The 72,089-nt window shown below is 38.3% G+C and overlaps 1 protein-coding gene across 1 annotated transcript; it reads left to right on the forward strand.

Moving 5' to 3' along the window:
* The first annotated feature begins 21,112 nt into the window (after nucleotides 1–21,112).
* On the forward strand, nucleotides 21,113–47,003 carry LOC149796858 (uncharacterized). The gene is made up of 2 exons (XM_089961502.1): nucleotides 21,113–21,428; nucleotides 43,404–47,003. Exon 2 carries the CDS (start codon nucleotides 43,431–43,433, stop codon nucleotides 46,647–46,649), a length of 3,219 nt encoding a protein of 1,072 aa, XP_089817628.1. The 5' UTR covers nucleotides 21,113–21,428; nucleotides 43,404–43,430; the 3' UTR covers nucleotides 46,650–47,003.
* The last annotated feature ends 25,086 nt before the right edge of the window (nucleotides 47,004–72,089 follow it).

A 72,089-nucleotide genomic window follows, 5' to 3' on the forward strand; every position in this document is an offset into this window, starting at 1 on the left:
TTATCACACGTTGAGGATTTTAAACAGAGGCAGAAGGAAGAAATGGAGAAATTTTCGCAACAGCTGAAAGAAGCAGTACAAGCTATTCTCCTTCAACAGCAACAGCGAGGAGAAAATGGCGCAAGAACGAAACGACAGGAATAAGACGAAATAGAAGAAGCAGAGAAGAAACCATGTCTAAGAGAAAAGGAGGACGGTGAAAGTCTAACGGTCACGGTACTCTTAGACATTTTAGCAGAGTTAAGGAGTCTGAAACTAATGCATCCGACTTCTTTAATACTACTCAAGAGAAAAAGACCTTCCCGTGCCAAACAGTCCAGCCCAGTCCACACGCCTATTACTTCTGAGATATCCACCTTAGTGATCTATATTAAATCATCAACAGGAGAAAGTCTATAAGTAGGCCTTGGTTGTGGAAATGGAATAAGACAGTTAAAGCTGACTACTTCTCGTTCCTGAGGTTTTTTTAAATATATATATATTTTCAGGCCACCCACTTCTCTCGAAAAGAGATAGTATTCCAATTGCCAAAAATCAATTAAAACTGAAATTCCTTTTTCCCACGATGGTCTTGTGTGTTGCTGTGTGTGAGTGCGTGAGTGTAGGTACTTATCATTATAACAATCAAAAATAAGAGACACGTTTTCTTTCTGGTATATTCTGGTACAAATTTGCAATCCAATATCACAATACAACACAACCTTAAAAAGCTTCTTCTGTGCCTTTGTTCATTCTCTTTGTTTTCTTAATTTCTTTACTTTCACGGGTTTTTCTTCTTCTTCATCAACATATTTTTCTCGTCTTCTTTTCTTGTCCTTCTTGGCGTGTCTGATTTTTCTCGTCTTCTTTTCTTGTCCTTCTTGGCGTGTCTGGCTTCTTCCATTGTGGAAGGTACCTCTTCTTCTTCCTGGTCGGAATATCTCTCCTTCTCCTTCTGCTCCTGTTGTTTCTTAGGGCAGTCTGAAGACCAATGTCCTTTTTCTTGACAATGATAAAATGTATCTTAATATATGTCTCTTTTAATGCCTCTCCTGCTTTTGTACGGTCTGGACATTCTGAAGACCAATGCCCTTTCTTCTGACAGATATATCAAGTATATGGACTTTTATCTAAAAAGAAGAGTGAGTAATCTTTTGGCTTCTCTGAAGAAAACCTTTGTATGATACCGAGCCAAAAAAGACGATGCCTTGAGACTTTCCGTTCAACAAGACAGTCTTAAATTCCCCGTTTGGATCGAGTTTAGCAGCCCATCAGAATTAACACCTTCCAAAGTCAACGACAAGATTCATCACATTCAGCAGTCCAACGAAAAGTTTCACATCACTGATGGAAACGCGACACTGTTCAGGACCCAAGTTGTCTTCCCCAAGGGCCAGGACAACGCCAAAATGTTTTATTAGTGGACGACCTTCGCAGCGCCAAGCGTAGCCTCGTCCTAAAAATGAACAACCCTTAAGACCAGATGTGTTTAGCCAGGAACATCGTGGTGGGACGAATGTATGCCTACAAAAAGGACACGGCAGAATGGAAAAGAGCCAGGCAAACTATTCAAAAATTGAACCGAGCCAAACAACAAAGAGAAGCAGAACTCCTGTTACAGCAAGCGCGGATATCGAAATAAACACCCTGTGGCATTCCTGAAATGAAGGAGGTCCTGGCTCTTCGCTACACCTTGAAAGTGCACTCTCAAGAATTGCGTGGACCTCTGTTGTTTCGAGGTAAACATATCGAAGACGGCAATTACACTCACGTCGATCATCACGATTAACAATTTTATTCCATTACCAGCATCACCGCATTTCTGGGATACGGTTAATATTGCGAGAAATGTGACTATGGCTATAACAATCGAGAGCAACACAAGCATTTTGGATCTAAATGTGAATAATGTTTGGCCTCTCAAATCTGTCTAGACGAAGGACAACAACGAGTGCATTTCTCAACTTGTCAGCGCACTTTTCTCAGCCCAATATGTTACCAAGAACATCTCAAGACGCAAGGTTCACAGCGGAAAAGTGCTTCTCAACTCCTGAGGTTGTGCCCTACATGTGGACAAGGCATAATTACCAATAATGCCAAGGTTAACGTATGTCGAGGAAAGAAGGGATGTCACATTTGTCGCCAAATCGCAGATTTGGAACACAAATGCTACATTCAAAAATACCATTCTAAATATCAGGAGAAAGATGACCAGAAGAAAGGCCATCTTTTTCGATTTTGAATGCATGCAAGAGGCTGGCATTCACATTCCGAATTTCTGCGTGTTCATCAAGCGTACGAGAAGTGCATCCAAGAGCATATCTTTAGTCATTGCCCTCACTTTAGCAAGATTCCTGGAGGACGTGAAAAAATCTTTCTGGGACCGAACACGCTAGCCGATTTCTCCCAATGGATCTTAAACCCCATCGACGAGACGTGGAGCCCAGAGGACACCGAACCTTACGGAGATTGCCATCGCTATGCTACAGTGATGCCTCACAACTTCTCGGGATACGATGGACAATTTCTTCTCAGATTCTTAACTGAAAAAAGTCATGAACGTCCGAAAGAAACTTTGAACGGAGCCAAAATTATTTCCAAAGAAGTGGGACAGGAGCAGTTTAAATATTCGATGAGTTACTTGGCCACGCCTTTGAGCCGAATGTCTAAACTGTTTAGAATGACAGAAATGGTCAAAGGCAATGTTTCGCACTTTTTCAATACCGAAGCCAATCAACACGCCGTTCTGTCTCATTTGCAAGGGAATCGCTACTACGACCCCGATAACATGAGTACCGAACAACGAGAAGCTTTCTACGCTTAGTACCACACTCACGCATAGGACCCTTTCGACTTTCGGGAAGAAATGCTAAAGTATTGTCGTTTCGACGTGGAAATTTTACGGCGATGCTTTGGAAAATTGCTAGAATTATTTATGGAGCACGGAGGTTGGGGGGATTGATCCTTTAAAAGGAGCCTGTACCATTGCCAAAGTGTGTTTCTTATTACACCGCCAACGATTTATGCCCGTAAACAACATGGCTGTCATAAACCCTTAAAAGATCAATTTTGTCTAACATCAATACTCGGTCAAAGCCCTACGCTGGCCCTACGCTGGATACATTGCTTGTGCGCCAAGGAAGAAAAATGGATCTAGCACGCTCGCAACGGATGAGACGAAAAGACCATCGGAACGTATTCGGTTCATGGCTGCGACTTAGAAAACCTCCAGATCGTGTACGAGTTTAACGGTTGCTTATTTCACGGATGTCCAATATGTTAACTTCAACCTGGCACTAAAAATCAGTTTTCCAATTTACCATGCCATTGGTCAGCGGCAATTGAAGGTAGAACAGCAAGGATGCCACGTGGTGGAAATGTGGGAACACGAGTACGATCACCGTTTGAAAACCGATCCCGATTTTAAACAACTCGTGGAAAGCTGGAAGACCCACTTAACCAGCGGGATAGTTTGTACGGAAGACGTACGAATGCCACCTGTTTGCTGTACCAAGCCGACGAGGAGACAGGAGAAGAAATCAAATACTTTGACGTGTGTTCGCTTTATCCTTACGTGTGCAAATACTGTCACATTCCCGCAGGGCACCCACAATTGCTAACGCAACACATCGACCTAGACAACATTCGACAATACGAAGGATTGATCAAGTACAACGTCTTGACTCCCACGGACTTGCACGATCCCGTTTTACCAAACCATTGCCAAGGAAAATTGATGTTTCTTTTTGTTCTGTACCTGTACAGATACGTGCAAACAAGACCAGATTTGTCAAGCACACCCAGGGAGAACTCTCATTGGCAGGAAGGTGGGTCAGCGAGGAATTGTTTAAAGCTCTTGACCTGGGATACAAACTGTTAGAAGTGTACGAAATTTACCACTTTCCCATGACAGAAAAATACCACAAGGGGAACCAAACTTAGAACGGAATTTTCGCAGACTACGTGACTGCCTTTTGGAAACTGAAACAAGAAGACAGCGGATATCCTTCCTGTTGCCAGGCTCCCGAAGACCAAAAGAAATTCAAAGAGAAATACTGGGAGCAGGAAGGCATCACTTTAGACGACATTGAGAAAAACGAAGGAAAGCGATCGTTTTCTAAAGTGATGTTGAGTTGATTGTCGGGCAAAATGACACAATGACCGTGTTTACCTAAGATGAAGTATTTGACAGAACCTTCCCGCGACATTCAGATGATTCACGACAAACCCAAACACATGAAACACGTGTACGTTCTTCGTGAGGACATGATCCTGGTCAGTTAGGAAGAAGAACTGGACTTGTAGAAGCTGACGAATTTTGAAATGTCAACATTGCTGCCTACCTAGTAGTCAATGCTTGCTTAAAATTGTACGAAGCTTTAGAACTGTTTGAAGATAGTGTGATGTATTTTGACACGGACAGTTGCATCTACATCAATCGTCTGGGTCAAAGTCATCCTGTCATAGAAGGAGATCGTTTAGGAGCCTGGACGGACGAGCAACCCGATGACAAGAATTTAAGTTTTAGTAGTGGTGGTCCCACAAATTATGGCTACGAATACCGTGACAAACAAGGAGAAAGTGAAAGTATTGACTCTGAATTATCGCACCAGTCAAGTGGTGAACTTTGGGGTCTTGAAAGAAGCCTTGCTTTCTGGAAAGGATCATAATTTTAATGTGACCACTTACCAACCTCACAAAATTGTACCTTTAGACACACACCAAATCATCAGTCGGTCTTTGGAAAAAGTGTATCACATCGTGTACCACAAACGAATGCGGATTCCCATCCACTTCACTTTACCGTACGGACATGCCTATATTTATCAGCATATAAAAAAAGGAAAATGTCCAAGACTGATAGTTCATTGTAACTACCATTACCAAGCCAGAAAGATGAATACTTTTAAACAGACAACACCATTCAAGTTCATTGATTCTCAAGTGGACTGCGATGTTGTACCTTGCGATTGCATGGATGTCTTACGCTGTGACGTCAGCGATTCAGTAATACATCATGGCAACTTTGGTATGACTAGTACTGCCATACATACCATGGAAAGAGATGCTGAGCGTGTCAAACCTGACGGACGCGAAAGCGATGCCACTCGTTATCGTGGACACTTTACGGGTTTTCATGGTCAATGTCATCCTTCACGTGAAACGATGCGGCTACCACCTTACGGATGTCTTCCAACCCTGAGCAAACTTCCTCGGATTTCACCGTACCCTTATTGAAATGAACCTGTGAAAGACGAATATTCGTTCTCTTTACGTTTGTCTGAATATTGCGACTTTGAAAATCGATTCCAAACGTTCCAAGGAAAGATAACTAAATATCTGGGAGGGCCTAACCCCGAAGAATTAGCCAGAGCTGGATTTTTCTACTTGGGAGAAGGGGATAAAGTCAAGTGCTTAGGTTGCGGTGTGTCAGTTGACCAGTGGGGTCATAAAGATTATGCTTACCTAGAACACGCTCGATGGTCTCCGCACTGTCACTACCTACCTTTAGAGGGACCTTAGTAATCTCTAGATGGATACTTTACAAGACAACATTCGTGGTTTTGCCTGTGGAGTTGAGAGAACGCATTTACCGAGAGTTGGTCAAAATACAAGTCCAACGGAAAGAACAATTTCATCCGTTACGTCACCAATGTTTAAACCACTGGTACCTCAATGCTATAAAAGGGCTGATTCTGATGAAAGTGTTCCAGTGGTCAGACATTGTTTAACTGTTTTTGCTACAGGTAGACTTTCTGCAACGAATTCTAGAAAAATCTTTAACACAGTGTAAACTTAGCTCAAGAGGATACTTCTGAACGGTGTGTGATGTGCAAGTTAGTGACTAAAAATTCAGATTCGCCACCGGAGTACGATCACATCTGTGCAGAAAGTACAATTATTTCCTCCAACAAAGAGAGGTATAAAAAATGGCTACAATGCCATGACCTTTATCACTAGCGATAAAACAGATTCCGTGGAAGGAAATCAATGACACTATTCAGACGGTGTTACACTTATTATATGAATTGTATCCATTGAATTGGGGTCGTCATGTGGTGTCTGTCTTAGTAAATTGCTTTCTAGGATTGTTTTACCAGCTTATTCCTTGTGGCCTCTTTCCGATCTGAACCATGAGGTACCACCAAAAACATGATGGTGTTTCCATTAAATGAGCACGAGAAACTCGTTCTGCTAAAAGCATCGCGCTTTCATCTGCAAACTTTTCGACCTCTGCTTGAAAGAAAGTTTCTTTGTAAAATTTTAGTCACTCCGGATACTTACGAAGATCTGTGTATAGTTTGTGACTTATACTCTCACTGGAAAGATGTACTTGACTGGAAAAGTTTGGGTTTCTAGGCTTGGACCAAAGAAGTGGCTTACTTTGCCCAGGCTATGTGTTATGCATGCAAAGGACAAGAGAACTTAAAGTGTCCAGTGAAACAGGTAACCTTTAAACCTATGAAAGGCACAGGGCCAAAAGAACCCGACACCGAGGAAAACCACTCGGTGAAGGACAGGATCGTCATCGACATGGATATTCCTGAAAATCCATTCCGAGAGGACCATTGTGTCACTGTACGTAATGTAGAGACTCTACGAACGTTACACACTGTCCATAGGACAACATTGTTAGCAAAAACATGTTGCACAGAGACTTGTTTATATCCCACTTTGATCGTGGTTCTGTGTATTTTATTGCTGCACTTACCCAACTGGCTTTTATGTATTTTTGTCTTTTAACACTGTTATAGTGTGAAATAAACGTGTCCTGAAAAAGCATAAAAACTCTTGTCTTGTTTGTTTTCGTGACAAAAGAGACATTTCCTACACTATGGCTGCCTCTGCTGTATCTGCTCCCTCTTCTTCCACTTTCAAAATCATCGACAAACACTTAGATTGTGCCAGTTTGGAGGCCGTGTATCTTGCAATCCTTTTAACATGTTAATTGCTGAACCGAGCGGTTCAGGCAAAACCGAATTTGTCAAACGCTTGATGGAACATAAAAATGATTTAATGGATAGTCAACCTCAACGTATCGTGTGGTGTTACAAAGAGTGGCAATCTACCTACAGTCTCCTGCGATAAAGGCAAGGTAATTACATCGTGCTCATTGCGTGGTCTTGTTTTAAAGCCCTAGAGATAAATCTCAAGTGCAAGTCTTAGCCAAACAATTATGAACGCTTTGGTTTACTCATGCGTACCAGGATGCCATTCTATCCGCTCACACCTATTTACTCGATGATTTAAAACACACCCACCCACGATTATTTGCGATTTCGTACCCATCTATTTCACCCCTGGTGCCAATATGGAGGATCTGTAGTGTATACGTCCCGTCGTCGACTTAAGAACAACAAAAAATATATAAAAACCTCGGACACATTTGGTCTGTCTCACATAGTCAACATGACGTACCTTCAGTCTCATCTTCCCGTCAAACTGATTCGTGCCTTGTACGGCATCAGTCGCGAAAACAAATCCACGAATACGTGCTCCTGTCTTAGATGCCAGTCTTGAAGAATTCTTACGATGGTTTTCGGTGACAGCACGTCAATTATTGCAAGGTATTATTCACATTCCACATCAAACCAAACGCCTTTTTGAGAGAAACAAAGTAGCCTTGATGCAACTAGCAGATCCACGCATCGACACTAAAAACAAAAGCGTTTTTCTAGGAGGTGTCACCATTCTTTTTCTCTTGAAACGAAATCCCAATGCTTCCAAACTCCTCCCCAAAAAACCACTTCCAAAAAAAAGCCAAAAGGACCGACAAGAAAAAGAGCGGTGGTGTCAAGACCATGTCACAGTCACAGAAAAGAAACGACCAAAGAAAATGAAAAACCACCAGAAAACATCTAGGCACTTCGGCCAGGGTGCAACATTGCATTCGGAAACCACGATCTGCAACTACGCGTCAATAGTAGCCTCAGGTTCTTCTACTTCTCCATTGTTGGTGAAGCCAGCCAAACCCAATTTGACACCTGTCTTAACTCAATTTTATTAAAAACTGGAAACCCGTGTCTCCAAAAACGTCTCCTCTGGCGATGGCAGTCTCTTCCTCTTTAGCTGCAGTGGCAGCTCCTCAGAAAGTACCTGCCCCCAGAATCAAAGTCCAAGAGACGACGCATTCCAGGATAATAGCTACTTGAGGAAAATGATGGGTATCAGTGTTTTTGTTCTCCTGAATACTCAAAGAGGTCCCCTAAAACTAGTGCACACCATAACCATCGTCGTTCTCCTGTCCAAAAAGGAAAAGAAAATAGAAAAGCACAGTCTCGTTATCCGAAAAAACGCTTAGCCATGTATCGACGTCGACCCCTGGAAACAAACACTAGTCAAAAGAAAAAGAGGATAAAGCAAAGATAAGGATTGTTTATGCCTGTATTGTTACCAGAGCTTCTCATATGTTTTCCTGGTTTATTACTACCAGCCACAAAATAAGATAAAAGGACGCATGTCAAGCCTTGGACTGCAGTGCATGTTTGCTCCTCAACCAAACAGATGTCCCCAAAAAGGAGTGTACACCACTCTCTTGCCAAAAAAAGGAAAGCAAAGGAAAGGACTTCCTCGTTTAGCCAAACGTTGTGACATGTTGTCCGTCCTGTCCGAATCCCCTCCACCCATGCGAAAAAAACTCATTCAAACCGCCTTCAAAGATGTCATCTTTACCGTGAGCGAATATAGTCTCAATGTCTTGAAAGGAACGATACCTTTGTCTAAACAACAGACAGAATGCTTAGCCAAACATAGACACGTTCCTCGCCAGATGATCAAAAAGAAAACCCCCCTTCGTAAAAATTCCCATTGGTGCAACGCGGAAGATTTATACCCCTGATAGGTCCCCTTGTCAAAGGAATACCAGGAGCCATACTGGGAGGAGTCCTGGGAAGTGTTTACCCATGGGTCCAAGATAAAAAGACCAAGAAGATAAAAGAGCTTACCCATGGGTCCAAGATAAAAAGTCCAAGAAGATAAAAGAGCTATCTGGAATCAAAAGATCTCAGACGTGACCATTGCAATCCGATGGAAGGACAAAACTGACCTTAGTACATTACAAATGATGGATAGAATACCATTGTAGGCAAGAACAACGGATCCCGCATTTACCTCCCAGACACAAAGTGCAATCGTTGATGGATCTCAGCAATTTGACAGAAACGGAAATAGCGCAACAGTACGGACAAAGGTTGCAACGACTTCAACTCCTTCACCAAAAACCTGTAGACGAAACAGCTTAGCCAACTCTAAAAGATTTTAAGGCCCTAATGAAACGTCACCATCACTACTATCAGCGACCAAGACAGACGCAGCCCCACGGATGGCAAGCTTTCCAAAACGAATTGAAGAAACGAGAACTTTATTTTTTCACCACCGAGAATCCTGAAACCAAATTCAGCATCGAGGAACGTTTTCAACGCATCTTGAAAGAACGCATGTGGAAATATGTTACGTATCAACACATTCTCAAATACATCGAAGTCTTACCGCACCTGTTTCAAGCGTACAACCAATTTTACCATCGGAGCATCGGATGTGCCCCCCACGAAGTGACTGCCCGCAACGAAGTGATCATTTTTGACCACCTGTTTGGTACGTGCCCAACCGGAGCTGTCCCAAAACAAAAGTGTAGTTTTGGCAGCAGGATGTTGGGTGCGCATTGGCAAAACCAAACGCACTTTCGACAAAGGTTACATAACCAACTGGACCACCGAATTGTTTCGTGTCACTAAACGAGTGAGTGGCCGTCATCATACCGTATATAAATTAGAAGACATGAACGGGGAATTTTTAAAAGGAACGTTTTACTTGCCCTAGTTACAAAGCGTAACCAAAAAGAAGACGAAGTGTACGACATCGAAAGCATTCTCGAACAAAGAACCCATAAAGTGGGAAAACACCATGTCAAAGTAGTCAATCTACGTTGGAAAGGATATCCACCCAGTCTTGACTCTTGGATCGACGCTTCCCGAGTGATCGACTATAAAATGAAGTGACCATCATGCCCTTCAATACAGCCTTAACCGCTACCACTGCAATGACCATTCCTACACTCAATTCCTATGTGCAAGACCTACAAAAGCAACCCTTGTGTGTGTGGTGTGGAGAACGTGTGCCTAAACAGAAAAAAGTATTTTTCTGTAAAATGTTTGTAGTGTATTGTCTCAACTGTGCTGCCTTTGCCAATTTCAGTTTGCAACAAGGAGACAAATATTTGTGGACCCTTGTACTGAGTTGCATCGGTTACATTCTCCTCAATCCTTCCCTAATATATTCGTCTAACGGGAACACCGGGGTCATGTGCCCAACAGCAGTCACCCTTCCAACAGTCACCACTCCAACAATAACCACAATCCTTTAGATTAGGCACTCCTTTAACTTCGAGTGACCCCTCGGACAGCAGAACTATGGAATTATGAATAACAACCAATTTTACTTAAGGTTACGCGGTGAGAGCTCCATAGAAGTGTTTATTCTGTTTCACGGCCAAATTACCTCAGGCCATCCAATTAGATCACGAAGCCCAGTGGAAAGTGGCCTTGGTCGAAATGATTCTCCATAAAGAAATCAAAATCATCTCGCCACCGGGCCCCTGTGTTTAAACCGATGGTGACACGAGGATTACGCGCCTTCAAGGATGCCACGTTGACTCAAGGTAAACAATTTCTTCAAAATGTCATCATCGACAAACAAAATCCCAAAGAAGCTTTCTTGAGAGCAGACAAAAATATCTTGCTTCAAACGGGCAAAGACATTTAGGTCCGACGAGAAACTCCTATAAATGTCCTGGACTCTGATCAGTCAGGCATTCATACTTTCCTGGCACCACAGCAAGGGCAAGGCAGAAAGATACGACGAAAACACCTCTTCAGAAGGCTTTACACCCATAGAGCTAGAAAGAGCAAGAAAAGAAGAACCGTCCGAGACTTAGACGTTTTTGATTATTAAAAGAGACAGTCAAAATGATGCACCGAGAGTCTTGCGTCTGTTCCAAGTAGGAACTGGATCTGCTTGTCATGCCGCCCACCATAATGACGAAGCAAGAATCCCAATGGGTGGAATTGTATCACATCTCCTCTGTCAAGGACTCTGACTCAGCTCCCATCGAGTTTGAAATAAAAAAACAGCCTGATGATTACATCTATCTGAATAGCAGTTACCTGTACCTGAAAGTATATGTTCTCATCCGAATGGAGATTCTACAGACAACGAGGAAGTAGCTCCAGTCGACAATTTCATGCATTCTTTGTTCATCTCAGTCGATTTGAACTTGAATCAGAAACTGGTCAGTAGCATCATGGATACTTACCCTTACCCAGCGTACGTGACAAATCTCTTGTCGTAAGGAAAGGAAGCCATGAACACTCATTTGAATGCTTGTGTGCTATGGCAACCTGATACGGCAGGCAAGTTTGATGACACAGATATGAGAACAAATCAAGAACTAAACCGCAATGTGGGATTTAATGACCGTCGAAGCAAAATTAAGAATAAGCAGAATTTAGAACTGAGTGATCGTTTGCATTTGGACATGTGGCTGCAAGAAAGGTATTTGGTAAACGGAGTGGATGTCCGTCTCAGACTGAATCGAAGCAGCGTCGCTTTTCACTTGATAACTGAAATTGATGCCGCTTTAAAAAACCAAAATCGAGGAAGCCGGACAGTTTGGAATTGTTGCCTAACGTTTGAATCGACATCAGCCACACATTGAGCAGAACGACTACCAAGTATCCGATACGACGATTGGAAGTGAAAACTTTCACCATTCTCAGAGGACAGAAATCCATGATCGAAGATCATCTGTTCCAAGCACAGTTACCCAAACGTTTAATCGTTTGTATCGTCAGCAACGAAGCCTTAATTGGAACCAAACTCAAAATTGCTTTCAACTTCCAACTCTTTGGCGTGTCCAAATTCGAAGTCAGTCGCGATGGCAAGACCTTCTATACCAGACATTTCGAACCTAAAGTTGCCCAAAAGAATTAATTGAGGCCATACCTGTCCCTGTACTAAGCCACCGGACAGCTAGGGACCAACATCAGTCACGGCATTTCGTACGACGATTGTGCAGGAGGTTACGCTTTGTGGGCTTTTGATTTCACGCCAGACCAAGGCAGTGACGAAGAAAATTTCCACCCTATAAAATCCAGCCAGATTCGTGTGGAAATTTAGTTTGCGAACCGAGATCCTGATGAAACCATGAACGTCATCTTGTATGCCGAATTTGATAATACAATAGAAATCAGCAGTTTGAGAAAAATCATTCTAGACTCGTAAAAACTATGGAAGACTGTAATCCCTCTTTGAACGGTGAAGAATCTTTGGAAATGGAAATGAAATAGGAGGATATCGTGGAAGTCGTGAAAAACTAAGGAGCCGCGGAGGACATAATGATGAGGTCCAGATAGCCAGAACAAGAACAACATTTAGACTCCTGTTTTGCCAACCACCTGGCAGACAAAATTACGGAATTAATCAGAAAGATTGCTAAGTATGTCAAAACGATCATCCCAACCAACTTCAACACGACAAATGTCTGATGATGAGTCAAGAAGAAATATTGGACGAGTATATGGAGGATGCTTGGAGTCTCATCTCGGAGGAAGCAGTGTTTCATCAGTGGTATAAAAATTTGCATGATCATTCCATTCCTCAATTGATTGGTCTAGAGATCCATCACATCGTTGCTCTCTTGGCTTAGAATGCAGAGACGCAGCGAAGAAACGGTTACTTGTCATAGATTTTCAAGTGGAAAGTCAGGATTGAATTGACGACTTATCATTACCTGTGAAAAACAACAAGACAAAATTGGATACCTGGGAACGTTATTACTGTTTGAATAACAGTTCGTACGCTTAATCTTTGAATCCTGTGGTGTGTGCCAAAGATGAACTGCCTCATCGCAAGCCTAAACACCATCAAGTTTATGTCATCAACAAGGACGACATTCATCTCCCAGTAACTCACTGGGTAGCTATCTACTTTCCCCACGATAAACGTGTGAAGGAGTTTGATTCGTATTGATCGCCACCTTTGGAAGACGACATCATTGACTTTAACAGAAGAAATGCCCAGACGACACGATTCAATATTGTGAAATTACAAGGCACAGATTCCATGGTATGCGGACAATAATGTGCGTATTTTCTTCATCAACGCAGTCTTGGATGTCCCTTAGAACATTTAGTGACTTATTTTGATAACCCTTCTAGAAACGATGACAAAGTAGATAGATGGCTTTGCGACCATCATGGATATATTTTGTATTTAGCTAGGAAAGGTACTGTAACATCAATGGTCTAATGACTTCCCTTCGTGGAAGTCAAACTTATCTTCACAACGTTGTCAACCTTGTCACACAAAAAAGTTTACTTGAAAAATGTTTCATTGTAAGTTGTTGGATGAATAAAAAAAGAATGTGTTTGAAAAAAGTGTGTCTGTCCTTTGTTTTCAAAAATGCTCATTGACTTCTCTCTATCCCTGACCCTAAGATAAGCTTTGACGTTCAAAAATTTTCATTTGGTCTCTTAGAATTAAATTTCTTTTTGATTAAAAGAATTAATGCAAATTTTGTGCATTTGGAATTAATTAAATTCGAGACTCTAATTGCGATTGTGGCTAACACAGAATTGGTAAGGTAATACGGAATGCCAATTTTATAAATAACTGTGTTGAATTTGGGAATATTAATCTTGGAGTTTCAGGTACGTTCCGGCGACGTTTGGACCTCTCCTACGAGTCCCTTTCCTGCTCCGACATTTAAAGACGAGTGTGTCTGCCGATTCCCACTAGTCTATAATCAGGTGCCCTGATGAGCGTGTAAGCACGGAATTGGGGTGACGTCATAAGTTCAGTGCCCAATCTTGTGAAACGTCTTATCCTGTTATATCTTCTAGCACAGACATTTATTTATTTAACTTGAGTGCGTGATGGGTCCAATCCCACTCGAGATAGCCTTAAATACAGGTCGAAAGGGATTTATTGTCCCACGACCTGTCGGCTAATCAATCAGCATTCGAATGAGTGCATTAATGCTTTGGGGGAAGTGGCATTAGTATGGAAACCATTAGAGAAGACCACCAAAGAACCGCAGTAACAACTAAATCAACGGTTGCATCAGACTGCGAAATCTCGTCTTCGTCAAATGAGGAAGATATCGAAGAGCGAAAGAATGAGGAGACAAGACAGAAGGCTAAAAGGAGGAAGGAATAGATCCAGAGATGCTAGAAGAGGAAGAGGAATATGACCCAATGACACAAACACTCTTAGGCATGGAACTAGAAGAAGTGCTGGAGTGTACAAAGAAGCAGGCAATTTCATCAATGCTGTCAAATACCTGTCCTGGAGAACTCTAAAAACTAGGAAGCCAAGACCATAGCAATGACAGTATGAAGTCAGAATCCTCACCCAGTCCTATCATCAGGCGTGGCAACAACATCCCCTTTCCAGTCCTGTGTAAGCTGCTAACTATTTGTCAGAATTATAATGATACGTGACATTCCCTGTACAGACCAGCGAAGAAACACGAAGCGTGGAAGAATGTAGAAAAGAAGACCGCCGTGGAACTTTCAAGCTGCCTTTATAAAGACAGCCCTTTTAAGGGCTATCAAAATGCCTCATTATTTCAAGGGTTCCATTTTGGCTTGGAATTCCAATTCGATTAAACCACAAATAATAGTATGATCCTTTATTCACTGTTCAAAATTGAAACCGATACCTAATATTGACGAAACCTTTATTTTGTCACCTAGACAAATTATATACGTAAGAGTAGGATACTACATTATATACACTATGTACTAGTTAAGGCGGTCAGTTAAGCGATATAAAAATTTTATTCTACTTTATATTGCATGACTCTAATTACAATTGTGGCTAACACAGAATTGGTTATAGGGAATCCCAACAATTATAAAACTGAGAAGAATTTGACATAAAGTAGGCCATGGCGTTTCAGGTACGTTCCGGCGACGTTTGTCCTCCCATCCGAGTTCCTCTCATCCCTGCCTGATCGGACATTAAAGGAAGAGTGTCTGGGCTGATTCCCACTCGTCTATGTATCAGGTGCCCCGATGAGCGTGTACGCACGGAACCGGGATGAGGTCATAAGATCAGTGCCCAATCCTGTAATGGGTGCTTTAATGCGTTGAGGGAAGTATCACCATTCCTTCCCCTTCGAAAAAATCAACCATCCCTAAATGGGGCCTTAGCTAGACGTACATGCCCGTATGGAAGAAAACGACTTAAATTTAAACGAACAACTGACCAGTCTGACCATCCATTGTTGACTCGTCAACCTATGAAGATGCCTTCTTTAAGCGAAACTGAGCGAAGCCTACGTACATTTGCATCGTGTCAGGCAAAGCCTGATACCAAACCTGATGAAATAAAGAATGTCAGTATGTTGAAGGCGGCAAAAGTCCTGATTGAAAAGGTCTTCAGATATGAAATCAAGAAGGAGCAAGAAGAATGGACGGAGAAGTATAAACTTTAGAAGAAGAGAATGAGAGAGCAGCAGCAACAGCAGGTGCCAGCCAGAGGCTTTGCGGACTGTCGTGTAGACACGAACGAGTTCTCCTTCTCCTTCTGAAGAAGCAGACCCTATCCTGTGGGAAAATATGCAGCCAGACGAGGACGCAATCTTAGACGATAAAAGATTGCCATAATCCCCGTCAACATAACAGCCCTTTTCAGGGCTACCCCAATACTCTAGAAAAAATATACTAGTTAAATTGCCAATCATATAATTGTGTGTGTCTATAAGCACTTCGTTGTTTTTATGTCCAAATATAGAAGTGTGTCTATAAGAACTTCGTTTCCCTAGATTGTCAAATAGTCTGTGTGTTTTGGTTAGTAGTTAGTGATTGTAGGTAAAAAAGTGAGTTTCTTTTAGGTCCGCGCTTTCCATGTTTTTGTTATAATATGGGTCTTGAAAGTTTTGATATCAGGGGATGTTTTCCTTAAGATATATGAAGCGAAGAGTTCGTCAGTCTGGCTACTCAACTTTGACGTATCAAATTTGAGAAGATGAGCAGAATAGCGAAAATTATTGTAATTCGAAATGCACCTGGAATATGCCAGGCGCATTTTAGATGAGCTGGCTATGGAGGCCATAGCCAAAGAATCCAGATTGAAAGAAAATGAAGAGGAGAAGAGAAAAAAGAAGAAGGGATTGGAAAAAGAAAGAATTCTGCCTCACCTCATTCTAAGGCCTCTGTGTGAGGTCAAGCCTGAGCTGAGAACACCTCCACTGCCAGTATCAGCACGACAACTAGTACCAGCACCAGAACCTCTACCAGCAATAGAACCACTACCAGCACCAAAACCTCATCATCCACGGGTGTGGCATAGGAGAAGAAGGGAAGTCTTCACAATCCCAAAAACTGAAGACTGGGGTGCTGAAGCCAATCAAACAGCCTCTGCACTCCCAAGAACAAACATCAATTATGAACAGGACTGGAGCCGGCGATGTGTATGTGGCACAAGACCAGGGAGGTGCCACCATTAAGAAAGGTGCATTTGGAGTTCGACAAGAAAAAGCCTTTCTCAGGGCTACCCAGATATCTAAAATAGACTATTCAAGTTGTCAATTGGTGTATACGTGAAGTAGTGTGATTATAAACACTCACTCCTTTCCTGATATGTGTGTGTTTGTATTCGTTTGCGTACGTTTGTGTGTATGTGTGTATGTGTTTTTGTATGCGTGCGCGTACAGTGTGTGGATAGTATATTTTGGGATTTGGTTATTTTTCCTTCCCGTGTGTGGATAGTATATTTTGCGGTTCGTTTTTACTCCTCTTCCTGTGTGTGGATATTATATTTTGGAGTTGTTGTTTTTTTGCCTTCTCGTGTGTGGATAGTATATTTGGTTTTTATTTCTCCTTCCCGTGTGTGGATAGTATATTTTAGGATTGTTTTATTCCTTTTCCCGTGTGTGGATATTTCTGCGCGTGATTCAAATATTACAACGTGTGATTCTTATAGCAATACCTCTGAGTCCACTGTGACTATGTGTGATTCAAATATCAGTACGTGTGATTCAAATATCACTACGTGTGATTCAAATATCACTACGTGTGATTCAAATATCAATACATGTGAGTCCAATGTGGCTGTTTGATTCAAATATCACTACGTGTGATTCAAATAGAACCAAGTGTGATTCAAATATTACTACATGTGATTCAAAGATTAATACTTGTGAGTCCAATGTAACATGTGTGATTCAAATATCACTGCGTGTTATAGAAATATTACTACGTGTGATTCATTTATTAATATGTGTAATTCAAATATCACTACGTCTGGTTCCAATATCACTGCGAGTGATTCAGGTATCACAACGTGTGACTCATATCACTACGTGTTATTCAAATATCACAACGAGTGATTCAAATATTACTACGTGTGATTCAAATATCACTACATCTGATTCAAATAGTACGACGTGTCATTCAAATATCACTACCTGTGATTCAACTATTACTACGTGTGATTTAAATATCACTACATGTGATTCAAATATTACTACGGGTGATTCAAATATTACGACGTAGTGTGATTCCAATATTACTACGTGTGATTCAGATATCACTACGTCTGATTCAAATAGTACGACGTGTCATTCAAATATCACTACCTGTGATTCAACTATTACTACGTGTGATTTAAATATCACTACATGTGATTCAAATATTACTACGGGTGATTCAAATATTACGACGTGGTGTGATTCAAATATTACTACGTGTGATTCAAATATCAGTACTCATAACTCAAATATCACTGCATGCATTTGCCTTCAAGCGAATATGCAGCAGATGAATAGGCTGCATAGAAATGTTGCATAAAGTACCAAACTTAATCATGTCACGCACAACTGTATCTAAATTTTTGCTCTAATGTACGTTTTATATATTTTTATCTCATAAACACAGTATCACCATATTATTATATGCTAATTTGTTTTTCCAGTTAACTTTACATTATCAGAATCGTTCAGTATTACCCGATACTGAACCCGCGCGACAATACACATATAGCATTCACGTGCATAAAGGAACTACTTTCTATTGTAAACAAATAATGGACGCAGACGCCAGCACTTTTGATTTGTACACAAATCATGTACACTCGCGTAAGAGGCTCTTTACGTTGTGGTTGTTTAAAATTTTTCTGAATGAACTAAAACTGATGTTTCATGGACTGCCACATACCAGCTGTTTTGGCACATTCCGCGTTGATACAATGTTACGGATTTAGGCTAGCTACATTATATAAGAGACGCAAGATAAGGTCCTTACAAATAACATACAAGTGACAAGTCATATACTCTCTTATTTAGCTGGTGATAAGAATGGCAAAATAAAATATACTTACAGTTTTACATCCTGAATTTCCTCAAAATGTATTTTCTTAATTCTGCAAATCCGAATTACATGAGCCAGGTCATAGGTTTTCAATCTGGATTACACGTTTCGAAATTGTGCTGTAATTTCGATGATAAGTGCAATTGCATCCTCCTTACTGCACTCAAAAGGAAATTAGCATTAAATTCCATAGCGTCTTTTGATAATTGCAATTGAAAGACTTCATATTTTTCCCACATTATGATTTCAAACATTTAATGACAGAAACACATTTGCAGATGTAAACACGCTTCTCCCGCGCCGCTTTAATCCGATGTATTTCATGTATAATTTGCACAGATGAATCCAGTCCAAAATCACAGACTTTCGTCGAATCGAAACAAAATACTAAAATATATTATTCCAGCTCAAATGGAAAAGTTGTTGCAATGCTCATTCGTTCACAATATGACTGCAAATTTAAATTTTAACTTGACACGCCATTTTCTTTCGAAAATTATGTCGAGCGCGCGACTAAGTTCAAATTTATCTGGGCGGAGTTATGTGGGCATTAATAATGATGTTATTGTGTAATGACAAATCTGCGCTTGTATATTTAGTTTGGAATACGGCATTCATTCATTTACGTTTGTTCTTGTAGTGTATTTTGTTTATATAATTAAACCTTAGGTAGAATTTAAAAAATGAGCATATAATAAAAAGGTTACTGTATTTGTATGGGAAAATATGAACTCGTTTTGTCGGAAGGATATACTGCACTCCCAAGGTCGTACAGTATTCCATCCCAAAACTCGTTCATATTTTTCCATACAAATGCAGTAACCTATAATTATGTCATGGAAATTTGGTTCACTTTGGCCTTTTTTGTATAAGCTTTCAATTTCACCCATTTGAAACCATCGAAATATTCACAGCCGCTGATACAAGACACATCAGCTGAGATAAATAGCTGCTGCACTAGTGTTTTTCGTCACCGTAAAAGTTGTTTGTTATGAAATTAAAGGCAAAACCTTAGTTTGCATTTAACGCGGGGGGGGGTCTTTTTTTTTCTTTGAAATTGACGGCCTCCGATTCCTAGCACAATTTTGTCCGTAATTTTAATATAAATAATCCTTCGCGTAAACCATATAGCACACCAAAGACAGTGAATCCATGGTAAATACTTTGGCTGGTTTTCATATGTAAATGGTTATGATTTATTCAAACATTTTGAAAAATGTTTCAGTTCGGCTGAAGCTCGATACACTGCCAAAATGTTAGAGGTATTCCTCATACTTGTCAAACAGACTAGTATTATCAGGACATATGAAGACAGAACATTGTTTCAAATCTGTTGGGTTTTTTTTAACAAGAGACGGCTTCATTATTGTGCAAATATATGCAAACAGACTTGTTTATATTCAAATTGCATCGTAATCAGTTTCAGGTGTTCTTTATTCCAGTTGTAAAATAGAACTTCACAATTATCAAGCAGTAGTAATCAATTGCTGGTTCTCTAAAGTAAATAGCTACTTCACCCACCCACCCCAGTTTTTACCCCTCCTCCGCTGATTTTTAAATTGAAAAGACTCGGTGGTATTTTATAAATGCCAGAACTTAGTCATTGCATTCGTTGAGTTATTTTATAACTTAAATGTAGTTGGTGGGTCCCTAACACTGCCACGTTGTTGGCGTTTCAATCCAAACGGGAGTTTCTTTATTAACATCGCGTCCAAATTTAGCGCGGGAGAGTCTATTTTTCAGACAAGAGGAATTATGTAGTTCATTGTTTTCGAAAATAATTCCGTGCATTTCTGTAACTTTGGCAGTTACATCCTCTCGGACCCATTACATGAAAGTTAAACCACTTGCCCTTTTATTTTGCTGACAAAATTGTTTTTGAGGACTAATAAAAATAGATATGGCAAATATTGGATGCAGACGACAGCGTTTTTACCTTAACCCTTGACTACACCTGTATCTTTCCTCTGTGATTTTGGGTTTTGCAATAGCAAACTGGGAGGTGGATGCAGATTGTCGGGGTGGGAGGGGGTGGAGTTAACGAATGTTTAGTCAACTTTTAGAAATAAATATAAATCCTGTTTTACGGTTTGCTACAATAATTTCGATAAACAGTGAAGTCCAAATATTAAGACAGCCCATGGACCTAGACATGTCTAATGCTATATCCAAAAAGCATTATAAAAGAGGAAATAAACAATATATCTCACATCTCATACATATTGTAAATACGGATATCTTGTTGTGTGCAATATGTTTTTTTTTATAAATACATGTGTAGAGTTTTAATGTAAACACAACTACAGGTTGACACTACCTACGAATACCTTCTCAGTAAGTCCACAAGAAGAAAAGCGTGAATGTTCACAGGCGGTCTCCAAAGAAATCTATGTACGCATTTTCACAAAAAGTGGTGAATCTATTTTAAAGATTGTTACTGGGGCACAGGTTGAATGTGTTAACCTTACATAAATGCTGATATGTATTTTTTGCTATTGAGCACACGATGTATCTTACTGACTAAAGAGAAAGATAAGACGGGATTTGTTTTAACTATACCTCTGAAAGAAAGAGTAAAACAAAAAATTTAAGGTGATACCGTTTCTGCCTTCACATGATAAATGTCTGTTAGTTTTTTTGTTTGTTTTTTTAAGTTTGCACGCACGAGTAACGACGTAAAACTCAAATATTTGCCTTGCACCGACATCCTCGGTTTGTGTAAATCATAATTGCAAAATTTCTCCACATGAATGGACCATGTGCGTCGCTGACTTCCAAATCACACTTAATAACCGACAGTATTGACTGTAGTCAATAATACGTTCTCATAAGTCTTAAGATGTAAAAGTAGATCAACCTTGCCTGGAGAACTGACAAGGTAGATGTTTATTTACGGCTCCTTGTAATCACATTTCATTCGCGACTCTATGCGAATACCGGTAGTACGGAAATCGACTTCAAGCAAGCTTATTCTAAAAACTACCTAAGAGTGATGCATTTAGATATAGTGCTTTCCAGAATGATGCATTAAGATTTAGTGTCTACCTGAATGAGGCGAATATATTAATTCGTTACCTGGTGAGTAATCTCTCTCTCTCTCTCTCTATCTATCTATCTTTCTCTCTCTCTCTCTCTCTCTCTCTCTCTCTCTCTTTGAGCTTTATTTTTTAAAAAGACATAAATTGCTCCTGTTCCCCATAAATGATAATTGATGATAAATACAGTAACAACTCATATAATTTTAGCATTAAAGATATGTTTAGCCTTTTCATTATTTTTCATAGTCTTCATTTTTTAAGATTATTTTTCTTCTAACGCATGAAATATTTCTTTCTTTGAAGTTTAATGTTAAGAAAAGACTGTTTGATATATTATTTCCACGCCCTACGGGTGTCCAGTTGTATCATATACTCTTTCATTAATCATATTAGTGTAATTAAGAAGTAATTAGTCAATGAGCATTTTGTGTAGCCTATCCCATCGTCTGATCCTATTTGATTGATGTTCATTTGTCTAAAATGTTATCTCACTTTTCAAAATCAAAGAAATAATCATTTGTTTTGTACCTTTCAAGAGATTTCTGATTTTATCTTTTCAATAAAATTCATCTGGATTGTCAGCTCATGACAAATCATAATATATAATAAGGCACGTTTGTTTAAGCATTAAATTCAGTTATATGTTAAGTGTGGGGTAATCTAAATCACGAATTTAAATTTCTCGCTATTATAAATACAAATCAAGTTTCGTAAAGCATGTGTTGTACGATTTACAAAATCATGCTTAGAGAAACAGTTTATCAACGTTTATCAGCTAAATAGGTTCTCGCCAAAAAATATGCGATGTCCTGTACTCGGCTCCCTCTGAGCACAAACAAAAATTGTATTAGATAATATCAGAGAGTGAGTATGTGGATAGATACATGGATGCATAAGTCAGTGTTCCAAGTTTACTTGTTGGCATTTTAATGGTACATCGACACACAAAGGCTATCAGACCTGTGCAGAATTCGAAACCGCGACTTTCGACATACGGATCCCGCACGCTAACCACTGGTCCATGGTAATATAATCGTACACAAATATAAATTGAAAGACATTACAGACTTTCTCTAACAAAACATTCATTCAGTTACCTGAATGCCACTTGCTGACGCCCTTTCACTGAGTTCGTGCTATGCTCGATAGTCCCATTCAAAGTTGTGACGGTACATGACCCAACCTTTAAAATATTTTTGTAAGGCTAGCATTACTCCAGTTCGCTATCAGCGAGCTAATTTATTGTAGAAGAAGGGTTGGGCATTTAGGTAAGGCGAGTGTTCAACACGATTAAAGGGACATCAACAACGGTGCAGGTAGGAATTCAACTATAGCTCATAGCAACTCGACCTAATCCATACATCGTCAGTTTTCGCTCAGTATTTTTTTTTTATCTTTTGAGATATCGCAAAGCATTTTAAGCAGGATTGAGGATAATGATTAAAATGTCTCATTTCAAGAGTTTCGTTACGAAGTTTGATCGATAGAAAATATAAAATCATAGAAGAACGAAAGTAAATGTCGATGTGGAAACTAAGTAGATAATCACATACTTTAGCTATTTTCAGATAGGATTCTACAACACTGGTTAGCCAATATAAGCGGTGGAATTCCTACATTTTTTTCGCGAACGTACACTTTTAGAAGTGTTCCCGACTACATGTTGCTTAAAATTAAATTATTTGGAGATTAGTAAAATATTGCGAAGTATATATAAATAGGAAGACCGTAACACAGGTTTTTTGCCGGTACCTAGATTTGCATTTTATATAAGGATTTTACCTCATTGAATATATTTTGATTGACTTCAAGAATATATATATATATATATATATATATATATATATATATATATATATATATATATATATATATATATATATATATATATATATATATATTATTTCACGATGAATAATTGTTCTACAGGTAGCAGTTACCCCCTCCAAAGGTTGGTATTCATTGTACATATATCGGTAAATATCGGTAAATATATGCCAGGTTCAGAAGCGCAAAGACACGCTTGTAGGTTGACTTAAAGATGACTCACCTTTTGTACAAGAACTAATAAATCCGAGTGGGAATTAAACAAATCTGTCGATAGCTAACTTTGTAACAATAATCCGATAGCTAAATTTGTAACGATAATCAAAGCTTGAAGATATATGACTCAAACTTCACGCTGACCTGCTATCCCGCGGCTAATGATTTTGCCTGCGGATGAGTAAAACCCAGCAGTCACTAATCTGTGAAAATTACCGCCAGTCACCTATCATGACAGCAAAGAACGTAGAAATTTTTCATGAGTCAGCATTTTCTTTGATGGTTAATTGATCTGTTCATTGTGTTAACTATGTACCTACTAACCTTATGGCATTGACATAGTATAATATATTTTCGCTGCGCAAGTGGGCGGGTTTCAACCATTCATCCACTAATCAAGTAAACTGGTGTGATTATTGTCAAAATAATCTCCGTGCACTGGTACTCACTTCACAGTTACTTTTCCTATACAGTCTCGACATTTGTTTCTCAGTATTGAACCTTCCACTGTATCCCAAATTCTAATAAATCGTATGCTAATCTAAAGTACCTTCAAAGATGAATTCAGGGTGAAGTTCTTCCTATAGGTTATCTAGCATTTTGTGAGAGGCTGGACTGTAAACAAAGCAACGTGCAATGGGTCAGAGATTTCACTTCCGGATGAGAAACAATGTCTCATTTCTCAATGCGCAATGTCTCCAAAAGATTCAAAGCGATTGACTTTTCAATGATGGCATTGAAAGACACATCATGAAATTAGTTGTGTTGGGCATTGAGAAAGTGAGTGGTATTAAATTGGAAGAAGAAGCCAAGAAATAAGTATTTATTGAAGAATTACCATCAATACATAGTGACTGTGGTACTGTGGAAGGGTCTTATTACAGATAGAGAGAAACAGACAGACAGACACACAGGGATAGGTTGTCAAATTTCTGGAGGACAAAAATGGACATAGTGCAAAATGAGACAGCGACATGTATTAACAGGTAGAAGTGGAATGACGTGTCGTTGCTTTTGTGCATTTGTGCTGTAAAGCCATTTGTCTTCACACCTGCAAGGAAATACCACATATCACAAGCATTCAATCATGTAAGGAAATATCACATATCACCTTCATTCACACCTGCAAGGAAATACTACATATCACCTGCATTCAATCCTGTAAGGAAATACCATATATCACAAGCATTCAAACTTTTAAGGAAATACCACATATCACCTGATTCAATCCTGTAAGGGAATACCACATATCACCTGCATTCAAACCTGTAAGGAAATACCACATATCACCATTCAATCCTGTAAGGAAATACCATATATCCCAAGCATTCAAACTTTTAAGGAAATACAACATATCACCTGATTCAATCCTGTAAGGGAATACCACATATCACCTGCATTCAAACCTGTAAGGAAATACCACATATCACCTGCATTCAATCCTGTAAGGAAATACCATATATCCCAAGCATTCAAACTTTTAAGGAAATACAACATATCACCTGCATTAATTTTATTACCGGTGATTAACATTTACACTTGTCCAAAGAACGAGTGCATTTCAGTGCTTTCTTAGTTGACAAAAAATGTAGGGTAAGTTTCAGACTAGTTACCAATTAAAATATTATGTTCATGTGTCGTGAAGTCTCCATTAACTAATCAACTCACCTAATCCCAGTCACGTCCATCAACAAAATTCCTGAGATGTCTCCTCTGTAACTTTTAATTTTGCCTTTAAAACATGGTATATAATTTTAAAAAAGTTAAACAAGATAGAGAATTTTAAAAAGTTAAAGATATATCATTTTAAAAACCTAACTCTTAACCTGAAAGAGGTGAAGAATAGTACCATATTCAGTTTTTAGGTCAGGTATAAAATTAAAGTTGAGATTTCTTAATGTGTAAATGAAGTAAGCTTAATAAATAACTAGCTGGCAGAACATGTTACCAAAGAAACAAGTGCATTTAGCTGTCAGAACAAGTTAGCTAAGACACAAATACGTGTATAAAAAAGATTAGAGTCAAAGAAACTGCAGTCAGATTCATTTCTTGAAAGCGTTGTAGCTTGACGACTAGACAACTTTCTTGAATTCAATGTGTTAAATGGCTGAATCATAGTAAAAGTTGGATGACATTTTCAACGTGGCTTCAAGATAAGTGTATATATGTGAATATGTTAGTATAATATTTAATACCTGTTTTATACTCTTCTGCACAACTTAGGCATCTGATACATATTAGGTTTATATACTTTTTTTTACAGAACTTTGGCATTTGTTACCTTTTACATTTTCATATACCTTTTACAGCTCTTGTACCTTTTATGTTATAAAAATATTTCCATTTAATTAGGAACTTTGTCATCCTGAAGGATTTGGAATTACAACTTCATATTTTTAAAACTGTTTTAAAATAATCGCCTTTTATCTCAATGGACTACATACATATATACAGGTTGGGTTTTATTTACCGGTTATTCTTTCTAACCTTTCTTCGCAATTTCTCCCGTTATATTTTAGAACGAAACTTGAAAAAGGCAATATATTACCATGATTGTGCTAACGTGCCGTTAAACCACATGCATACAGACAGACAGACAGACATGCATTCATGAACGCATGCATGCATACACATACATACATACATGCATACATACATACATACATACATACATACATACATACATACATACATACATACATACATACATACATATTTCCCATCAATTTTGATACGGACTGAAATTGGTCAGAAAAAGATAATCAAAGACGGAAGTCGGTAGCAATAAACCTGAAAAAACTTTAAAATGCTAACATAAATTTTTATATAATATTAAAATATTGTGCAACACGTTTAATATTCTGAAAATACCCAAGTCACTTGAAATTCGGTGTGTGCATACAATATAAATATCATAAGTACAATTATGCAAGCCTAATGCTTCTGGATTCTCTCCCTTGTACAAGAACATGGTAACCGCGTATTTTCATAAATCAGGTGCATCACTATGGCCCTGTATTGATATTCAAGGTTAAGAACATAAAGGCGCATAATCATTCTCTGGTGGGTGTTGCGGACCATTTGTACAGTTTGTTTTATTTGTAAGAAATATTTTACATTATTATTATTATTATTATTATTATTATCGTATTAGTTAAAGGCAAGATAATTAACTATTAGATGACGATAACTACATGAAATATTAGAAATGGCTACCCGAAAATCATAATAGTAACTTAAGTGCAAAGCTTCAATGCAAACAAAGTCACTGAGAAAAATCTTAGCATTTATATATTGAAAACTTCTATATTTTTATAACTTTTTAAAAATTATGTTGGAAAATATTGTGTACTACACAGTTTAATGCATCTGAATTGGTTGCTATGCAGGTCGTTTGTGAGATTTTTAACTTGCCTTGAACCAACCATGTCTACTGCTATTGGTAACTGGATCTGCTTCCCAGCCAACCATTGGTGACTGGATCTGCTTCCCAGCCAACCATTGGTGACTGGATCTGATTCCCAGCCAATCATTGGTGACTGGATCTGCTTCCTAGCCAACCATTGGTGACTGGATCTGCTTCCCAGCCAACCACTGGTGACTGGATCTGCTTCCCAGCCAACCATTGGTGTTTCACTCTTCAGATACTGTAAATTAACTTAGGCTTACATGCCACACATACATTTCTAGAACAACTCAAACCCGATACATCTAAACCAGAAATATATCAATTTCTTTTAATATTCAAAAATAATAGCTTTGAATGTCACGTGATATCATTAATTTAAGAAATTTACAAAGTGACAATTTAAGAACCTCATGCTACCCTGGTTAAGTTTTATCTATGTGGGCTTTGGTAGCAAAACAGATACATTCGCAAGAATTACTACTCTCCGGTCTTATCCACAGTGTAATAACGATTGCATGCTTTCCGCAATTCGCAATTTTCAAGGGTAACGGAATATATTGAAAAAGGACCATTTTGATGTCCTCTCTACAATGTTCCTCCAATGATGTATATTACAAGTATGAGGTGGTTTGATTTAATTTCTGACATAAGGTTTATGTTCACGTACTCGTTGCCTTGGAAACCGTGTGTTAAGAAAATAAAAATGAAAATATGCCCATTTTTAATCTGTACGTGGTGTTAATATTGTTTGATAATGTTGGCTGATATGATCGATTATAAGGCCTTTCCAGACGTTTCAGGGTTCTCTTTCTTGACTGAGAATACTGATGTGTATTCCGTTGGAAATGAAAGATGTTCATTTTACAATTGTGTCCCCTAATTTCGTGGCAAAACAAACAAACAAACAAACACACACACACACACACACACACACACACACACACAACCTGAGTTCAGTCATGCGAATTTATTTCGTCTTCTTTGTCCAAAACATTTCTTAACCTGTTTAATTTTTAAAGCGGGTATCGTGAGAATGCATACGTACTGATTAAATTAGTCACACTTCTTCATACACGAACAATGTCATCAAATACTGGAAATCGGTAAATGCAGCTTCTCGTCTCTGCACTATAAAAGTGCTCTCACAAGAAAATAAGAAAAGAAGGAAAACTAGCTTTATCTTAAGTATTCTTTGCATATTTTTAATTTTGAATGCAATGTTCACAAAAATGTATGAAATTGTAACTTGTATCTCAACGTCTCACAGAATCTGTAGAACCGGAAGAGGAAACATAACAGGATATATGGCTCAACCGTGATTTATATAATAGTTTCAGATACAGGGTTCAGATGAATTCCTTTGTTGAGTGGTGCACTATTCATGGTGTCAACGCTGCTAAAATTTCTCACTTGGGTGGACGAAGCTTTAGAAATTGTTTAGTAAATTATATATCTTCTTTTTAGATAGCATGATAAAACCTTTGAACTTAAAACATTGCAAAATGAGGAGATTAAATATGTTTATTTCTGCTGACGGGGAGGGAGAGAGAGAGAGAGAGAGTCGGCTAGTAAACATAAAGAATCGTACTTCTTTCCTAGTGGTCATGACATTTGCATTTCATTAAGTACTGAAACAAATATGGTAGAATTTATCGGAACTGGTTGAAAACAGAGATACCGATATCGTAGATTTATCGGAACTGGTTTAAAGCTGAAATACCGATGATTAAGAATTATACATATCTCATCCAACAGAGGTAAATAACGTTTTATTCATGCAACTTCACTTAAATAGTACGGCAGATAATGCGGGGTCAGTTTTGCTCTATCAATTAAAAAGGTCGTAATGCCAGGCATATGCTATTGTTGGAATAAGAATTATTAATTTTTTTAATTAATTTGTAGTGTTGTTCTTGTTGCTTTCAACGTCACTTTTAGCACATTATTGGATATTCCTTGCCAATGAAACTGGAGATAAATGCTTTTCCCAGGGGTGTACTGAGCCAGCCGGATCGGGCTGGTATCCCGTGTTCGATATAGCTAATAATGTTTTAAACATGCAGTTTTAAAACAAAACAAAAAAGAAACAAATAAAACGTCATTGCTACTAATTTCTAGCATTTGTCACATGCATAATGTTAGTAAACAATAAAAAAAAAAATAAACATCCTTCCGAAATTTAAACCTGATTATACCATGTGACTGTTGAACAAAGCTTAGCTTGAGATATTTTTTGCTGTCACGGTCTGGCTTGAAGTCGACTTGTAACTGTGTTCAGCAACCACATTTTTTGTTTTAACTGGCCATTGTAATCTTTTCCCTACGTTTCTTTCTTCATGGTTTTGGAGAAAATCTAATACACACTTCTTATGCAGTAGATTAAGTGCATATTTTGTAGTACTTTTGGAAACGATCATGTTAATGTGCACTCAATGGAAGTACGGTATGACAAAGCCCCATTTCATTATTTAAAAAGAAAACTATTACTGTTAAAACTGGAAGTAATTTCGACTGGATTAAATGTTTTTAAATGTATCTTGTCTTTGGCCTTATTATTGGGATAATAGGAAGCAGTGTGTGTGTGTGTGTGTGTGTGTGTGTGTGTGTGTGAAGAAATGCACTACGGTGGAGTCAACTAATTTTCCCACATGATGGGTTACCTCAAAGCATATATGAATATTGATAAGTTAACTTTTTTTGTAATACTTAATTGTTACTCAACAATAAGTTACTCGTGTTAATTTATTGTTGCGATAATATTAAGTTTACCTATCTTATGTTGTCTGTAAACACCACACTACTTCTTATCTTGCGTTGTCAACTAAACAATGCATCGGACTGTAGATAGTAAACACAACACTACTTCTTATCTTGCGTTGTCAACTAAACAATGCATCGGACTGTAGATAGTAAACACAACACTACTTCTTATCTTGCGTTGTCAACTAAACAATGCATCGGACTGTTTCAATTACTAATTCATTATGGTATCTTAACTTGAAATACTTTCTTGTATGATGATATAACGCTTCCGTATGAAGCTAATGTTCCGTGCTGTTTATAAATTTATTGAAAAGTCACAAAAATTTACTTGAGCGCACATTTTACTATTAACCATGCACTTACAAGGGTTATGAACAGCTGCAAACACCAATTTCCCCTATTTTCCCACAAGATTATCTATTGCCTCCGCTTATGCGTGCTCTAGAAGGAAGCACTGTTCACTTTTAATCGTGCGTATCGTTCCTTTTTATCTATTTATTTATTTATTTATTTATTTATTTATTTATTTATTTCCTTTCTTTTATCCTCTATTTGTTTCAAATTTTCTCATAATGTTTGACACAATTTAATTGACAATTATTCATTTGAACGCCTTTCTTTTTTATCCTTGTCTTTCACCTACTCCCTTGTTGTTCATCCTCTTGCTTATATGCCTTGGCTACATGCTAATGTTCAACCAAAAGTACCTTCACTTTGACTATGAAAAGATTATTTTTTAAAATTAAAACTTGTATATTTTTTGTTGTAAAAGAAGGACATTATAAGCCATTGCTTTGTTCTAATCTTCTACGGACTATCGTGTACCATGTACCTTTTGTAATCTCCAGTTACAAATTTAGTAAATAAAATATGATTAAACTATTTTACTTATTGGTTATGGCATCCAATATATGATTAAATGAGAATGTTGAGGCCTTTGAAACAATAGAATGCTGTATATTGTTATGATTAAATGAGAATGTTGAGGCCTTTGAAACAATAGAATGCTGTATATTGTTATGATTAAATGAGACTGTTGAGGCCTTTGAAACAATAGAATGCTGTATTTTGTGGAAACTTCTCAGTTTTGCTTGACTGTATTCCGGAATCCGACTGGCGCCTTTCCATGATATTGAGCCATATACAGAAGACATGCTAAACTTTTAAAGGATATAATCTGTAAGAGAAAGGGGAAAAAAAGAATGTAAAATATCTCATTTTTGTTGTTTCTTCTGAATAATTTGAGTCCAGTACTGGTAAGAATATAATAAAATGCGGTACAAACTGCAATTCTATTTAGATCTGGTAAGACGGAAATAAAGAATTCTCTGTTTGTACTGTTTTCAATTCAAAGCTATCTGGACGAAATTCTCTGTGTGTGTGTGCGTGTGTGTATGTGTGCGTGCGTGTGTGTGTGTGTGTGTCAGTAAAGTTTGGTGTTATTTCTTTATAAAGATTTGTACAAAGAAAACTGTTTTATTTTAAAATGATTTGAGCCAACACAAGTTTTTCAACACAGTTACTTTACAGCAAGAAAAACACTATCCGTAGCATTGCTGAATCAGAGACACGTGGTTGCAAATTTATCATTTTGGGGTAACAGTTATGACGTTATCTAAGTTAGAACAACGCTTAAGTGCTTCAGACTCATTTAACACTATTCCAACCTGAATGGCTGGGTTAGACTACAAAACACACTTTCAAATCACACTCTAGGTCCCGTATTCTCTAAACGTTTAGCGTTAGAAACACGAACTTTAGGTTAATTACCCACAACCAGGTATGATGCATAGGTATTCCTACGTCATCCAAATTCAGCAACCTAAAGAAAGAGAAAGGGACATAAATTAAGAAACGTTTGAATATTATGTTCCTGTCTTTTTTTAAGAAAGGGTATAGACTGTCCAAGTTTCTAGACTTGAACCTGAGCCTGAGTTCTGTGCTCGAAAAGTTTTGAGAATACCAGTCCAGAACCTGATACGATTATTTTTATCGGGCAACTGCCTCAACTGATTTTACCTTCGATTATTTGTATCACTCCATTAAGTCGTTGATCTTTCTGATTTCACGTAACAGCCTTTTTCTTCTGCAATTTAGACGTATTTATCCATGTTTCACGTCTAGGATGTTGTTAGTCGTGACATAGCCATTTTTTTTGTAAGTTTAACATAGCCATAGGTTACTATCGACGATCTGCCTGTAATCGAGAAAGTTTATCATCATTTATATTGGCGAATATTAAATGAGATAATAATGAACATCAGGGATGGGCGAACATTAAATGAGATAGTAATTATAGTGAACATCAAGGACGAATGGATAGTTGGAGTAAATAACATGCAAAGATCCTCCACTATGTTAGAGATAAAGTTTCCTTTTATTTTCAAAATCATTTGTCATTCTGGACGCGTCAAAACCACTTTATCCACTTTAAAAGTTGAGTCGAGGTTTATTTAACACAATTTTTACTGCTCTTGATGACCTGCAAGTAACTGAAAATAAAATATGTTTAATTAATCAGTTTCTCGGCACAACCCCAACATAGGGATTGTCTCATTTCTTGTTACGTTCTTCACGTGAAGTTAAACATTTCCTCTAAGAATCCGCACTATCTCGTAAAAGTTTATCTTCACGACAATTTAAATGATAACTGTAAAGTATGGCACGTGCAGTGCTCATTTCCTGTTTGAACTAAGCATTTATGCTACGTAAGTAATTGTAAATATATCATCATCATCATCATCATCATCATCAGTCTCATGACCTAGTGTGGTCGTCGAGGCACTGTGCTGCTGAACATCTGACCAGTTCCCTCCACTTGTCTCGATCATGTGCCAATGCCTGTGTCTCCGCAAAACATTTCCTGGTCCATTCTGTGGTGTTGTCAGTCCACTTTTTTCTCTGTCTACCTCTCCTTCTGCCACCCTGGACGCTGCCCTGCATGACTGTTGTGGATAGACTGTTGGTTCTTGTGACATGGCCATACCATTTCTGCTTTCTCTTTTAGACGGTGGTGAGGAGGTCCTCATATTGGCGTACTTCGCGCCTGATGGTGTTACGCATTTCTTCATTTGTGATGTGGTCCATGTAAGAGATGCCAGGGACGGTTCTGTACTTATATATATAAGTATATAAATATATACGAGGGGCAACAACTGTACACTCTTAAGTACTGGCCACACGCAAAATGCCATTCACGCTAACACGTTTAACCATTAGCTACACACGCCCATTCGCTATCTGTCGTTGTCCTCCCACAATTGCTTAGAAATAACAAGTTAGTAGAGGTGGATTCGTTTGGCTGATTCGCGTTAATAGACCACATTTAATTTGTGACAATGGTGAAAAGGTGTGTCTGGAGCCTTGTTAATTCAGACAGTAGAAATAAAGGCCATGTTAAGTGTGTGACATTTATTCAGTTCTCCAAACCTCATCCAAAATATATAGAAATGCTTGAGGGGAACAGAGCTATCGGTCGTCCCAATGATTAGCTGAATGCCAAAATATAAATAAAACTATGTTGGTATGTCCAATCTAAATTTTGGAGAGAAATTTATTCGCAAATCGTAAAACATGCATATTCATCTTTTCAGCTAGAGTTGGTTTTACTCATAAGTTTCTTGGTTTTTGTGAAACAACTGACCAAAACGTTGAGTGCTGATTCGATGTGAGTCTATTGCTTTACACTGGGGTACAACCTGGCACCCAGTCTAACCTGAAGATAGTGTTTTCAATGGGGTGTATTGCTTTACATTGGGGCACAACCTAGCACCCAATCTAACCTGAATATAGTGTTTTCAATGGGGGTGTATTGCTTTACACTGGGGTACATCCTGGCAGCCAATCCGGGCTGAATCTAGCGTTTTTAACTTAATATTTCTTCATAATGCTATATATATTTTAAAGTACCTAAGTCAGTATTGCAATGCGCACAATATCACATCGATAAAATTGTTAGACCACTTTTACAATAAATAGATTTATAAAAAAGACGTAATGCACTCAGTTCATTAATCAGTCGATAATAAGTAAATTAAGACTGAAGAACAATTTGATATATAAAAGACAATAAATTCTAAACAATCACGAGAACAAGGCAGAAAAGGGGTTGGGGGTTTCAAATGTAAACTCACAAATGTAATCTGATGCACCAGTGTACCTTAGAATTAAGATCGACACATATTTTATAGATGTATGTGATTATTGCACAAGAGCAGACGACTATGAAGATTTCTAACATCAGCATGTCTTCCAAAACCTTGATATTTTCAAAATCAATCGTGTTACTATGAAACGAATCTATACAGTACAAATGCAGAGAACAGTGGATCAGACGTCACAAAATCTCTTAGTATTTCGGGCTCGTCTAAGCCGACAAATGGAAATTACCTACCCAAAGAAGCTGAGTTAATTCTTCATCTGTTATGTTTTGAAAGAACACGCCAAGACGAGGGTCAAAAAGTTATGTATGTGTCCAAAATATTTATCTTTGTCACACAGTGCTTCGATAGTAAATAAATGCATGGATTATTGCATACAGGCAAAAATACATGCGATGTTTACAAACTTGCATAATATTATTGGAAACTGTTATCAGAACGTTACCATTGGATGTAACCCTCTTGCTGACTTTGAAATTTGACACAAAAAGAGGGTTTTATAGAAGTATAAACATTACTGAATCTTTGCAGGACATGTCAATATGTCACAAATTTCTAAATACCTAGTTTCCTACTTATAATTAGATGTTTTATAATATGGGCGCAGTATTGGTCATGGTCATCTTAATCATCATGGTCGCAGACTTGGTCATGGTCATCATAATCATCATGGTTGCAGTCTTGGTCATGGTCATCATAATCATCATGGTCGCAGTCTTGGTCATGGTCATCATAATCATCATGGTCGCAGTCTTGGTATTGGTCATCATAATCATCATGGTTGCAGTCTTGATCATGGTCATCATAATCATCATGGTCGCAGTCTTGGTCATGGTCATCATAATCATCATGGTCGCAGTCTTGGTCATGGTCATCATAATCATCATGGTCGCAGTCTTGGTCATGGTTATCATAATCATCATGGTCGCAGTCTTGGTCATGGTTATCATAATCATCATGGTCGCAGTCTTGATCATGGTCATCATAATCATCATGGTTGCAGTCTCGATCATGGTCATCATAATCATCATGGTCGCAGTCTTGGTCATGGTTGTCATAATCATCATGGTCGCAGTCTTGGTCATGGTCATCATAATCATCATGGTCGCAGTCTTGGTCATGGTTATCATAATCATCATGGTTGCAGTCTTGATCATGGTCATCATAATCATCATGGTTGCAGTCTTGATCATGGTCATCATAATCATCATGGTCGCAGTCTTGGTCATGGTCATCATAATCATCATGGTCGCAGTCTTGGTCATGGTTATCATAATCATCATGGTCGCAGTCTTGATCATGGTCATCATAATCATCATGGTCGCAGACTTGGTCATGGTCATCATAATCATCATGGTTGCAGTCTTGGTCATGGTCATCATATTCATCATGGTCGCAGACTTGGTCATGGTCATCTTAATCATCATGGTCGCATTCTTGGTCATGGTCATCATAATCATCATGGTCGCAGTCTTGGTCATGGTCATCATAATCGTCATGGTCGCAGTCTTGCTCATGGTCATTACATACATCATATTGTATTCATAATTGTGCTTCTTTTACAATCTTTTAAGTTTAACCTTGAATTATTCTCGCTGAAATATTCATTATCATTGAGTTGACAATTTCCGCTATGTATTTTCTATTTGTTATATTTTACATACAGTTAGCTTATAGTGCTAATTCCGGCATATTATATGATTATGACGAACAATGTTTTCGCTTTCTATGATTTTTGCTTCTTCCGAGGGAATATTTACCCTCATCATAAAACCTTCGTCCCTTCCGGTAATGGCGAATTCGAATCACCGTCTAATGTTGCCTTCTTTTTCCAAATATGATATTGTCCCTGACCATGACGTTCGACTATTGATATTTACGAGGTAATGCCTCGACGTTTCTCTGCGTGACACTTTTATGAAGAATTCACCAGTGCCATCAATTTATATCGAGGTCTGGGCTTTGTCTTGTCGAGAATCGATTCTCCTATAATCAATGGTTTACTATTGATCGTCATGGAGGATTTGTGCTGTTTATAGCTTTGACTGTATGTTACGTGACTGGCTTTGACATTCCTATCGGTATACGACTGTGTTGCTAAGCATGTTTTCATTTAATTTCATAATTATCAGTGAATTTTGATTGGTCTCTAGTTGTCTGATTTCTTGTGCGTACTGTTTTGTAGATGTAATAATCCTCTCAGTTAGGCATGCTAAGTTCGAGTCTCTACATCCGTCTGGTACATTTGCTAGGCGAGGTGTCTAATGGTGGTGTAACGGCGACATGTACCTTTTTGTTAGATTATCAAAGTATGAAAGCTTACTGGCAAAGTGGTTTCTGGCATCCGGGAGCTGTCGATTACAATTGGGCGAATCGGTTGAGCACTTGCTTTTTCCCTATGTGATGAATGTGTTTTCATTTTAGTTCAGCTTTGTAACACTTTGTCAACTTCGAAACACTGGCTTTAATGGCATCCGGTTGTGTTGTTCAGCTGGCTTTGTCAATGTTACCAATAATATGAATTATGCTAGATGCACACTTTCAGCACTTCAAAAGCTGTGAATTTAGCCTCAACATCACAAATGAGTCTTGTGTTTTCTTTCGAATTTATAATTTACTCATCCCTCAAATTAATAATGTTTACAAGTTTCATTTATTTCGATATTTAATTCATTAACCATTGTGGATATGTTGTGCTGGTAGGCTTTGCATTCTGCTAATGTAAGTTCGTTTGAAGTGGACTCAATATTATCTGTACAGATGGGAATCGCTTGTGTTCTGACGAATGTCGATTTACACAAAAATGTCTTCTATTTCAGAGTCATCTCCGTTTAAAATAAATATAAAGTACAAAAAGGTTTGGCTTTTTTAGCACATGTACCTTGCGTTCTAGATCTTTCTTTGGATAAGTCTTGTTTTCAAGAGGATGAAGGAATGTTATCCCTCTAAGCTAAAACAGACCTGCAAGTCCTACCATGAAACGTTCGTGAGCTTTTCAGTACGAAACTCTTTTGCAAGACCGTAATAATCATTGTCAAACCGTGATATTGTCTCTTGACTGAGTATTTGAGAGTAGTCTTGACGCGCTTATAAGACGAGGCAAACTGCAAACAATAAAAAGCCTGATAAGTCGTAGCATAATGCACCTGCAGATCAGGGTCTATGTGCAGGCAGATCGTATGTGTAGTTTGCAGCTGGTCTTGATTTATAGGCGAGTATATACGGTACTTGCGACAGTAATTAAAATCATCAGATTGATTATAGCTACAGACTTGGAACATGAGCTAGGTAGGAATCATAATCTGCTGCAGTCGATTGTAGGGCTAATCCCTTCTTGTTGTGGGCAAGGAGCGCTGTTTTGGGTTATTGTCCTCAATTGTTTATGCGTTCTCGTTTACTCGTTAATTTGAGAGGTCATTAACAAGCAGTTAATTACAGTGTAACAAATTTTTGTGTTGTTGTTCTTGGGTAGTAAGTGTTATTTCTTAATTGATTATGCCTCCAAAGTATAGAAAATGGCTATTATTCCCCATAATGACCAGGAAAGTGATATTCTGAAATGGACACATTTTTCAGAACATTCCAGATAGATTCACTGCTGAGTAAACTTGGAGTAACTTCTAGAACTTTCTAGAACTTTCCAGTAATAGAAATAGTAGTATAAATACAAGGGCCTTAAGCACACCAGTTCCTGCCTAAGTGGATACATATCTGCATTTTGTTATGTCTGAGGCCAATTTATCAAGACAAGAGCAAAAAGTACTCCGTGGCAGCATCTGCTAAGATGTATGAGGCCTTCAATGCATATTTTGGCATGCCTGTCGGGGATCAAAACAAACCCTGGGCACCTCATTTCACCTGCGAGCACTGCAAAAAAAACTCTGGAACGTAAGATGGACAATTTTTGCTCGGAATTTTATGTTAGAAAATTTATTAAAATTTGTAACATTGTAAACAAAAATTAATTTTAAAATGTTTTGTAATTGTCAGTAATATTGAAACAATATATCATATGTGAAACATGTTGTGAGACTCTCTTACACATTAGCCATGAAATAAATGTATTTTTGTAGAATGGTACAGAGGGCAATAAAGATCCATGAAGTTCGCTATCCCAAGAATTTGGCGGGAACCCACTGACCACTCAAGCAAATGCTACTTCTGCATGGTGGACCCTTCCAAACGTCGGACTGGCAAGCATGCACCTACTATCACGTATCCGGACCTTCCTTCATCCATCGCCCCGCTGCCACACTGCTATGAGCTCCCCTTACCCACTCCTCCGGAGAGAAATCACCCGTCTTTAGAAGAGAGTAGCAAGTCAGAGAGCGAGAAAGACGTTGTAGATCCAGATGGCAATTTTAGAGGAGGGACTGAGGAGAGAAACCCATACTACCCCAACTAAAAAGAACTCAACGTTTTGATCAGAGATCTTGGTCTCACCAATTCCAATGCCGAGCTTTTGATGTCTAGGTTCAAGCAGTGGAACCTGTTGGATGAAAGTGCGCAAGTCGCAGATCAGACTACACGTCACCAAGCTCTTTCCATCTTCTTCACCCGTCAAGATGGGCTCTGCTTCTGTCACAAAGTGACCAGTCTTTCTGAGGCAATTGGAATCACCTGTAACCGGAATGAGTGGCGCCTCTTCACTGACAGCTCATCCAGAAGCCTCAAAGCCGTGCTGCTCCAAAATGAAAACAAGTACCCGTGTCTTCCCCTGGCTCACTCGGTGCACCTGAAAGAGGATTACAACATCATTAAGACCTTGCTGCACGCCTTGAAGTATGATGCGTACGGTTGAGAGGTAAGCGGAGACTTCAAAATGGTTGCATTCCTGGTGGTTCTCCAAGGCGGTTTTACCAAGTTTCCCTGATATCTTTGCCTTTGGGACAGCATGGACACAAAGGCGCACTACCACGGGCAGGAATGGCCACAGGGGACCGAGTTCTCTATGATGAGGAACAACGTCAAGTGGAAGCCACTCGTGGACCCCTGGAAGGTGCTTATGCCACCACTACACATCAAACTGGGCCATACGAAACAATTTGTCATAGCTCTAGATAAGAAGTCGGCAGCCTTCAAGTACCTTCAAGACTTCTTCCCAAAGCTGTCTGAAGCAAAGGTCAAAGCCAGTGTCTTCGTCGGACCACAGATAAAGAAGATCTTGGAGTGCAATGAATTCATCAAGAAGCTCAATAGTAAGGAGAAAGCGGCTTGGAACAGCTTTGTCGCAGTGGTTCAGGGCTTCCTGGGCAATCACATGGCCGACAAATATGTGGAGCTGATTGAGACTCTGGTGAACAAGTACGGCACAATGGGCTGCAGAATGTCCCTTAAAGTCCTTATCCTTGATGCTCATCTTGATAAATTCAAGGAGAACATGAGAGCATACTCGGAGGAGCAAGGCGAGCACTTCCACCAGGATATACTGGACTTTGAACGCTGCTACCAAGAACAGTATAACGAGAATGTGATGGGAGACCACATTTGGGGACTGACTTGTGAAAGTGATTTATAGTATAATGGTAATTCTTGAAAAACTACTCACTTCTAAATCTGTAGTGGTCATTCTTGTATTGCTTTAGAATAACTAGATGCTAATTTTGATTTATATGTTGTTGTTTTTTGTTTCTTTTTTCGGACTTTATGTGAACGAAAAGACACAAATTCGCCCGTTTTCTCATTGGAAATATGTAAATTTCAAAATATCACACCCCTGGTCATAAAGGCAAAGTTTGTGGAGAATAATAGCCTTTTTCTTTACTTTTGAGGCATAAGCAATCAAGAAAAATATTTACTACCCAGGAACAAAAATTGTGTTACTTGTGATTAGCATAAAAGTACATTGACTTGTTTATATTTCGTTTGCATATGAATTAATCCCTGAATTGAAAACAACTGAGTTTACATTTCGTCATAAAAAATAAAGACCTCAAAATTGTATCATGTACGTTATTACACCCGCACGATCTAGATCAAGTCAGTTCTTGGACTTACATTACATGTTGCTTAATACTAACCTACCAATTATTTATTTTTTCGCAACAAGTTTAATCGCTGAACAGCTTGTCAACACAGTCACCGTTTTAAATTTGTCATGTTTGTCGAGTAACTTGTCGTAGACTTCAAATGAGCGGAACCACATGGTAAATGAGCGGAGTTATCTTTTCCTTTTATTTCTGCTGTATGCGCCTCATAAAAAAAGAACAGATAAGACACTGTCCTACTATAACCGTGCAATAATATAATTGTACTGCTCTCTTAGAAACATTATAGATATATAATAATTTGTATCCTCGTTGTTATTAAGGGAGTTAACTTAATTTAAATTAATTAAATTAATCAAATGTGTGTACCGTTACGGGAACCATAAAGATGGACATGAATTCTTTTAACAATTAAGACAACTTTAGATAATTGTTCAAATAACGTTTCTTCTTTAACACCCCTATTTTCTTTGCATTTTTGTTCACAACATTACATGATTTATCTTCCTTGAATGCAACAGGTATTAATAAAATGAAATAGATGTATTCATATACATTTTTTTCTTCTACTTTATTAAATGTAAGATTAAATGATTAAATACTGTATACCTTCCCGACATGTCAAATGTCATTAACGACTCCTTATCTAAAACTGTATAGCCAATTGGAGGGCTATAAGCTGATAGTGTATGACTAATTGGAGGGCTATAAGCTGATAGTGTCTGACTAATTGGAGGGCTATAAGCTGATAGTGTCTGACTAATTGGAGGGCTATAAGCTGATAGTGTCTGACTAATTGGAGGGCTATAAGCTGATAGTGTATGACTAATTGGAGGGCTGTAAGATGACGACGATGTTTCACTGGAGGGATATAAACTGATAGTGTATGTCCAGTTGACGGTTTATACGACAATAATATATGACTAATTGGAGGGCTATAACTTGACGACGTATGTTTAATTGGAGGGCTAGAAGCTGACAGTGTATGGCTAATTGAGGGCTATAAGCCTATACTATGTGACTAATTGGAGGGCTATAAGTTAATAGTGTACGACTAATTTGAGGGTTAGAAACTAATAGTGTATGACTAATTGCAGTACTATAAGCTGATAATAGATAATTAATTATAGGGATATAGGCAGGTGATGTAAGACTAATTGTACTGCTATAAGCTGATAGTATATGACAAACTGGAGGGACCTAAGCAAATAATGTATAACCAATAGGCGGGCTATAAGATGAAGTGTGGTGTAGGTATTTATATAATGTGAGACAACACGTGGGAATGATTCCTATAAATTTAACTAAAAAGAAGAAATATATAATAATTTTAGTGCCAAACACAAGTTTTGACTTCCTTATACTTTGCGCGATGAGTCTGTAATAGTTCATTATTTCATTATTTGTTTTTACACGTGGTGTGAATGAGAATTGATTAAGTTGTTTTCCAAAAGTAGTCCTACATCTCTTGAGAGGTTTGGTGAAACTCTGATTTCTGACGATTGTCTTCTGAGCACAAAGTATCAGCATTTACTAGAAATGCTTGTTCAATTCTAGGCCAGTTATCAATCAGCCTTCTGAATATAAATTGTGAACGCTTACTTGAAACCCTTTTTCAATTCTAGGCCAAGCGTCAGTTAGCCTTCAGAGTACAAATCGTGAGCACTTACTTGAAACCCTTTTTCAATTCTAGGCCAAGTGTCAATTAGCCTTCTGAGTACAAATGGTGAGCACTTACTTGAAACCCTTTTTCAATTGTAGGACAAGTGTCAATTAGCCTTCTGAGTGCAAGGTGTGAGCATTTATTTCAATCCATTTCTCCATTATATGCCAGATGTAAAATAGCCTTCTGAGTAAAAAGTGTGAGCATTTACTTTAAATCCTTTTTCATTTATAGGTATAGTGTCAATTAGCCTCTGAGTGCAAAGTGTGAGCAGTTAGTTGAAATCATTTTTTTTTCTTCAGTTCTAGGCCAAGTGTCAATTAGCCTTATGAGTATAAAGTGTGAGCATTTACTTGAAACCCTGTTTCGATTTTAGGATAAGTGTCAATTAGGGTTGTGAGTACAAAGTGTGAGCATTTACTTTAAATCCTGTTTCAATTCCAGGCCAGATGTCAATGAACCTTCTGTGTACAAAGTGTGAGCATTTAATATAAATACTTTTGCAAGTCTAGAACATGTGTCAGTTAGGATTCTGGGTACAAAGTGTGAGCATTTACTTGAAATGTTTTTATTTTTATTTTAGGACATGTGTCAATTATCCTTCTGGGTACTAATTGTGAGCATTTACTTGAAATCCTTTTTAAAAGTTCTATGCCAATTGTCAATTAGCCTTCTGAGTGCATAGTGTGAGCATTTACTTTAAATCTTCTTTCAAGTATAGGACAAGTGTCAATTAGCCATCTGAGTACGAATTATGAGCTTTTAATTGAAATCTATTCTCAGTTCTATGCCTTGTGTCAATTGGTCTTCTGAATACAATGTGTGAGCATTTACTTGAACTTCTTTTTCAATTCTAGGCCAGGTGCCAATTAGCCTTCTGTTCACAAGGTGTAAGAATTTACTTGAAATCCTTTTTCACATCTAGTACATGTGTCAATTAGGATTCTGAATACAAAATGTGAGCATTTAACTGAAATGCGTTTTCTTTTCTTGGCCAGGTGTCAAGTATGATTCTGAGTACAAAGTGTGAGCATTTACTTGAAACCCTTTTTCAATTCTAGGCCAGGTGTCAATTAGCCGTCTAAGTACAAAGTATAAGCATTTACTTGAAATTCTTGTTCAATTCTAGGCCAAGTGTCAATACCTCTTCTGAGTACAAAGTATGAGCATTTACTTGAAATCTTTTTTCAAATATAGAACATGTGTCAATTAGCCTTCAGAGTATAAAGTGTGAACATTTACTGGAAATGCCCTAAGAATTACATGTCCTGTTTAAATTTTAAGCCATATTAACCACGTTTTTCATGCGCACTCAAGCCAAAACAAAACACATAAGTTAATCACACCTAAGATTGCTAAATAGGGACGCCTTTTCTAACTTTATGTAATAGAATAGTGTGATTATTTCCGTTACAAGAATGCAGTCTTCAAACCAGGAAGAAAATATCTCGTCTATTGTAGTTTACGTTTTTTTCTATGAGTGAATATAATTTGTAGTTGAAATCAAATAATGTAGGTTGTTACTATCAATACGAGTTAACTTAAACACATTAGAGGAAATTAAAAATTATAATAAATGTATGGGGTTTCAATAATCTGCAACAGGTACAGTTTTGTGTATACTGAAAACGTAACTGCGTGAACAAAGACATATATTTAATTTCCATGCGACATTGAAACACAGAATATAAATAGTCCACTTGCATACTACACAAAGATGAAAACAACACATCGAGTCATTTGCTTTTCGGAATACAAAATCTTAAGACCATTTGCACACTGACTTATTTTTCTTCATTATTCATTTTATACATAAAATATATCAAATCAAACAATTATATAAACTAATAAATAAAGCGTATTTTGCGGATGGACGTTTTAGTCCATTATGTCAAATATTTCAATTTAATGCAAATCCAAATACGAACTCCATCAGCATGTTTTGAAAAGTACATTAAATGCAGAATAATTATTATGTTCATCATTCCAGGTAATTAAGCAGACGAAAGGAATAACCATGGATAAAGTCTACAATGACGTATTTTCCCTGACACCATTTGTCCTTGGCATTATTTTGTCGGTTGCTGATGCTTCGATCCATTCCATTCAGCCGCAATCCAATAAGGACATAAGTTCCATGTGTGAAGTGTTACTTCTGAATGACACGTTCTTTCACCAAATGTCCAGCCAGGCGGTTATGCACATTTTTCATATTCATATGTCCAATTACAGCGAGGATCCCCTGTACACCGATGTTTCACAATACTACAAGCCATGGAAGTGGTATAGAACAAGCAGCGGGCATGGGAAAACTCTCCTTACGCTATCATTTAACTTTGACATCTTGTCAATGACCATTCTCACAATCGGCATACAAACTTTAGATGTCTATTTAACTGACAAACCTTTTGGATGTTTTGGGAATCTGACTTCTCAAGAAAGGGTGGCTATATTGCGTGAAAAATCTTTTGATTCGTTTAGGACTATCAGCCCAGAGAAGACAGAAACGAACTCGGATACAAAACGTGAAAATATCTATGTGTGCAATGCAGTCATTGAAAACCACGGTGATTATGCAGATTTTGGTAACATGTGCTGTTCTAAAGATTCGGATGGGAAATGGCTCTGTTCAGAACAAGTAGAGAATTTTTGGATCACTGTCTTGTACGTCTGTATTACCCTTGTGAAGGTTACAATGTTTCTTTTTGGCCCCCTTTTACTGCCAGCTCAACTTTATACGGCGGCATATGTTGCGTCGGAATATGTAGTGAAATTGAAAAAAGACTTAAAAATGAAGATGTTCATCAGCGAAAGTACGCAAACATCAGTGAGGTACAAGAACAGAATGACGTTAGAGGAGATATGTGACTGGAAAAAATTCCGCGAATGTATCGAAAACCTGCCTAAAGAGCAAATAGTGCACGTCAAAGTACCAGAGCTAAGAATAAAAGTTAAGGGAAAGCGAATTATACCTGAAGACGATCCCCCAACGGGTCTTATTCGTACACTGTATGATAATATGGTGCGATGTAAAATAAAGGCGCTTGACCCATTTACTGAATGCTGTGACCGCAGCATATACGCATCAGTCCAGCCCCATTGTAGACACAAATGCACGTGGCATATGTGCGTCAAATGGCTCATCAAGGTCCTAATGCTTCTAGTAATCCCACTGCCGTTCTACATAAGAATCGTTATCTACTACAAATTTGAGATGGAAGAACTGTCCAACAGAAGAAGCGTGATAGCACAGCTAGGCTTGCGGGAGAAGTTTGATATGTATAGGGAGAACATTGTTCAATATTTTACTCCAACCCATCCAATATTTCTCGTTACGTACGCTTTCTATTTTCTATCGGGATTGCTGATTGGCTTTTCTGGCCCCTGTCTGAGGGAAAAGTTGAAATCTGTCGCGATGGCTGCGCTTAGTGATATGGACAGCGTAAGCAAAGCAAGCGTCCTGCAAGTGATACTCAGAATTTCACTGTGGCCGTTTAGAAAATGTGGTCTGCTCGCCTTGGTCTTTGGTCCATTATATGCTATCTTTGCAATGCCCATATGTGCTGTGATCATTGCAATCTACTGCATTCCGACAATATACCTTTCCTATAGACTAATGTATCATTCGAGGAGAAAGCTTGGACAAAATATTGAATCCGGCAGCTCAAACCAGTCTAGTAAACGACCAGAAACGATTCAAAAGATTCATAAGAAATTGACATCCATGGATCAGAATGTCCATCGACGTGGCCAAAGTTCATTTGACTTTGATGACCGATATTCTCCATGCTGTAGTGGACATGGCCAGTTCGGTGCATTTTCTAGGTTGCTCCTGCAAATTACAGTTGGACTATTCTGTTTGACGGTAATGTTTGCCACGGTCCTTATCTTTACAGAAGCAACGGGTCTTTGTGTGGAAGTTATGGCCTTTACCATGATGGGAATCATTGTCAACGCGGGCAGCACGCTGAGATATGTTACCATGGCACTCCTGGTTCTCGTGTACATGCATAATTGCTACGACAACGTTTATGAGAACTATCTGATATTCAATAAAACAATCATCGAGGAGATAACGGAGAAAGTAGAAGATCTGAAAAAGATTGCAAGTCTTCCTTCCAGTATGCAGGAGAATGCTGCCTTCCAGGTCAAGCCAATTGAGGCCGTGGATGAAATTCCAACAACACTAAGTATGGAGAAAAAGGAACCTCGATGGAAGATTGGTCACTTGCTTTTGTTCCTTGACTCGTACGATACACCAAGAATACCCCTTAAACTGTTCAAAAAATTTTGCGAGATCCGAGTTCATGGAGCACCCGGACCGGTTTACATAAATCTTCTTCGAGCAACTGGTAAATTCTCCATAATAGTCGTTTTCCTGTTTTTCGTAATGCTGGTAGTGATGGCGTTTGGAAGTACACATCAAATCTCATCTACCAACCAGACCCTGGCAACATTAGCTGGTGGTTTCGTGCCGATGTTACTGAAAAACGTTCTGTCATCAAAATCTGTCAGACTTAATTTACAGACTCTTAGCTTCAAAGGACAAATTGACGAAATTGTGGCTGAATTCAAGCAATACTGGCCAGTATATGATTTTGTAGTGGAACAGTATGATCCAGTTGAAGAGGCTGCAAGGGAAGCTGAACAAAAAGCAAAGGAGGAGGAGGATAAGGAGGTTGAAAAGGACAGAAACAAGGAAAAGGGGACTGTGAAAGACAAGGCTGAAAAAGAGCAGGAGATAGCCAAAGACAAATCTTCCAGTGCTGACAAAGGTGAGCAAATTGACAAGGAGAAAGAGAAAAGAGACACAAATGAAAAAGATAAATTCAATAGCTGTTACAAGAAAATTCAACGAGTCACAGCTGAAAACAGAAATATTGCGTCTTTAATAATTGATGAAGACGGAAATGTTAGGAGAGATACGGATACCACTTCGGTGGATGGTACCAGTTTATTACCTCCTCCATATATACTTGATCGACGGGGATCTAGAAAGTTATCAATCATTGAACCAGATGATAATTTTGTGGACTTATTTATTGATCTAGGCGTGGGCGATATTGAAAATATGTGGCAGTTATATGGTTCCTCAGAGTCCATTCCATCTATGACCATGTGGAATGATGAATCACGAGACGGTAGCTTAGAATTGCCTTACAAACAACCTGTGTATCACGTGGTTAATCAAGGGCTTCCAATACCAGCAATTAAGATCGATTCTATACCCCCTTGATGGTCCGGTGCTTGGGATTATAAAGGCTCTTATTTTCTTCCATGAAATACGTTTCCATCAATCAGCATAAGCTGGTAAATACTGTGCTCGACACAATACAATATGGATTCCGACACAGTACATGCGGTCGTGCGAATTCATGCGATTCAAAGGATTTGGCAATTTGATTGCTCGAGGCTTTATACATTTGTAACAGTTGTGGACGTTAAGAAAATGCAGTTTGTATAGATAGGAAATTTCATAATTAACGTGACTATTCTTTACATTGTTTCCTATTCTTTCATATTTTCCAATATATCATTTTGTTATACTGAAGCCTTACTCCTTGTTCCTTGAATAAATCACAACATTATATTCCTCAAAGATTATTTGGAGCAAAGTGTAGACACTATAATAGATATTGCGAGTGAATAATAGTTTTATATAAGAATATGAATACTTTGCAAATAATTGTCAGGCAAGTTTAAAAGTTAGCAACCGATTTAAATTGTGGACATATTTTCGTGAGTACTGATACTTTTTAGGTATTGTTTTCCAGATAGATCTCTGAGATATTGCTTGCTGTACAGACCGCTACACCAAGTAAATATTCGATTTGCGTTCTAGAGAGATCACTAAGATATTGCTTACTGTACAAACCGCTACACCAAGTAAATATTCGTTTTGTTTTTTAGAGAGATCACTGAAAATTATTGCTTGCTGTATAAACCGCTACACCAAGTAAATATTCGGTTTTTTTTTCTAGACAGATCACTGAGAGATATTGCTTGCTGTAAAGAACGCAACACCAAGCAAATATTCGGGTTTTTTTCTAGACAGATCACTGAGAAATATTGCTTGCTGTACAGACCGCTACACCAAGTAAATATTCGTTTTGCTTTCTAGCGAGATCACTGAGAGATATTGCTTGCTGTACAGACCGCTACACCAAGTAAATATTATATTTCATTATCTAGCTGATATTGAGATGGTGCAGTATATAGTTGGAAGAAAAGTTATATCGCCACAGTTACAATATTACTTTAATCGCGACATTGACGATATCACTTTTAAAACTTCTTGTCCCATTTAGAAAATATGTAATATGTATGTTATTCCATACTTATTTCATTTTTTTCTTCTTCATATATTGATCCTTCTCTCTCTCTCTCTCAGGATGAATATATCACGAAAAGTGTCAAGACTGTTGACCCTTAATATATATTTGTGAAATCAACGAGGATGCGCCATCATAAAATACCTAAAGAGAACTCCAAACAGCAAAAGATAGTCCTCAAGTATTACTTGTTCTATAATCACTTTTCCGCATGAATCATACTAATTGCCGGTGATTGAAATAGAAAGACCTGCTGCTTTTCGAAATTCCGTCACCGATGCTACAATATAAACTAAATCCTAATTTTAAAACTACGTTCCTTACTGATATAGAATGAGACATTAGGAAATTTGAATAATACTTTAATGGCAGTGTTATTGTAGTCGTAGATCTAAACACAATATAAATAAAAGGCCAAAGCATTTACACTGTTTATCTCCAAGTATTCAAATCGATATTTCAAATAAACGGCGTATTTTCAGGATGGAAACTTTAATGTTCGTCTTAAAAATAATTCTCCCAATCGTGAATGTAGAGAAAAACAGAAGCTATATGAGAGTGCTTTGATTAATTACAATTCCTTCGAATCCAATATAAATAGAAGGAATTACAATATGAAGACACATGAATCTGCAGAACGCGCAAGTTATTCTATAAATCATGAGGGCAAAAATTGCATGATTTACGACAAGGAAATCCGCCTGAGTTTCAGAATCGTTTGAAAAGTACGAAACGTTCCAATAATTATTAGATTGACTGTTATGATTTTACTTAACGTTTTAAGAAAATCGTATTAGATTTGCAAAAAAAATTTATCTGTCAGTTAAAGGACACAAAACGGAGGACAATTATGTTACTGATTACTTAGTTATATTCTCCAACAACAACTGAAGAACTTAGTTGGAAAACATTTAAACAATAATAAAGCACCAGCTTCTGACACGGTTTTGAATGAACCCATTGTTAAGTCATTTCCACCTTTATCAAATTTCACACTGAAACTTTTTAATAAGATTTTTGCAGCGGTATTTATTCTTCAAAATTTGAGCAAGTGTCTAAATATACTAATTTAAAAAAGTAATCCCGTCCGATCCAAATAGTTATAGAGGGATAACATTGCTTAACTGTACAGGGATAGTTTTCACTTGCATATCACAATACAGACTCTCCTCTTCTACCATTAAAAATAATGCTATTACTGACGCAAAACTTGGTTTTAAGAAGAATAGGAGCTCAGTATACTTCATTTTTATATTATTTTTTATTATAATTTTGTTCAAAAGCCACTCGATGTAAAGAAAATGCTTTTGTGGATTGATCGTTTTTAATTTTAAAAAATGTATTTAATAATGCACAAAGGGTAAGTCTTTGGCAAAATGTAGTAAATTTAAGAATGACTGGAAAAATATAAACTATAAGAAAATATATTCGCAGCTCAGTGCAATTATGTGTAAAGTACTTAAATTCGTATTTAGACTATTTCGATTGTTCACTTGGATTTCTCCAGGGAGAAAGCTTCTCTCTACATCTGTTTTCTTTATTTATTGAAGATGTGGAAATTGCATTACAATCAAATGTAGAGCCGGGTATCATTTTAGACTAAATTTCGTTTACTGTTTGCTGATCTCACGGGGACAATTTCAGAGACGGTCTGCAAGCATCCTTAGATAAGTTACATGCATACTGTATAATTATGGAATATATTTGCAAATATAGATGAAACAAAAGTTGTGATTTATAACAGAGTGAGAAGACTAGATGTTTTATTTAAGTACAAAGAGATGTGTCTATAAACTGTAGACGATTTTAATTACTGAAGACCTGTTTTACCAATAGAGGCTGAAGACCTGTTTTGCCAACAGAGGCTGAATACCTGTTTTACCAATAGAGGCTGAATACCCGTTTTACCAATAGAGGCTAAAGACCTGTTTTACTAATAGAGGCTGAAGACCTGTTTTACCAATAGAGGCTAAAGACCTGTTTTACTAATAGAGGCTGAAGACCTGTTTTGCCAATAAAGGCTGAAGACCCATTTTACCAACAGAGGCTAAAGACCTGTTTTACTAATAGAGGCTGAAGACCTGTTTTGCCAATAAAGGCTGAAGACCCGTTTTACCAAAGGAGGCAGAAGACCTTTTTACCAACAGAGGCTGCTATTGATTTCGATGTACTGCCAATACTATTTCTGACAAACAATGAAAGCGCTGCTGAGTTATACAAATAATCTACAATATACAATGAATATAATATGTGATTTATTTAATTCTTTTGTATCTCAAGTTTTCTTCTATTATTGCTAAATTTGATGAATTTCAAAGCAGACTCTATAGATTGAGTACATCGTAAATATTGTAATTGATGTTAAACTTTCTACCAACAATACATTTGTACATGGTGAGTTGGGCCGGTTTCACTTTATAGAAATATATATGTGCGCATCATTAAGGATTGGTTCGAACTGCTGAACATAAAACATTGTAGTATCTTAAAAATATACCAATTAATGCTTATCAATTGCAAAATAAATAATGATAAATTCTTTGGTTTCTAATGTGAGAAAATACTATTGATCTTAGGTTTTAGAGTAATTCGGTATTAACCTATTTAACCTAACCTATAATAAATGTTTCAGTCTGACTGCAGTTTAGCAGTTGCTTCGAAAACTTCATATATGTATAACGACATCAATGGAAATGGAAACGTTGTATAAATAATTTGATCAAAGATGAAAACCATTTTGTCTGAATCTGTTCTCTATACATATCACTTATAAAATCTAATCTTGATCCTTGTAATTGGCAGAAAACCTATGTCAATATGTGTATAATACAATCCAACTTATACTCTCTCTCTCTCTCTCTCTCTCTCTCTCTCTCTCTCTCTCTCTCACGGGATTAATGTGTACACAGAAATGTAGCGCCGTTACTAATTCATTTTTTCATACCTTTATGCAACCCGGTATCGTATATGGATGAAGTATCTGTATTACATTGACTCTATGCCTTTTGCATACGTCAAATCTATAATATTCTGTTCTGTTCCTTATGCATAAATGTATTTTGATTCTAAATTTGGGCACAGACAACACGTTTTATTTTTATAGACCGTAGCGTAAATAGTTGGCGAAATTGCTACACTTTTACTGAAAGATCGGCAAATCACGCTTTCATTACATGGATGATCAATCCAAAATGAAACTTTTAAAATACTAAACATTATATGACAAAACATCCCCAGAAGGTGCCCACTGTAAACCCAGCCCGGGTAGACCCCCATATTTACATCCAGTAAATGTGAGGCAACAGCGATAAGATAAAAACTGTGGTAGGCTCATGCCTGCCCAAGCGGCCAGTTTACCCAATACGTAGGCTTCTTCTGAAAAGCTGCGTTCATATGTTTCCTTTAAATATTTTCAGCAAATGAGCTACCTTCAATATTGTATATACCACAATGTATAACCGAATTCGAAGATCATAAAGTAATCTGTCGCCTGTGATCATAAATAAATTTTAAAACGCAAATTTCCCGCATTAACCAACTTAATATGCGATAAAATTTATTATTGGTATACTTTATTTGTGTATGCTCACCTAAAGTAGCTGAACACTCCTTGCTAAGTTCCAGGTGTTAAATACCTGCGAAATTATACTATATGAAGAGATTTTTTTTTTGTGCTTTTGATGTTGATGGTTGATGCCTTTGTAGTTGATGGTGAATACGTCCACGTTACCGTTGCCCAAATATGCATTTTTTTCTATTCACTACGTGACATTTCAAAAAAAAAAAAAACCATGTCGCAGAAGAACTCACCTGACCTACCTTAATAACTTAAATAACTTTATTCTTCGAAGAATCCACCTGACCCCACTAGCAAATGAGAAATTACTCCAAACGTGTCAAAAAGGTTCCATATATAGGTTGAATTGTTATGTATTGATCACAGTGATCCTCTTTTAAAGAATCATTCTCTCAATTCTAATCAGGGTGACAAATGACAATCACTCGTTGAAGACTGGAAAAGGTTTATTAGATCTTTTGTTTGTTTCACAGGGCCACTAGCGACACCGAAGAGGTCCTTTTTAACGGTCCTTTTTATAACTTGTAAACGCCTATTTATAGCTCATCATCTTTAAAACAGGATCTACACCCATGGAAAAAAATAACTACATAATATTTTGTTTTTAGATTATATATAATTACATGCTCATTTATCTCTGAGTTAATTAACTGCATGTGTCATGTAGGCCATTAGCTAGAGAGAACCGAGACGAGGAACATAAGTATATAGTTCATAAATGGTTTGCTCGGAGAATGGGGGTGGGGTTCTGGGCTCAAGAGTTCCTTTTCCGAGTGCTTACCAAAAAGTTAGCGCCCAGCAAATTGTAAGTAATCATTATTCTTACTCCGTCAGTTATTTGATGTATAGAGTATAAGTAATGTGCATGTACTTACCAACAAAAAAAATTTCAACTGCACTCTATTTTATGAATTATCATTTTGATTCATCTATTAATACAAATCACGGTTCACATTATATAAAGCAATTCATTTATTCACAGTGATTTTCAAATTATCAGAGAATTTCTTATTCATCTTTAAATCACTAGGTAGGTATGATTTATATGATTTGATTTACAATTAGCACCAATAAAACGGCCAAAAAGACCAAAGATTCTGAATCGTGATTTTGATTCTTATTTTACAAATTAGTTTCGAGTAGAACCAGAAATGGGGGGGGGTACTATTGGCAAATATTATTACCGGTGGATTATGGTGTCCGGTGGAAGTTTTGGCGTTACGAGTAGATTAATTGTAGTCACAAAAGATGCAGTATGCTTAATGATTTCTGTAACAGTGAAAAAGGTAAGAAGAAAAGAAAACATCGCAACTTGTATTTTTTAAGGTAAAAATATGCCATGCCATCATTCTGAACAGTCATGATTCAGAAGAAATGTAGATAATATCTCGATTAATATTTACAAAAGCTTTTAAGTCTAAAGATTTATAATTATAATATAAATGTAAAGAGTGTACGCCGTTTATCTGAATTTGTATAAGTAATATAAGACAGGTAAAACTATGATATATTAGGGTTAGAAATGAATCTTTTTATCATTTCAGGTCAATAACACCTGTCTGCGTTCTGTTGGTGATAATGGTAGTTGTATTCTTGCAGGTGAAATACGATGACGATGTTGAAGTTAAAGCCTCAGTTTTATTAATGTATTTAATAATTAACGTGAACCGGATGTCTCTTCTTGTGTGACTGTATTAAAGACGGGGCTGGAGTTCAAAAGGAAGATTAACTAAGTTATGCCATTTTCTTGCAGGCTACAAAGGCATTCAGATTTCAGAACAGGTAACTGATAAGAGTCAAGTGGCTAATCAGCAGGTAGGCCACATTCGTATCTACTGTTGGAAACCGTAACAACTGTTACCACGTCGGACACTTACTCCTACAAGACAACTGTTGGGTAGTACCCACTACGACACTTCAAGACTTGCAAACTAATTTGTCAGAATAGTATTTGAGAGGTGCTGAAATAAATCACGCAACAAATCTAAACTGCAGTTATGCATACATTTAAAACTTTGCAAGTGTGATAGAAATTGAGTTCAGCTCTCAGCAATGTCACACAGGGTTCAGCGAAAACGCATGAAATCATACTGATACATCTTGTTATTTAAAAATGGAAGGTTGTGGTGCCCATTGTCGTTGCGTCGGCAGTAGGGTACGTTTGATTTTTCTTAATGTTCTTTTAGATAACTGGAAATGAAAAGAAAGAAAGACTGAAGAACAGAAATTGAGACAAAGAACAAAGTTACGAGTTGATGCTCTGTTATACTGTGTTACAATGTTTAAAAAAAATCGTCGATGCCGCTTCTCCTGATTGAGCATCCACTTGAAAACTCTGCCTTTATTATCTTACTTACTTTTAGATTATTGATTTCAATATAAAATGTGAATTGATCCTTCCTTTCAATTCAAATTTCACACCCTCCCCCCCCCCCCCCCCCCCGCTTACCCTACCTTTCATCCTCACCCAGCGATATTGCATATCTACAAGACGGTTGAAAAGAAAAATTAAGACATCTACCAGGCCTGGTACACACACCTACTACAACATCTAAACAAAATAACCAAATGTGAATTAGCATATTCAACAGGAAGGATCATTTCATCCATGGGTTACCTTTTCTTTATACTACAGTCTTGCCTTATTTTAAAAATAATTGTTGAATCCAATAGGCTTTGAAATTTTCATATCATTAACCAACTCAAATCGAAATGTTCATTTCTAAGGTCAATGGGATTAAATCGGACAATGTTCAGTGCAATGGTGCAAAATTTTGTAGATATTTTCGCAGTACATTCTGTCGCGGCCAGCGTGATACGTAACCATTAAGATTGACGTATGGGCTAGCCTCACAATAAATTTGCAGCTTACAATGGTTACATTATGATCTGTTTGAGGGCACAATTGGATTTTAATTAGGAGCCGCTGGGATATCGGTTCGACAGAGATGTTAACGTATGGTCATGTGGAGGAAATGACAAAGTAGAAACAAGTATGAGACAAATTTTAAGAAATCTTCGGTCATTTGAAATAGGTTTCATAAAGTGATATGAACCAGATTAGTTATTAATAAAGAAGGACTAGAGATAATAATGCTGACTTCGATGGGAGTGTGAAAATATTGGCTGTTTGAGACAGTTTATTCTGATTGGATAAGCGACACGAGTCTGTGTGTTTTAAGTAATTTCCTTGCGAAATTCGGCAGTTCAAGTCTTCTGCCGAAAGGAAAGTCTGAGGAACTAACAGGAAAGTAAAAAGTAATTTCTCTCGTTAAATAAATCGTCCAAGGGACGGGGACGGAAAGTTGAGGGACTCTGCTTCATAGAAAAAGGTAGCAAGTCTCAGGAAAGCACAGTTAGAAAGTAGTTCCATACATGTGCACCTCGCAAAGGTAAAAGACTGTATCCACGTTACAGTTGAGGACCTGAAGAGGTTGGGCAGAGAGAGTGAGAGAAATACGGCAATGCTGACCGTCTCCAACAGTGAAATTAGGAAAGGACCGGAAACTACCAGCTTATGCTGACATTCCGGCAATTTAAGTTCGATCCTTCACTCTATTATATGATGAAATTTGTTTTATCGGTATAATAGAATCAATAATTGCATTTCGCGTAAATTTTGTAATTCTATTTGCGTAGCTTTACCTAATGCTGACCCCTATCTTATGTTCAAGTCACTTAGTATGGCATGAGGGTGATTTTTTTAAAACTGGATCAAGTTATACTGTGGGGCATTTGGAGGTATGTTAATTAAGTGCCTGGCGGTACAGAAAGGTTTTATTCCAAATATAGGTTACATTTTGCACAAATATAATATTTACGAAATTATTTAAAGTTTTTTTAGAGACAAAATATTTCCAAAAAAAATTCAGTGGAAACAATTTATTAAACATGATAATCGTAATTATGAAAACGAAGGCTTTACAAACTTGTGCCACACTTACATGATCTACTAAAGATTAAAACTATTCATACCGCTAAATATCTCTCCATTTCATAGCCACCTCCCAAAAGCCATAAGAGAATTACAGTTAATTACATCTCTTGCAAATGTTGCGATCACTGTTCCAACCAATATCACACAATTTTGTAAACACTGCAGCTATTCTTACAGTGATGTAATATTCCATGTTTCTATCTGCTGTCAAACTACCGTGCGACAAAGAAAAACATTTTTGACACGTATTATATAACACTTTTGACATTCGTCTTGGTGTATCGTAATATATCAGGTGAACAATTTATTCACATCTCCTGAGTAGGGAATTTCCCAACGGTATCGCCTTAGACAAGCCCGACATACTAAGAATTTTTTATAAGTATGTTCTCTGCATATCTAATACGTGGATTCGTTCTTTAATAATAAGATCGATTTTTAAATTACCAATATTTGGCAGACACGTGATCGTAGCAAACATAACAGTCGTATCTCCTTGTACGCTTTTGATAACATAACATATTCAATATTACTCATTGTGCAAATATTAATGATGATATTTACACTTTTTAAGTATTAGGCTTCTTTGGAGTACGCCTTACTTTACAATAAACATAATGATCTCGTATGAGAATGAGAATCATCAAGGGGAAGTTGCGCTTGTATGAGACTTATCTCATGCCATTTTATGTTAATGATACATAATACTTTTTTTTTTATTTTTACTTTTTTTTTTCTTGTCACTTCTTCTAATGTTTGTATGAATTTTCCTCTGCTTCTATCATTACTCCGAAAAGAGGAAATAAAGATTGGTGATGATAGTCTAAGGGATTAAGTGGGGCAATGTAAATCTATCTTTCACAAATCACCGCCGTTGCGTAGATTTGCACGCTTTACCTATGAGGCTAGTTTGTTACTTTCAGTTACGTAGCAGGGTATGTGATCTTTTTCACTGGATCACATTATGCAGTGGGCATTTGGGGATAGGTCAATTAGGTTTCCATGATACATGGGGGGATTTGTTTTAGACAGGTACGTCCAATAAATTTAAAAATAATGTTGTGGATCTTTACTGAAGACCTACCATCTTCTTAGGGATAGAGTGTTTTTAAAATTTCGTAAATTTATTTCCTGTGGCTGACTTTACTCCATACACAGACTGTGCCAACTATGAATATTGCGACAGGTGCTTGGCAGAGATTACCCATGATGAACTTTGTAACTCAGCTGTTTCATTATGGGACCTTATACATTTATTGATGCCATGTGTATCCTTATTAAACCTAAATAAAATAATTGTGATACAAAACATATTATCTCTTTTCAATATAATATTGCAGTTAACCAGGAAAATCAGAACCGAAAATTATATTTTCATTTTCATGATGGCATACATGTAAATATTGTTATCTTAGAAAATGATACTGCTTAAATTTAAATTAAGAACAATATCCATGTGCCTGTGTTATGCATTTGGTCAAGGGTGGGCAAACTAAGGCCCGCAGGCCGGATCCGAGCCGCGACCTGGTTGTATCCGCTTAGTTACATTATATGGTGAGGCTTTAAAGATTACTTATCCGGTCAGCGCAGAGGAGGACGTTGACCAGGTCTACAATAGGCCGTCTTGAAATCTAATATTAAAATATCCATCATTCAAATGGACATTAGTTTGTCTTATATTCTAAATAAAATCACCAATACTATCAAATGGACAATGTATAAATCGCTGATGTGTTAGAGTTTTTAACTAACGCACTCAGACGTACTTTTAACGCTTTACAGTAAAAATCTAACGCATTAAAATATATATCAAAGACGCCAAAAAGCTTGAACGAGGATCTTAAATACACAGCATAAAAAGGGAATTACAACCTGTTCTCACTAAGTATAGACTGTCTCTAATGCGTTGGATACTGCCGATAACACCTAAAAGTGTTTATAATGCATCATCAATAAGTGTAGCGCAGTAAAACTTCATAATGCGTTAGAAATAATGTGTAAGAAGACTATTTTAGCGGGTTAGATGTATATTCTAACCAAGGGGGTCTCAAACTCAAACCACTCTGAGGGCCGCATGAGGGGATTTTTGATAGCCCAAGGGCCGCACCACCTTTGTAATATCTCATGACACCTTGTGACGCTAATCATTATGCGGGCCACAGGATACGGCTTCGCTGGCCGCATGATGCCCGCGGGCCACATGTTTGAGACCCCAGTTTTAATCCTTTATATACAAATTATATCTGTTATAACCGATTTCCAATGCATTAATTTATCGTGTTTTTGACATAAATGGCCTTACATATCACTCCAATGTGTTAGCCTATCACATTTTTTGACATAAATAGCCGTTCATGCTATTCTAATGTTTTAGTTTATCACGCCTTAGACATAAATGGCCTTTCGTACTACGATTCATTGTAGTCATAATAAGCCCGACTATCGGAACAATCCTACCTATCTAGATTATAGGGAAACTTACGGAATTTATAGATTGGTAAATTGGTATGTGGGTGTGTTGCTGTGGGTGTGACGGTGTGGGTGTGTTGGTGTGGGCGTGTTTGTCTTTGTCAGAACAAATCAAAATCCTTAGTACATTAAGTACAAGCATACCTTCTCATAATAAAACATGACGACTGATGTACAGGAATAAGTAAGATAAAAATAACGTTGTCTTGTTTTCATATGGACGATTATTCTCATTATGTCTTGCAGACAAATATGTTAATCCTTTAATTGTACGTGTCATCTTCAGATAATTATTTCTCCCTTCTATCATAAAACGTTGCATTCCATGGTATCTTTTTCTCCCCACCCCCTTGTACACACCACTCTAGGTAAATAGATAGCCAACTTTCGATCAAACACAACACTGGCATTTCTAAACTTAACAGTTTATTGGAACATGACAAAATAAAGTAATATGTACATCGAGATACCAATACTGAGTCCCATGATAACAGGCTAAATTTACTTAGAAGTATAGATTACATACATGTTATTGAACTAAAATGCTAAAAACTTGCTTGGAAAATTTTGCAACATTAAAAAGTTTCGAATCTGCGTCGTTTAAAGCACTTAATATTAGAACAAAATACCCCAAGTGTTCCTGATATGGACTGCTTGTATTACATAACTTAACATCGACTGCTTGTATTACATAACATCTACCGTTTGTATTACATAACTTAGCATCAACTGCTTGTATTACATAACTTAGCATCGACTGTTTGTATTACGTAACTTAACATCGACTATTTGTATTACATAACGTAACATCGACCGTTTGTATTACATAACTTAACATCAACCGTTTGTATTACAAAACTTAACATCGACTGTTTGTATTACATAACGTAACATCGACTGCTTGTATTACCTAACTTAACATCGACTGTTTGTATTATGTAACTTAACATCGATGTTTGTATTACATAACTTAACATCAACCGTTTTTATTACATAACTTAACATCAACTGTTTGGATTACATAACTTAACATCAACTGTTTGGATTACATAGCTTAACATCGACTGTTTGTATTACGTAACTTAACATCGACTGTTTGTATTACATAACTTAACATGGACCGTTTGTATTACATAACTTAACATCAACCGTTTTTATTACATAACTTAACATCAACTGTTTGGATTACATAACTTAACATCAACTGTTTGGATTACATAGCTTAACATCGACTGTTTGTATTACGTAACTTAACATCAACCGTTTGTATTACATAACTTAACATCGACTGTTTGGATTACATAACTTAATATCAACTGTTTGGATTACATAACTTAACATCAACCGTTTGTATTACATAACTTAACATCGACTGTTTGTATTACATAACTTAACATCGACCGTTTGTATTACATAACTTAACAACGACTGTTTGTATTACATAACTTAACATCGACTGTTTGATTACGTAACTTAACATCGACTGTTTGGATTACATAACTTAACATCGACTGTTTGTCTTACATAACTTGACATCAACTGTTTGGATTACATAACTTAACATCGACTGTTTGGATTACCTAGCTTAGCATGGACTGTTTGTATTACATAACTTAACATCGACCGTTTGAATTACATAACTTAACATCGACTGTTTGTATTACATAACTTAACATCGACTGTTTGTATTACATAACTTAACATGGACTGTTTGGATTACATAACTTAACATCAACTGTTTGGATTACATAACTTAACATCAACTGTTTGGATTACATAACTTAACATCGACCGTTTATATTACATAACTTAACATCGACCGTTTTATTAATCCAGCTTTTACAGAATTGTATGAAAAAAATCTATCAAAACTATATCTCAAATTTGATATCATGTCGATTTAGCCTATTATAATTATTCACATAATTATTTCTGAAAATAAAGACACAGATAATAAACATGGTCTTTTTGTAGAATCAAATCATCGAAGACCTTTAAAATTCAATTCTAGGGAGTAGGTTTTAAATTTTGGTTCACAGAGCCATATGGTTTCACATGTATTGACTTATAATTCACGGTTTAAAGGCCATGGGGTCGTGGTTTCTTGACAATTCATTTGGACGTTTTTTCAGGATTTTAAAAAATCGGAGTGGGTGTATTTTTTTAAATTAAAGCTTAAAGTTGAAAATATAATTTTTTTAATCTTTTGTGAGAAATGGCATTAAATATATGAAATGCCATAAAATAACACTTACATATATTTAAGAATTTCCAATGTGGTAAAGTCTTTAGAATTATTTGTCTTCAAAAAAAAACTTATAAACATATGCTTTTTACAAGAAATATGTTTATAATGTCTCAAGATCAATATGAGAAAACACTATGTATGTATGTATGTATGTATGTATGTGTGTATCTGTCTCCCTCTTCCTCTCTCTCTTTCTCTCTCTCTCTCTCTCTCTCTCTCTCTCTCTCTCTCTCTCTATATATATATATATATATATATATATATATATATATATATATATATATATATATATAAAAGGATCTATCATCTTAAAATTAAAGCTGCCAAAACAATCATATAAATTTTGTAGTCTTAAAAATCTCTAACTAACCGAATTTTATCGCTGTCGCCGTGTGTATGTGCCGATAAAAAGCGTCACATCGCCTTTAAACGATACTAGTGATTTTATTAAGAATTCTCAACACTATGCATGATTATATAATTGATATTTTATTTCCAAATATAATTTTATATTCCCTGACATTGTAAGGAGCCAGGTGTGCGAAGGGTGTTTACAAAATCCTAAATATCAGGGCGCTCTGCAACAAAGTTCTTTATTCGTGAATAGTACGTCGATGCATCTTCCCAAAGTCCTCTCGGTAAACCCCTAAACACGTTCTCTGCTTGATAATCCAGTTATTAAATTCCATTTTGTAGTCACTTTTTGGTAAATTGTGCATACACTAGAAAACAAGCACCGCATGACGGCTATCAAAGCGACTCTTTGATAGTGAGATTTTAGCCACAAATCACTTCGAGCTTAATCTGGGCTGTACGGAGGATGTGTCAAAGTTTCGATGTCGTGTTCCTTCAAAACGTCTGTCAGAGCGGCAGGTTTATGAGTCAGTCAGTTGCATTTGACATATATATATATATATATATATATATATATATATATATATATATATATATATATATATATATATATATATCGGGCACAGTTAGATGGACGTGTGGTTCGGTAGTGTTCGACGATCTTTGGCAACACTTTGACGGCATATATGTATTCAGCGACACTAGCAGAATAAGAAAGGGGTATCTGCACGACAGGGGCTTTAGCATCCAATAAAATTCGTACAAACCTCTCTATAATGTGGAGCGATTTTAGTCTCTGCTTGTTTTCTACGATCCAATCTTTATTGTTTTTTCTTAAGTCCGGAGTAGTGAAGTGGACCACTATAGGGACAGTGGGACTTACCATTAAAAACGCCCCTGGGCCACTATAGGGACTATGTAAATTTAACATGGGGAAAATTGCTGGGCCACTATAGGGACAATGGAATTTAACATGGGAATAGATTTTGGGCTTGTCTAGGGACAAGGGGAATTTAACATGGGAGAAAAAAAACTACTTTAGGGACAAGGGGAATTGAACGTGGGAGAAAAAAAAAGCAATTCTAGGGACAAGGGGAATTTAACATGGGAATAGAGTTTGGGTCTGTCAAGGGACTAGGGGAAATGGAACAGGGTCGGGACCCTATTTTAATACGGTCCCGACCTGATGGGTCTCTATTTTTTTTTTGTTTTATTTTAAAAAATAAAAAAATAAAATAATGAGGTAGGCAATTGAAAGTCTATCTCTTTTCGAGAGATTGGAGTGGCCCTGAAAAGGGCCTTTGGTTTTCTTCTTCTTCTTCTAATTTCTTCTATTTCTCCAACAGCTTCTTATTTTCTGTCCTACACTTTTCTCTTCTTTTCTTTCTTTTCTTCCTCTTTTTTCTTCTTTTTCTCTTCTTTCTGCTTCTCCTCCTCTTCTTTCTTCCTCTTCTCATTTTCTTCTTCTTTTTCAATTTTTTCGTTCCATGCTCTCGTCCTTATCCTTTCCTCTTCATCCTCCTTCTCCTCCTTTATTTCTTTTAACAGATCACTGTTGATGTCCTTTACCTTTCTTAAATTGTTGATCTCCATCTTCACTCGATGGGGACTATAAGAATAGTGATCCTAGTTTAGGTTAACCAACATTTGCTCCATCATACCCAAATTGTCCAGGACGTCTTGCAATTTTTTCATTTCATCATGGTGGTTCGAAGCCATCTTCTTTTTATTCTTTGTAGAATGGTGTGAACGACGAATACTGTAGGTTCTTATAGCTAAAGCGCGGACGTGATGGAAAACATCCCCTAAAGCCCAAAAGTTATATTACCTAGATCAACACTTAAAACGCGCGGACGTGAAGGAAAACATCCCTACTTTTCTCATTTCATATTATCTACTATCCACATACGTGAAGCAGCAATTAACAAACCCCAAATCTACTATCCACACAAACCAACTTAAGCTCTTACAAAACCCAATAATCTAATATCCACACAAACTTACGTGAGCGCTTGCAATCGCACACACACACACACACACACACACACACACACTAGAAAAAAGAGTCAGTGTTTATATTCACACTACTCTACATACACACATTGGCAAATCGATTACTATTTCTTTTCTAAAGGTTTGGGTAGCCCTGAAAAGGGCTGTTTGTTTTTGAACTCCAGTGACACCTGGTTAATGATGGCACCTTCCAGGCCTGGCACCACACACACATCTTCTTCCCCAGTCTCCTTTTACATTTTTTTCTTGAGAGCGCAGAGGGAGGATGATTGGCTTCAGCACCCCAATCCTCTGTCTCTGGTATCTTCTAAGCCATCCTCTCTCCTATTTTCTTTTCCTCCTCTTCCCTCTGTCTTCTCTCCTCCTCTTCTTTCTTTATCCTTGCCTCTTCTACTATGGCCTCTGCAGCCAGCTCATTCACTATACACCTGGCATATTCCAGGTGCATCTGGAGTTCTAGAAGCTTTACAATTCTTGTATTCATTGTCTTGCTGTTAACAGGTCGACGATGGGTTGCCCAACTGACGATTAGTTTTCAATTTATACTAAAAGCGCGGACGTGAAGGAAAGCATTCCCTTAAAACAAAATTTATATTACCTAGATCATGACCAAACAACGCGCGGACTTAAAAGAAACACTCACTGACTTTTTTATACTACCTATCACTATTCTAAAAAAATTTCATTAAACAAATAATATACTATCCGCATACGCAAAGCAGTCAAATCAAACCCCAAATCTACTCTCCACGCACGTCAAACAGCAAAAAAAAACATGATCATAATCTACTATTCACACAAACGTACTTTAGCGCTTACAATCACCCACACACACACACACACACACACACACACACACACACACACATAAACATATACAGTCACACCAGAAAAGAGTGAGTGTTTATATTCACACTACTCTACATACATACATTGGCAAATCGATTATTTCTTTTCTAGAGATTGGGGTAGCCCTAAAAAGGGCTGTTTTTTGTGCGAAGTTGAAGCTAGGGCGATCTTTTAGTTTCTAAGAATGCGACGTCCTCTGACGATAGACTTTCTGACGATAGGTCTGCTTCTTCGAAAAGAGAAGAAGAACTCTTTGGTGTCGATACGACAATCGACAAAGCCTCTGTCAGGTTCAGGTTCCTGCTGCTCTTGCTGCTGTTGCTGCTCTCTCTGCTGTTTCTGAAATCTGTACTTCTCTGTCCATTCTTCTTTCTCCCTGTTCACTTCTTCTCTGAAGAGCTGTTCTATCAGGTCTTCACTGACTTTTAACATTCTCACATTCTCTATCTCTTCTGGCTTCGGTATCAGACTGTGTCTGACCCTATGCAAATTCACGTAGGCTTCGTTTAGCTTAGCTAGTTTGGAGCACATTTTCGTAGGAGGATGAGTCGACAATGGATAGTTAGACTGGAAATTGCCCCGGCTTTAAAGTCAAAGCGCGGACGTGAAGGAAAACATCCCTATACGGTTTTCGAGCCGCAACGTTCAATGAGTGTCATGAGATGGATAGTAAGAAGTCAAAGAGCATGAATCAAGATTCCTATAGCCAAACAAACCACAAAGGCCTTTTTTTCAAAACACAACATTTTTTATTCAAAATCACTTAACACTAACAAACAACTATAACATTTTTAACAATAATCCAACAATATGACATCAAATATTTTTTTCAAATCACAAACATTTTTTCAACTAACACTCTACTTTAAACGGGGCTGACAACGTTGTGAATGAAATTGTGATTTCCACTGTTGGAAGTCATTAGGCCATTGATGGACACTACGTTTCCTAGCTAGAGACAAAAGATAAGCATAATGGTCACAAAACCATTTATTTACTTTCACATCGTTTCTTGAAGAAGAACGAGGATGGAAATGAGTCACTAAATGTTCTAAAGAATAGCCCAGGCTGCGATGATGCAGAAAATACACACAGTACTGTCCACACACCAAGGAATCTGTGCCTTGTAATTTCACATTATTGAATCCGGTGGTCTGATCATTTCTTCTCAAAAGTCGATGATATCGTCTTCCAAAGGAGGCAATCCGTACGAATCAAAATATTCCACACATCCTTCTTGAGGAAAGTAGACGGCTACCAAGTGGGTTCCTGGGAGATGACTGTTGCCCGTGTTGATCACATAAGCTTGATGGTCTTGAGGTTTGCGATGAGGGAGTTCATCTTTAGCACAGACGACAGGATTCCAAGAAGCCGTATAAGAGCTGTGGTTCAAAAGGTAATAAAGTTGCCAGGTATCCATTGATTTATGTGGTTTTTTCTTCACAGGTAATGATAAGTGATCAATTCGATCCTGACTTTTTGCTTGAAAATGTCTGACAAGTACAAGGCGTTTAGATCCGACTTCTTACTCTGGTCAAAGAGAGATTCGATGCGATGGATCTCTTGAGTTGTTAATGGAGGAGAAGAATGTTTATCCAAGCCTTTATACCACTCATTCAACACGAATTCTATTTCGATGAGACCCCAAGCTTTGTCCAGATATTCGTCCATCTTTTCTTCTTGACTCAACATCAGGCATTTATCGTGTTGAATTTGACTGGGATGATCGTTGTGACATCCATAGCACTCTTCCTTGATCAATTCTTTCATTATATCTGCCAGGAATGTAGCAAAACAGGAGACTAAATGGGCTTCTTGTTCTGGCCATCTTGACTTCATCATGATAACTTCTTCGTCTTGAGATTCTTCTTCCCCGGTCTCCTCACATTTCATCTTCAAAGTTTCTCCACTAGGTAAAGAGGGATAATAGTCTTCCATAGCTTCTAATAATCTAGAATGACTTCCCTCAAACTGTTGATTTCTATCGTATTATCAAATTCTGCATACAGGATTACGTTCACAGTCTGTGGTAGATCTGTAGTAAACTGAATTTCCACACGAATCTGGCCGGATTTTATAGGGTGGAAATGTCCCTCGTCGCTGCCTTGGTCTGGAGTGAAATCAAAAGCCCACAAAGTGTAGCCTCCTGCATAATCCTCGTACGTAATGCCGTGACTGGTGTTGGTTCCTAACTGTCCCGTGGCTTCGTACAGGGACAAGTATGATCTCAAATAATTCCTGTCACCAAACGTAGGCTCAAAGGGTCTTGTACACAGTGTCTTGCCATCGCGACTGACTTCGATTTTGGCTACGTTGTAATGTTGAAACTGAAAAGGGTTTTCGTTGTGGGCTCCGTTGAAGGCTGAATTCTTGACGATACCAACGATCAAACGCTTGGGTAACTGTCCTTGGAACAGATGATCTTCGATCATGGATCGCTGTCCAACAGGAATAGTGAAAGTTTTCACTATCACGTGTCGTATCGGATACTTGGCGGTCGTTCTGCTCAACGTCTGACTGATATCGTTTCCCACTTTAGGTAACACTTCCACACGACGCACGTAAAGTCGGGCTTCTTGAATGATAGTTTTGTATTCATTGGCATGGGCCATCAAATGGAAAGCGACACTGCTACGATTCAGTCTCAGGCGGATATCCACGCCGTTCAGCAAATACTTTTCTTGTAACCATATGTCCAAATGCAAACGATCCATCAGTTCTAAACTTCGCCCTTGCAGAACTTTATTTCTACGTGTGTTAAACCCCACATTGTGAGGATTTCCATCTTCTGTCAGGGCTGTGTCGTTAAACGTGTTATCACCAGCTGTGTCGGGTTTCCATACCACGCAAGCATCCAGATGAGTATTCTTGGCTTCTTTTCCGTACGTCAAGAGATTTTCCAGGTAGGCACGATACGGGTAAGTATCCATGCTGCTGCTAACTAGTTTGTTATTCAAGTACAACTCCACTTCGCTGAACAAGGAATGCATGAAATTGTTGACAGGAGCTGCTCTATCATTGGCTCCATGATTGGAGTTGTCCGCCGCTTTGATCACTTTGACTTTCAAGTACAGGTAACTGCTATTCAGATCGATGTAATCTTCGGGCTGACCTTTGATATCAAACTCGATGGGAGCTGAATCGGTCAAAGAGGAGACGGGATGAAATTCCACCCATTGGGATTCTTACATCGTCATCATAGTGGGTGGCATGGCAAACAGTTCCAGTTCCGACTTGGAACAAGCGCAAGATTCTCGGTGCATCATTTTTTTCTCTTTCTCAATAATCGAAAACGTCTAAGTCTCGAACGGTTCTTCTTTTCTTTGCCTTTCTAGCTTTAGACGTGTGAAGTCTGGTGAAAGGGTGTTTTCTTCGTCGTCTCTTTCTGCTTTGTCCTTGCTGAATGCCTGACTCAGTAGCGTGCAGGGTATTTATAGGAGTTTCTCGTCGGCCTAAAAGGTCTTTACCCGTTTGCAACAAGACATTTTTGCTTGCCCTCAAGAAAGCTTCTTTGGGATTTTGTTTGTCAATGATGACATTTTGGAGAAATTCTTTGCCTTGCGTCAGTGCGGCATCTTTCAAGGCGTGCAATCCACGTGTCACCATCGGTTTCAACACCGGAGCCACCGAACGAAAAGCCGATTTTAACATATCTCCTAAACCGTGTCCTCGCTGTCGAGCAACCCCTCGGTACACTGGATACATGACTTACGAGTCGTGAGAGAACCGTTTTCGAAAATGGAGTTTCACCGTGACTTTTCCTTTGGTGAATGAAATATTTTGTCCCAGATCTCCTTTTATAGCAATGTTGACCGTGTCCAAATAAGACTTGCTGACCGGTAAATAGTGAGGATGTACAAATTCGCGGTGGACGTGGTAAGTGTTTCCACCTTCCTCGTCAGTGACAGTGGCAGAATCCACTTTGAAAGGAATGACACGCAGTAACGGCACGGAGGTGTGTCCCACCACGTTATACTCCACCACATCGGAGTACACAAAGATCAGATTCAGTCCTTGGTTCAGTTCTACAGGGAATCGAAAAAACTTGTAAAATTCCGTATTGCTGTTGATCTTCGGTTCAAAATTTGGAGCCAGTTTTGTGTCTCCACCTAAAATGTCAAACAAGTCACGATTAAAACTGATGGACAACGTTTGGGTATCCTGAAATTTCATTAGTAAGCGACGAACCACTTTATGGTACTCCAGGGTGACACCATTTTTTTATTCTGTTCAGGGCTTTCCCAAAGGCTAACTCGAACCTGTAAGCAATGGTATCCACCAAAATAAAACCCTGACGGAGTTTTCAAGGTGTAGATACTGAAGAGTGGATTGTTGGCTGGTTTTATGTCGCCTGAAAACCCGATTTCATTCATGACTTGTTGCAATTGTTCGTTCATGATTTCGATTAAAAAAAAATTTGCTTTTCAGTGATGTTTTGGATTTGTGTAGGGTGAATCATTTCTACCAAAGCCACTTCCCAATGGGCTTCGTGATCTAATTGGATGGCCTGATGTAATTTGGCCGTGTAACAGCACAACGTGTTGTTGGGAAACACCTCCATGGAACTGTCACGGGGTAAGGTTAAGTAAAATTGGTTTTGGTAACTCATAATTCCAGAGTTCTGTGGCTGTCCGAGGGGTTACTGGACGTCAGAGGAGTGTCTCCGCCCAAAATGGGGTTATTGTTTTTGTTGGAGTGGTGACTGGCACTAGCACTGGACACAAGGTTCCCGTTGTTCCCGTTGGAAGAGAATTTCAGGGAGGGATTGGGAAGCAGGTAACCGATGCAGCTGCTCAATAAAATGGTCTACAATTGTTTGTCTCCTTGTTGCAAACTTAAATTGGCAATGGTCGCCCCGATGACACAATACACCACGAAGTTTTGGCAGAAAAAGACGATTTGCGTTTTATGCACACGTTCTCCACACCACACCCACAAGGGTTGGGTTGTTTTTGGGCGAAGGAGTGGTCGACGTAGCTGCATCTGTGTGAAAGGGCATGATGGTCACTTCTTTTTATAGTCGATGACTTGCGAAGCGTCGATCCAAGAATCAAAACTGGGTGGATATCCTTTCCAACGTACTTTGACTTCTTTGACACGTCGTTTGCCCACTTTACGGGTTCTGCGTTCTAGAATGCTTTCGATGTCGTACAGGTCGTATTCTTTTTTGGTGACACGTTGTAACTCGGGCAAATAAAACGTTCCTTTGAGCACTTCTCCGTTCATGTCTTCCAATTTATAGACGGCAGGATGACGGCCATGCACTCGTCCAGTGACACGAAACAATTCGGTCGTCCAGTTAGGTAAGTAACCTTTGTCGAAAGTGCGTTTGGTTTTGCCAATGCGTACCAGATCTCCTACGGCCAACACTCCACTTTTCTTGGGGACAGCCCTCGTCGGGGACGTACCAAACAGGCGCTCAAACACCATCACTTCGTTCTCGGGAGTCACTTCTTGCGGGGCACGTCCAATGCTTCGATGGTAAGATTGGTTGTACGCTTGCACCAGGTGCGGTAAGATGTCAATGTACTTCAGAGTGTGGCGATGCGTAAAATATTTCCACATTCTTTCAAAGTGCGTTGAAAACGTTCCACGATGCTGGCTTTGGTTTCAGGATTCTCGGTGGTGAAAAAACGAATGTCACGTTTCTTTAATTCTTTTTGGAAAGCTTGGTTCAGAAATTCGGTACCTTTGTCCGTTTCCCATCGAAGAGGGTGACGACCACTTTGTTTCAACACTCGTTGCAGGGCACGCACTAACTCGCTGCTCGATTTGGAAGTCAAGGGCACGACCCAGGCAAATTTGGAAAAGACGTCGATGACACAAAACAAATATTTGTAGCCGCGATTGTAGCTGGTCAAATGAGAGACATCGGCTAAATCGGCTTGCCATTGATGATCGATGCCTTCCACTCGGGTGCGACTTCTGGAAAACTTGCGTCGAATGGGTTTGTGTAAAGTGTAAGTAGCTTGTTCTTGTAACCATCGTTGCACTTGAGGTAAACGGAGACTTTTCAGTCGAGTTTTGGCAGCACGATACAGTTTTTGAACTCCTGCGTAACCTGCAGGATGGGAGGGATCGTAGTAAATGCTGGCTAACACCTTCTCCATTTATTTTGTGTGTTAATAAGTCACCCACTCTTCGGTGATGCTACTTTGGGTGGGACGAAAGGGTGGTTTGGAAACGGATTTACGTGTCCGATGGGCTACGGGAGTAGAAGTCGAAGGTAGTGGTGGTGGAGGTGGCAATGGAATGGCTTTGGTCTTCTTTTCTTTTTTCACTTCTGGTTTCCCTTCTTTCTTTTTCACTTCTGTCGAAGGAGGAGTGGACATCATCTTTTTAACCCAAGCTTTCATTTCTTCTCGTTGGGGTGTGGGGGACGGGGTCAACAAGGACGCAGCAACCTTACTTGAAATGGGAGCTGCTGACGGTGTTTGAAACACTTCTCGCATCTCTTCTTCCTCAGGTCTTCGTGGGGTAGCATCTCTGGTGACCCCTGCTGGGGATGGTAGTAGGTGTGGTGGTGGTAGTGATGATGGTGCTGGACTTTTCATCGAGGTCTTAAAATCTTTCAGAGTGGGTAGAGCTGTTTCGTCTAAAGCTTTCTGGTGAAAGAGTTGCAGTCGTTGCAAAACTTGACCGTACTTTTGCGATTTTTCTGTTTCGGACAAATCTTGGCGATCCATCAAGGACTGCAATTCGTGTCGTAACTGGGACATCTCGCTCAAATTGGGATTGGGAGGTAAATGCGAGGTGCGTTGTTCTTGCCAACGATGGTATTCCATCCATCGTTTGTAAGGAACAAAAGCTAGTTTTCGTCCTTCCATGGGATGTCAGGGGTCGATTCTGAGATCTTGGGACTTCAGAGGGCCTTTTTATCTTGCTCCCACCGGTCCTCCCAACATGGTTCCCAAGACTCCTTTCAGCAATGGACCTAACAAGAGGGGTAAAATTCCTCCACGTTGGACCATCTTCTTTTTTTGACGAATGGGAATTTTCTTTTGAACCATTTGGCGAAGAACGTGACGATGTTTGCCTAAGCATTGTTTCTGGTGTTTGGAAAAAAGGGATCGTACCTTTCAAGACGTTCAAACAACATTCGCACACGGTATCGATAACCTCTTTGGAGGCCGTTTGAATGAGTTTTTTTCGTAGGGGTGGAGAAGCTTTGGACACGACAGATAACATGTCCCCATGTTTGACTAAACGAGGAGGTAGTCCTTTCCTTTTCTTTCCTTGGGGTTGTTTAGAAAAGGGATGTTTTCTGGAGTGTGATATCTTTGAGTCTTCAGGAGCACCAAAAACACTGATACCCCTACTTGGTCACACTCCTCTTTTATACTGGAACGCGTCGCCACTGATTGTCTTTACGTCGTATCAACTTGAGGACAGGCATGACACGTCGTGCAGGGGTACGCAACGGACTAAATCGAGCCAGTTCATGCTTGGACCAATCCAGTAAACTTTGTAACATGCCCGATCTTTCTTGAACTTTGATTTTGGGAGAAGGTACTTTGTGAGCAGCGGCCACTGCCGCTAAATTGGAGGGACCTGCCACTGGAGAAGTTCTTGGGGTTATCAACGGAGAAGTTCTTGGTGTAATCAACGTCTCCAAGTACTCTTCAGTTCTTGGTGACATCAACGGGGAAGTGAATGAACCTGAGGCTACCGGAGACGCGGTCACCGCCTTTGCAGGTCGTGCTTTGCGAGTGTAAGGTTGCGTCCTGGCCGAAGTGCCTTTCTTGCGACTAGTTTTCTTCTGTGGGCTTTTCTTTTTCTGGGGACTTTTTCTCTGTTTCTTTTTCTGGGGGCTTCTTTTCTTTTTCCGGGGTGGTGTCTGGTAAGAGGAGGGTCCCGCCACTGGAGACGTTCTTGCAGACACGGGTCTCCTTGGGGACCTGGTCTTGGCACCGTGGCTCTTTTTCTTCTTGGAGCTTCGTTTGACTTTTTCTTGGGGAGAAGTTTGGTAGGCATTAGGATCCCATCTTAACAGAGCGCGAATGATGACCCCTCCAAGAGTACCGCTCCCTCCAGGTTTCAAAATGATTTGTTTTTTGGTTTGAGTGTCGATGCGAGGATCGGCCAGTTGGGTCAAAGCGACTTTGTTTCGATCAAAAAAAGCGTTTGTTTTGATGAGGAATCTGAATGATCCCTTGGAGTAATTGACGTACTGTCACCGTGAACCATCGTAAGACTTCTTTGAGACTAGCTTCTAAGACACGAGCTCGCATTTGTGGATTTTTTTCTCGACTGATGCCATACAAGGCACGAATCAATTTGACGGGAAGATGCGACTGAACGGACGTCATGTTCAAACTGTCTGAGACAGACGAAAAGTGTCTGAGGTTTTTATAGATTTCTTTGTTGAGTGAAATTAAGTCGAGGACGGAGACGTGTACAGGACAGGCCCTCCGTCTTGGCACCAGTGGTGAAATAATTGGGCACGAAATCGCAAATCATCGAGGGTCGTAGGTTTCAAATCGAGGAGTAAATAGGCGTGTGGAGTCTGAGTGGCATCGTCGTACGCCTGAGTCAGCTAAGGCGTTCCTAACTGTTTGGCTAAGACTTGCACTTGCGATTTATCTCGATGGCTTTTAAACAAGACCACGTAATGCGCATTGAGACTGATGGTACGATGGGCTTTACTTAGTTGAAACAAAGTTTGAGTGATGTAAACGACACTGGCATTACGGTGATGCCCTTTGCGCGTGAACCACAGTTTAATTTCTTCTTCGTCTTCTCCTAACATGTCGTCGAAAATGACCAAATGGGTTTGACGGGAGTCAGAGACGATGCCGTCGTCTTCTTTAGGAATGCCTTCCACAAACACGATGGAATCGCCTTGACTTTCTCGCAAGAGGCTGTACGCCGATTGCCACTCTTTGTAACACCACACG

This window comes from Sinohyriopsis cumingii, chromosome 6 (genome assembly GCF_028554795.1).
Source record: "Sinohyriopsis cumingii isolate HCF-2022 chromosome 6, ASM2855479v2, whole genome shotgun sequence".
NCBI lineage: Eukaryota > Metazoa > Mollusca > Bivalvia > Unionida > Unionidae > Sinohyriopsis > Sinohyriopsis cumingii.

Coding starts and splice junctions, on each gene's coding strand:
- LOC149796858 (XM_089961502.1), top strand. CDS start 43,431: ATGGATAAAGTCTACAATGACGTATTTTCCCTGACACCATTTGTCCTT.